This window comes from Ranitomeya variabilis, chromosome 7, assembly GCF_051348905.1.
Source record: "Ranitomeya variabilis isolate aRanVar5 chromosome 7, aRanVar5.hap1, whole genome shotgun sequence".
Taxonomy (NCBI): Eukaryota; Metazoa; Chordata; class Amphibia; order Anura; family Dendrobatidae; genus Ranitomeya; species Ranitomeya variabilis.
In genome coordinates, this window is record NC_135238.1 from 126,485,653 (window position 1) to 126,557,741 (window position 72,089).

Here is a 72,089-nt window from a genome sequence, read left to right on the forward strand (position 1 = left end):
TTCGGGTCATGTGGAACCTTCTGACTGCCCTGGGGTGGATTCTGTGGTGGATAGGTTGCAGCGGATCTGGAATCTTGTGGTGGACAACTTGAAGTTGTCACAGGAGAGGGCTCAGCGCTTTGCCAACCGCCGCCGCGGTGTGGGTCCCCGACTACGTGTTGGGGATTTGGTGTGGCTTTCTTCCCGCTTTGTTCCTATGAAGGTTTCCTCTCCCAAATTTAAACCTCGTTTTATTGGTCCTTACAAGATATTGGAAATTCTTAATCCTGTGTCCTTTCGCCTGGATCTTCCTGTGTCGTTTGCTATCCACAACGTGTTTCATAGGTCCTTGTTGCGGCGGTACGTTGTGCCTGTGGTTCCTTCTGCTGAGCCTCCTGCTCCGGTGTTGGTTGAGGGCGAGTTGGAGTACGTGGTGGAGAAGATCTTGGATTCTCGTCTCTCCAGGCGGAGGCTTCAGTACCTGGTCAAGTGGAAGGGCTATGGTCAGGAAGATAATTCCTGGGTGGTCGCCTCTGATGTTCATGCGGTTGATTTAGTTCGTGCCTTTCACGCCGCTCATCCTGATCGCCCTGGTGGTCGTGGTGAGGGTTCGGTGACCCCTCACTAAGGGGGGGGTACTGTTGTGATTTTGCTTTTTGCTCCCTCTAGTGGTCATTAGTGATTTGACTCTGGAGCGTCTGTCTTTTCCTATATCCTCACCTGGGCCGTTAGTTCAGGGGCGTTGCTATATAAGCTCCCTGGACCTTCAGTTCAATGCCTGGCATCGTTGAAATCAGAGCTAATCTGTTGTGCTCTTGTCCTCTGATCCTGGTTCCTGTTTTTCAAGCTAAGTCTGCTTCTTTGCTTTTTGCTTTTGTTTTGTTTGGTATTTTTGTCCAGCTTGTTCCTATCTGTATCCTGACCTTTGCTGGAAGCTCTAGGGGGCTGGTGTTCTCCCCCCGGACCGTTAGACGGTTCGGGGGTTCTTGAATCTCCAGCGTGGATTTTTATAGGGTTTTTGTTGACCAGATAAGTTATCTTGCTTTATTCTGCTATTAGTAAGCTGGCCTCTCTTTGCTGAACCTGGTTCATTTCTGTGTTTGTCATTTCCTCTTACCTCACCGTTATTATTTGTGGGGGGCTTGTATCTTGCTTTGGGGTCCCTTTCTCTGGAGGCAAGAGAGGTCTTTGTTTTCTTCTCCTAGGGGTAGTTAGATTCTCCGGCTGGCGCGAGTCATCTAGCGATCACCATAGGCATGATCCCCGGCTACTTCTAGTGTTGGCGTTAGGAGTAGCTATTTGGTCAACCCAGTTACCACAGCCCTATGAGCTGGATTTTTGTATCTTGCAGACTTACACGTTCCTCTGAGACCCTGTCCACTGGGGTCATAACAGATCCCTGTACGAAGCCGACACGAAACGCGCGTTGGGGCAACGGTGTGGATCCCTGTCTGACGCCATTATCTGGGTAAGAATTTGGAGGGGAATTTGCTACGTTTATGATACGTTTTTGAGCCTGTGTACAGGGCTCATTTAGTGTCCTCTATTTCCTCTTTCTATTACCCCTAAGAGGTCTAGAGGAACTCTTTCCCCGTGTCTTGGGACAGAGTTCTGTGACCTTTTACTTGCGCTCTCTGTGTGGTATCGTGGCCCTGTGACGCAACAGGGTTCACTTCCTTCATACTGGATGAAGCTAACCCGTGTGTGTATTCTCATTATACCGCCATCTAGTCCGCCATTACCGAGCAGCAGGTGTCCTTTCTGCACGGTGGACCCCAGACTGCGAATGCACCTCATATCCTCTCTAAATATTATTTGGTGCGTTCCGCCAGTCCTAACACTTATATGTAATCAGTGTGCGTAAACTTTTACAAGTTTATTTTAAACTGGTAAATAAAATATGATTAGTAAACAAAATTTTAGGGGGGCGTGGCCTGACTGCCTGGGAGAGAAGACATGGCTTGCAAGAGCTCCTGTTAAAATCAGTGATTTTTAAAGAATAACTGAGCTCCTGGCTACAAATTGCTCATCAGTCGGGCTAACATCATCCTGTAACCTCTGGGGTTGAAGTTAAGACTCAAAAGGGACTCCTTGCTACCCGTGGTTAAAAGAAAGAAAGAACAGATTGTGCAGGCCTGAAAGAGCAAGGACGGATGCCATCCACCTGACATAAGGAGCTGCTGCTGAAGGCGGGCTACAACCAGTGGTCTTTATCACACAGGTACTGCCAGACTCTCTTGCTTCCCTCCCCCCACCTGAACTGACTGGCTGTCTTGCCTTAAGGTACCTTCACACTAAACGACTTTGCAACGATAACGATAGCGATCCGTGACGTTGCAGCGTCCTGGATAGCGATATCGTTGTGTTTGACACGCAGCAGCGATCTGGATCCTGCTGTGATATCGCTGGTCGTTGCTGAAAGTCCAGAACTTTATTTGGTCGTCAGATCGGCGTGTATCGTCGTGTTTGACAGCAAAAGCAACGATGCCAGCAATGTTTTACAATGGTAACCAGGGTAAATATCGGGTTACTAAGCGCAGGGCCGTGCTTAGTAACCCAATATTTACCCTGGTTACCATTGTAAAAGTAAAAAAAAAACACTACATACTCACCCTCTGATGTCTGTCACGTCCCCCGGCGTCCGCGCTGCTGCTCAGAGCTTCCTGCACTGAATGTGTCAGTGCCGGCCGTAAAGCAAAGCACAGCGGTGACGTCACCGCTGTGCTTTAGGGCCGGCGCTTACACAGTGCAGGGAAGCTGAAGGCGAGGGACGCGACAGACACGGCAATGTAAGTATGTAGTGTTTGTTTTTTTTTACATTTACACTGGTAACCAGGGTAAACATCGGGTTACTAAGCGCGGCCCTGCGCTTAGTAACCCGATGTTTACCCTGGTTACCCGGGGACTTCGGCATCGTTGGTCGCTGGAGAGCTGTCTGTGTGACAGCTCTCCAGCGACCACACAGTGACGCTGCAGCGATCGGCATCGTTGTCGATATCGCTGCAGCGTCGCTTAATGTGACGGTACCTTTACGCTGACCCCCTATTGAACCCAAGCCCCTGGACACTGAGTGGTGTGGGGCTTCTGCTGCTCGCCTCAGACACTTCACTCCCTCCTTCTCCCCCCTGCACGGACGGAAAGTCTCCTGCTGGCAAATATCACTCAGCAACCACCTTCTGCTGTGAAGTGCAGTGATCCTTGATCTCTATCCCTGCTCTCCCAAGGAGTTTTTCCCGCCCTTGACGGGCGCCATGTTAATTGCAGCACAGTAACACTGAGCTGAGGTCTCTGCTATAGCAGGAAGCGCGGGGACGTCTCACAGGCATTGCTTGTGCCCAGAAGGGGGAATAAAGGAGAGGAGAGAAAAGAAAAGGAATGTTATAAAGGCACAAGGAGAGGGACGTGTTGGAAACTAGGAAGACAGAGGGGACCAGTGAGGGAAGGGAATTGGACATTTTACTCCCTGTGAAGTGATAACTCATATTGAACATACCACCAAGTTAATGGACCAGCTTCCTTGAAATCTCCTGGCCCTTGTTTCCCCTATTGTTGCCTTTGAATTGATATGTTTTTGAACTTTAGTGTGGGCCTCATATCTTAAAGAGAAAGAAATTAAGATCTAAAATACTTTTTATAGGATCAGATTTATCTCTGGGGCAACAGTGACACCTAGTGGTAGACTGAAGAACTGTTCCAAATAATATCTTGTATAGTAAAAGAAGACTCTATTTGCAAACTTCACTGGCGTTTAGCCCTGTTGCCTCAGCTTTAATCTCTCAGGCCACATAACTTTCTCTGAAACTGACATCTTCAGGAAAACTCAGTTAACGGGTTTGTTACTGCCTGAAGGCAATTGTATGTTCTTAGGCTGACACCTAGTGGCTAACTCGAGAACAGGTGCTCTTTGACACTCATAGCTACGTTTGCAGCATCTGAATTTTCCAGCTACTGTGTACCTTACTAGCACTTGAGTAATATGGAACTGTAATCTCTTTATGTGCTGACTAGAGGATGAATCAAAAGCTTCTTTTGTATATCATCACACTACAAAATGGTTAAATCAGGCACTAAGGCCATGCGCACACGTTCAGGATTTTTCGAGTTTTTTTCGCGTTTTTTCGCTATAAAAACGTGATAAAAACGCAAAAAAAAAGCTTACATGTGCCTCCTATTATTTACAGGGTATTCCGCATTTTTTGTGCAAATGTTGCATTTTTTTCCGCGAAAAAATCGCATCGCGGAAAAAAAAGCAACATCTTCATTAAAAATGTGGAATTGCGGGGATTCCGCACACCTAGGAGTGCATTGATCTGCTTACTTCCCGCACGGGGCTGTGCACACCATGCGGGAAGTAAGCAGATTATGTGCGGTTGGTACCCAGGGTGGAGGAGAGGAGACTCTCCTCCACGGACTGGGCACCATATAATTGGTAAAAAAAAAAAAGAATTAAAATAAAAAATAGTCATATACTCGCCCTCTGATGGCCCCCGAAGTGTTCCCGCCTCTCCGGTGCATGCTTTCTCTTCTGTTCCTATAGATGGTGTGGTTCAGGACCTGTGATGACATCGCTGTCTTGTGATTGGTCGCGTGACCGCTCATGTGACTCACGCGACCAATCACAAGCCGCGACGTCATCGAAGGTCCTGAACCACACCGGCATCTATAGGAACCGACGCCGCTGAGGAGATTGGCTGTCTGCAGAGGGTGAGTATAACCATTTTTTTATTTTTTTATTATTTTTAAACATTCTATCTTTTACTATAGATGCTGCATAAGCAGCATCTATAGTAAAAAGTTGGTCACACTTGTCAAACACTATGTTTGACAAGTGTGACCAACCTGTCAGTCAGTTTTCCAAGCGATGCTACAGATCGCTTGGAAAACTTTAGCATTCTGCAAGCTAATTACGCTTGCAGAATGCTAAAAAAAACGCGAAAAAAACGGAAGAAAACGCAAAAAAAAAAAATGCGTATTTCTTGCAGAAAATTTCTGGTTTTCTTCAGGAAATTTCTGCAAGAAATCCGGACGTGTGCACATACCCTAAAACACCCAGATCAGTCAAAACAAATTCGCTAGCCACTCAATCAGATCTGGATAAATATTTAAAAAAACGCCTCACTAATCCCAGTGCTGCTAAAACAAACTACCCATCAAATTTACCGCCAGAAGGGGAAACAGATACAGACATGGAAAGTGACTCTGATATGGGTTCGGACCCCAAAGACCAGCCGGTGACGCTTTCTTTTATCAAACAAATCTTATCTAAGGCATTAGAGCCTATTGGAAAAGAATTAACTGATATCAAACAGGAAATCTCCCAACAAGGTCATAGACTGGAGTCCTTGGAAAGTGCACAAAGCAGCGGAACAGAATATTCCAATGCTATCTTATCATGCATCAAAGCCCAAGAGGAGCAATTACAAATTGTCCACTGCACTCTGGAAGACCACGAAAATAGAGAGCGCAGAAACAACATCATAAAAGGCCTACCGGAATCTGTCGCCTCCGAAGCTCTAAACAAAGCAACTACTGAAATCTTCCGCTCCTTACTTTTGGAGCAAGACCCCCAAAACATTGAAATTGTAAGAATACATAGGGCGCTCCGTCCTAAGCCTAAGCAAGGAGATCCACCTCGAGATGTATTGTGCAGATTCTTAGACTTCTGCACCAAAGACCTAATATTAAAACATGCGAGGGAGACACGAGACATCGAATTTGAAGGATCACACCTCAAATTTTTCCAGGACCTATCAGCAATTACACTGAAAAAACGATACGTCCCAGAAAAAACGAAAGTCCCAGAAAATAAGACACAAAGTCTCCAGAATGACTCATACTAAGGACATGGAAACCTGAAGGCATTAAATCGGATACATTGGCTGTCTTGACAGCACTGGAAATTACTTTACTATGATTTTTCCTAATACTGTGCTTTGATTAATTAACCATTTGTGTGAATTTTTCTATATGTTTAGATTTAATTTGCCTCCTTACTAGCTGGCAGTTACTTATTACTCTCAGTTTTATTTCTTAATATGTTGTACTCTGTTGAGTACTATGTTATGCTCCTCCAATCTCTAATGTTTCTTCTTCACAAATCTTCTACGCCTCCACTCTCTTCCCCCCCCTGTTTTCCTCCTTCCTCCCCTCTCCTCAGGCACCTTGGGAAGACCATTGTCGCTGTGTCATACATCCAGATGGCTGACAATCAGAAGGTATTCAAACTAATCACTTTCAACACTTTTAGTTCAACTCTCCGACTTCCAGAGGCCAAACACTTTCACACTTCAAGAAACAAGGTATTGACATTCTACTACTCCAAGAAACCCACTTCGCCACTAAGAAACCCACTTCGCCACTAAGAAAGTTCCTTTGTTTGGGAAATCGTACTATGACAGATGGTTTCATGCCACTTCACCCCAAGCAAAATCAAAAGGAGTATCAATAGCCATAGCTAAAAATATTCCATTCTCACTCCACGACCAAAAGACAGATACAAATGGCCACTATTTACTGATAAAGGGAATCTTAGCTGGAGTGCCTGTTACTATCTGCAATGTGTACGCCCCAAACAGGAAACAATTAAAATGGCTTTTGTCTATATTTAAAAAAATAAGAGACATTAGAGAAGGCACCCTCATAATGGGGGGGACTTTAACCTGGCCCTTGAACCATCCATTGACACAACAAAGAAAAGAAGTGCAATCTCTGAGAGATTTGGCAAGGTTAAAACAAGCCCTTCTTCCCTTAAGGTACCGTCACACTCAGCGACGCTGCAGCGATATAGACAACGAGCCGATCGCTGGAGCGTCGCTGTTTAGGTCGCTGTAGAGACGTCAAACACAGCAGCTCCAGAACGATGCAGGAGCGATCCTGTGACGTAGCGGTGACTCACTTATCGTTCTCACAGGTCGTTAGCTCTATGTAAATCATTGCTGGCATCATTGCTTTTGCTGTCAAACACGACGATACACGCCGATCTGATGACCAAATAAAGTTCTGGACTTCTAGCTCCGACCAGCAATGGCACAGCGGGATCCAGATCGCTGCTGCGTGTCAAACACAACGAGATCGCTATCCAGGACGCTGCAATTTCACGGATCATTGTCGTTCTCGTTGTAAAGTTGCTGAGTGTGAAGGTACCTTTAAACTTAGTAGATATCTGGCGTTATATGCATCCGGCTAAACGTGATTACACTTTTTTCTCTCACCCGCATGGCTCTAATCATAGAATTGATTACTTGTTTGCACCAAGATCTTTGCTGCCCAATATCCAACAAGCAGATATAGTCCCCTCACTGTTTTCTGATCAATCATATGTAATAGTAGAGTTAATCCTGTCTAAACAATTCTCCCCAAACAGATCCTGGCAATTGAACGATTCTCTATTAGGCAATCTCTCTATTAAGAATCGTATTAAAAAGGCCATAAAAATGTATTTTGAACTAAACCATACGGCTGAGATATCTCCCTTGGTGTTGTGGGAAGTGCATAAATCAGTAATAAGAGGAGAACTTATCTCTATTGCGTCCTATTTAAATAAAATAAAAAATAAAGAATTAGATTCCCTTTATGGAGAGATAATACGCCTAGAATCCCAACATAAGAAAACTTGCAATCGCAAACTTTAATAGAACTTACAGAAGAAAGACAAAGATTAAAAGATATCCTTAGAGAACAATCAGCTAAGCTTTTTACCTCTTGAAAAAATCGCTTCCAAACTAACCATGTCACTAATCAAAAAGAGACAGGCTCGCACGTTCATTCAATCCATTAAAACTAAAGCTGGCCCTACTACCCAGAATTATTCCCAGATAGAAAAATAATTTCTAAATTATTATAAATCCTTGTACCAATTGTGCCTAAATGAAGGGGGAAAAGAGAAAAATCAGAGAAAGCATGAGATTCAAATTTTCTTGAAAACTTTAAATCTCCCAACCCTTTCTGCCTCACAACAAGAACAATTAATTAAACCATTTAGGCCATGTGCACACGTTGCGGATTTCTTGCAGAAATTTCCTGAAGAAAACCGGAAATTTTCTGCAAGAAATCCGCATTTTTTTTTTTTGCGTTTTTTTCCCGTTTTTTTCGCGTTTTTTTAGCATTCTGCAAGCGTAATTAGCTTGCAGAATGCTAAAGTTTTCCAAGCGATCTGTAGCATCGCTTGGAAAACTGACTGACAAGTTGGTCACACTTGTCAAACATACTGTTTGACAAGTGTGACCAACTTTTTACTATAGATGCAGCTTATGCAGCATCTATAGTAAAAGATAGAATGTTTAAAAATAATAAAAAAAATAAAAAAATGCTTATACTCACCCAGACATCTCATCAGCGGCGTCCGTTCGTCTTCCTATAGCTGGTCTGTGCGCACAGGGCCTTCCGTGACGTCACGGTCACGTGAGCGGTCACATGACCGCTCACGACCAATCACAGGACAGTGACGTCATCGGCAAGGTCCTTCGCCGCACATCAGCTACAGGAACCGAACGGCAGCGTGCAGCGGTGAGGCGGGAACACTGCGCGGGACATCGAGGGTGAGTATAGGACTATTTTTTATTTTATTTCTTATTTTTTGACCACTTATATGGTGCCCAGTGCGTGGAGGAGAGTCTCCTCTCCTCCACCCTGGGTAGCAACCGCACATAATCTGCTTACTTCCCGCATGGTGGGCACAGCCCCGTGCGGGAAGTAAGCAGATCAATGGACTCCTAGGTGTGCGGAATCCCTGCAATTCCGCATTTTTAATGAACATGTTGCTTTTTTTTCTGCTATGCGATTTTTTCGCGGAAAAAATCGCAACATTTGCACAAAAAATGCGGAATACCTTGTAAATAATAGGAGGCATATATGGAAAACTTTTGAGAAAAAGGTACATGCAAATAAGGTAGGAACACCACACGTATATAAGCAAAAAAATACAAAAGTTTATTTCTACACAAGAATATTACACACAATTTTTAAAAACATCTAAAAATACAATCCACTTGGTGGAGTGCATGCCCACTCCAATCTTTTACAATACAAAAATGTCTGGCCTTATAAACATATAATGCACCAAGAATAAATTATTTCACAACATTGCTGCATGAATCACATAAATATTCTATAGGTTCTGATATGTGGACCCTTGAGGTGGCGGTCCTATGACCCAAGTCTGATGTATATCCTTTTGTGGTTATCACCAGTCTGTAATTATAGAGCAATAGATATACAGTAAACTCCTATTTTGGATGGAGACACATGCTAAAGATCAGGTACCTGGCTACTTTTATATCCACAAATATGCTCATATATCAAATGGCCTGTGTCACCCTCGTGTCTATATCAAAAGGTGATATGCTTGGTAAAAGAGGAAAAAAAGAGACACGTGCTGGTATACTTAGCCCTGTCCAGTCCACTAAGGTCGCCCCCTCGTCCCATATGCAGCGGTGCAGCCAGTATAGAAAGGAGTGTGGAGTATGAAGACCCACGCGTTCCGACACACAAGGTGTCTTTTTCAAGGTGAGTACTCACCTTGAAAAAGACACCTTGTGTGTCGGAACGCGTGGGTCTTCATACTCCACACTCCTTTCTATACTGGCTGCACCGCTGCATATGGGACGAGGGGGCGACCTTAGTGGACTGGACAGGGCTAAGTATACCAGCACGTGTCTCTTTTTTTCCTCTTTTACCAAGCATATCACCTTTTGATATAGACACGAGGGTGACACAGGCCATTTGATATATGAGCATATTTGTGGATATAAAAGTAGCCAGGTACCTGATCTTTAGCATGTGTCTCCATCCAAAATAGGAGTTTACTGTATATCTATTGCTCTATAATTACAGACTGGTGATAACCACAAAAGGATATACATCAGACTTGGGTCATAGGACCGCCACCTCAAGGGTCCACATATCAGAACCTATAGAATATTTATGTGATTCATGCAGCAATGTTGTGAAATAATTTATTCTTGGTGCATTATATGTTTATAAGGCCAGACATTTTTGTATTGTAAAAGATTGGAGTGGGCATGCACTCCACCAAGTGGATTGTATTTTTAGATGTTTTTAAAAATTGTGTGTAATATTCTTGTGTAGAAATAAACTTTTGTATTTTTTTGCTTATATACGTGTGGTGTTCCTACCTTATTTGCATGTACCTTTTTCTCAAAAGTTTTCCATATATGTTTTTACATGCTTGGTAGAGAACCTATGATACATACCGGATACTTTTCTATGGTGCCCACTTAAAAAAGCTTTTTTCTAATAGGAGGCATATGTTAGCGTTTTTTTCGCGTTTTTATCACGTTTTTATAGCGAAAAAACGCGAAAAAAACGCGAAAAATCCTGAACGTGTGCACATGGCCTTACTCTTGTGGAGCTCCAGTCAGCCCTGTCGAAATGCCCCAAAGGAAAAGCCCCAGGACCGGATGGCTTCACAGCTCATTACTATAAATCGAACTCTGACATCTTGCTCCCCTACCTTCTAAATATGTGTAACTCTCTGCAGGGAGGTGAAAAAGTGCCACGCCAGTTTCTGGAAGCCAGAATTTCTTTGATTTATAAAGAAGGAAAAGATCCGGAACAATGCGGCAGTTATAGGCCTATATCATTGTTGAATATGGATCTAAAATTATATGCGAGAATGATGGCGAACAGAATTGCGGTTGTGGTGCCCCAATTAATCTCCTTAAACCAATCTGGATTTGTGAAAGGGAGGGAGGGGAAAGACAACACATATAAGGTACTGCACTTGATGCAATACGCAAAACTAAAGAAAATACCACTGGCACTGGATGTTTCTGCAGGAAACTCTTTCAAAATTTGGCTTCCCCCTATCAACCATAACTGCAATTATGGCAATGTATTCTGAGCCCACAGCTAGAATCAGACTAAACGGGACCCTTACTGACTCATTTCAGATCTTCAAGGGTACAAGGCAAGGTTGTCCACTATCTCCGTTACTTTTTGTACTTTCATTAGAGCCACTTTTGCAAGCTATACAACAATGCGTTGATATAGAAGGTTTGCAAATTAAAGGCATGCATTATAAAACAGCGGCGTTCGCAGACGACTTGTTATTAATAATCTCTAAATCCTTAAGGAACATTCCAGCCATAATGAATACCCTGGAGAGTTACAGCAAACTCTCTAATTTCAAAATAAACGAAACAAAGTCTGAATTACTAAACTTAGGATTACCAATCAAAGTAGTGGATAGCCTTAAATCTGCATTTCCCTTTCCCTGGCAGACGAAAAGCTTAACATATTTAGGCATACAGTTATGTGCATCTGACAAAGACCTCTTTGCTCTTAATTTTAATCAATTATTAGTGGCCACAGCTTCACGACTTCGTTCCTGGAAAGACACATTCCTATCTTGGATAGGAAGAAAAAACATTTCAAAAAGCTTAATATTATCAAAATTTCTTTATATCTTTAACATGCTCCCAATCCAAATTCCCCTCTCTTACCTAACTAAAGTACATTCCTTATTTTTCAATTATATTTGACAAAAAAGTAAATCACGCATTAATTATAAGACCCTTACTCTGCCGAAAGACTTGGGAGAGATGGGTGCCCCGGATATTGTAAAATATTATCAAGGAGCACATATATCATGAGCGATCCATTGGCTTAAAAATTCAGACGATAAACAATGGTTAAACATAGAAGAAGCAATGTCCCCTCTCCCTTTGCGCTCTATTTTACTTGGACAAAACAAAGATCTATCTTCATACAAATTAACAAATGTACACACAATGACCACAGTCAAAATATGGGGGAAACTTTACCTGGCCTTAGCCCCACCCCTCTCTCCACTAACTAAAATCTCAGATCTTTTGGACTCACTCCCTAATACCGCCACACATATACCAATTGAACAGTTGTTTAAGGATAGTGCTCTATTATCATTACAAGATTTAAAAAAAATACCTGGACTCTCGGGTCTAACGTTCTTGCAGCATAGTAAACTTTCTCATCTTTTTCACCAAACATATCGGTTGGTTGATATTGATAGACCTCTTACCCCTTTTGAAACCTTATGTGCAAGAACGAAAGCCCCTACCCGAACCCTCTCAATTATATACCAATCATTACTTAGCATAGAAACACCATTGAAGTGTGCTTACCTAGCCAGATGGGAAAAGGACATAGGTACTTCCTTCTCTGAAACACAGATTAAATATATATACAGAAACTCACACGGTCCCTCTACTTGTGTGCGTATTCAAGAAAATTCTTATAAAATTATTTCCAGATGGTATATAACACCCAAGCAAACTCAGAGATGGCATCGCAATATAATCACTAACTGTTGGAGATGTGGAATAGAAGATGGTTCCTACATGCACATGTGGTGGTCCTGTTCGAAGCTCCTTCCAATCTGGAGTGAGATTACTTCTATTATACATATGGTCTTGGGAAAACGGATCGCTTTGAAACCAGAAAATATCCTTTTGAACTTTCCACTCTGGCCAAATGATAAAAATGCCTCCAAGATGGCTCAATTCATTATGGCGGCTGGAAAATCCTTGATTCCGTCATGTTGGAACACTAAGACTATACCCACATCTAACCAACTTTATTCCAAAATTGAACAACTGTTCCATATAGAGGAATTAGCTGCAAGAGTTAATCATACCACAGATAATTTTCATAACACTTGGAAATTCTGGACCCAATTTAGGACCCAAAATTCATTTTACTCTGTGTTAGTGCCATAAATTATTAAATATCCCAAGGTGTCACTCTGACCTAACCCACTTACTCCTCTCCCTTCTCCCTTCCCCCTTTTCACTTATACTCGACATTTCTCCCTATACCCTTTTCTCTTCTTATATCTTTAAAGTTAATCTTTTGTCAACAAGTATGAAAAAGTCGGTAGACTCATTTTCAATAATAGTATATATACTCATAAATTATATGTAATTAGAGCTTACCATACTAACTAGACACATGTTATTATACTTTTTGGTGTGCTCTTACTTTGCTTATACTGTTGTTTTTTGTTATCATCAAAAAATTTCAATAAAAAGAAAACTGAAAGAAAGTAAACAAAATTTTAATTATAATTTTTCACCGAAAACAACCCCCAAATTTTTTTTTTCAAAATTTCACACAAACATATGAAAAAATGCACAAAAACGCATAGAAATCTATGCCAAACTAGCTGCAGCTACATTTCTATTATGTTTCTTTTTAATTATATTAGTCTTCCAAACAATTTTGACAAGTTATTTTTTCAGAAGAATGTTCTTTGCTGACATTTTCCTTACAAATTGAGCAAAATCTCTCAGTTTTCCTTTCTATGTTTCTTGAACACATGAAACAGCACTTTCTTTTTCTTTCTCCTGGCCCTGGAATCATCTGAAACTGTACGCCACACTGTTTCATTGCTTCTTTAGTTTGCTTTAGCAAGCCTTTCACGTCGCTTCGCTGTATCATGTAAGGCCATGTTCACACTTTGCGGGTTTTACCGCGGATCCGCGGCGATTTTGATGCTGCGGGTCCGCAGCAGTTTCCATAGCGTTTACATTTACATGTAAACCCTATGGAAACAGCAATCCGCTGTGCACATGCTGCGGGAAAAACCGCGCAGAAACGCAGTGGTTTACAACCCGCAGCATGTCACTTTTTTGTGCAGAATCGCTGCGATTCTGCACCCATAGGAATGCATTGATCCGCTAACTTCCCGCATGGGGCTGTGCCCACGATGCGGGAAGTAAGCGGATAATGTGCAGATGGTACCCGGGGTGGAGGAGAGGAGACTCTCCTCCAGGCCCTGGGAACCATATTAGTGTAAAAAAAAGAATTAAAATAAAAAATAATGATATACTCACCTCTCAGCGCTGCACGCGGCTGTCCGGTCTCAGGGTTGCTGTGCGAGCAGGACCTGCGGTGACGTCGCGGTCACATGACCTTGATGACGCCGTGGTCACATGACCATGACGTCACGAAGGTCCTTCACGCACAGCATCTTTGGAGCCGGACCGCCGCGTGCAGCGCCGAGGAGATCAGAGGGTGAGTATAACCATTTTTTTTTATTATTTTTAACATTACTATTGATGCTGCATATTGCTGCATATGCAGCATCAATAGTATAGGAGTAAACCCGCAGCGGAAACCGCAAAACTAACCACGATAAGTCTGCAGGGATAACCGCAGCGGTTTTGCCCTGCAGATTTATCAAATCCGCTGCGGGAGAACCCGCAGAGGACCCCGCAAAGTGTGCACATAGCCTAAGGTATTACAAGTTCATGACAAAGGTCCTTCAAAAATAGGCGTCCCCTGTCCTTTCTCCATGCATGGAATTCTGGATGAGTTTCTGTATAAATGATGAATGAAATTAGGGCTGCTACATCAAGCATATTTGAAAAAAGTACTACAGGCCATCGTTTTGTTTGCCTCTTGCATGAATATTCTCCCACCATCTCATCCATTTTGTCTACACATCCTTTTGTGTTATTGTAATGCAGGATGATTTCTGGTTTTAATTTTCTGTCATTGCTGTCAATACTGCAATTGTGATGCATGGTACAGAGTAAAATCACTGATTTCTCCTTCTTCACTTTGTAAGATACCAAAGTCGCTTTGTTATTGAATCCAAAGACACTCTCATAAAGTGCTCGCTGACGCTGACGATTGTTTCAGTGCTTCTGGAATTTCTCGTCAGTTTAGCTTGATAGTACTAACAAGTGTAATAGCTTTTTGAAGCAGAAAATTGCCTAGCTCAACATTGGTGAAATAATTGTCCATGGTGAAGAAACCACCGGAGACTAGACAGAGGTGGACATGACTTGGGGATGGGTGGACCGAGAACTCCTGCAGCTTTTGTTTGTATTGCGGTGTAGATTTTAAACAAGAGTATTGTTGCTTTAAGAGGAAGTTTAGATGTTTGTGCCTGGTGTATTACTGAGGAGGGTGGGGTTATATAGGGGAGGCAACTCTGGCTCTCACTCTTTCTCTCACAGGATGGACAGGAGGATACATTACCCACCCTCCCGCCCTGTTTATAATCTCTGTCCTTAAACTTTTTAATTATTGCTTGTATAATGATAAATGTTTTATTGTATTTTTGAATTTGTCATTGTATATCTTGTACCATGTTCAATTGTATATTGGCTATAAAGAGTTATTATTTGCGGTAACCTTCTAAGCCCAAGGGAAGGGCAATCCTTAAGCCATAGTTCCCTGGAGGTTTCCTCCACAGGGGTTTTTTCCTCTCCTGAGCGCTGTAGGATGACTCTTTGTGAGTCGGGGGTTTGCCAAGTTTAGTCCCATTAATGCTTTTGCAGGGACTTCTAGTTTTTAAGTTTACAAAAATGATTTAATTATTTAAAAAAAAAAAAAAGTGTCAAGTGAGACTTGGAATTTATAACCCGTCACGGCTTTGCAGTTTAGGAGTCAGGTGGAAGTTGCAGACAAGTTAAGGTGGACTTATTTTAACTAATAGAGGATGTAAAACTTCATGGTGATGAGCAGGCTCGGCTTTGGTGGCCAGCCTCAAGGACGTTGTAATGGTAACATCAATCAGGGGCGGGCACAGTGGTTAAGCACAGGAGTGAGGATAATAGGGTCATTGGTGCCCTGAAAGTTTACTGGCTCTGCTTGAATGGCAAGCCAGTGCGTGCCGCCCCTTAATGGCTCTCTGTCCTGGTGCTGTATGTCAGACAGCTGGGGATATCGCAGTACTTGTGAATCTCAATGTACTAGCACTCCACCTGACTCCTACTGTGATTATTTAATCCTGTGATTTGAATAAAAGCTGTGGTCATTTTGACAACCAAAATAATGTGTTTTGTGTATTTATTTTAGTACCTAGTTATACAGTAGTTATGGTGGTTTAAGAAGGAGTGGGGTCCATCCCATATCCAAAAGTCATGTTTCTACCTGAATTGAATATTGGAACAGCAAGAGTTTTGACAATTTCAGACCCAAGATCCTTCTGTACTGGTGCACCAACCTCTTTGCCACAGTAGATTACTCCATTTATGCCATAATAATTTGCAGAATCACACATCCAGAAGATTTTGATTCCATATTTGGCTGGCTTGCTGGGCATGTATTGTATGAACTTGCAGCATTCTCTGAACGGTACAAGTTGCTCATCTACTGTAACATTAGTACTAGGATTGTAAAGTTTGGTGCAATTTTTGATAAATATGTTCCATATATAACTGATAGGGGCTAATTTGTCGGTTTCAAACCTCAATGCACGTGTTCGCTTATCATCAAATCGAATGTGTCTTCTAATTTCCTCATATCTGTCCACTGACATTGTCGCCTTATAGTGTGGATCAGAAAGTGGGTCCAGAAATAATTCTCGTATTGGAACATCATACGATTTTTGACTCCCTGCCTGCAGTAAAAGTCCAAAGTATGCATAAAGTTCCTCTTATGAGATATTTTTCCAGGACTTAATTTTTGCAGAAGCGATAAGTCTTCCTTCTAGGTTTGAACATAAATGGACCTCTTCTGCAATATTGTCAGAAAAAAAAAGTACAGGATACGTCTTTAGGGGAAAAGTAACTGGGACTTCCCACAGCTCCTTGAGCCGGTCTCACAATATAATGGATTGCAGTATGTCTGACTAATGTAGGATTACTGTCCAAAAAACATTCGTTTTGGATGTTCTACTTATCACTTCTGAGGATCACTGTATTCACTTCTTCATCATCAGAAGAAGAATCACTTGAGGATGTTTGATTCTCTGGTGGCAGGTAGTGTTAAGTGATACCTTCCGATATTCAAAAGTATCGGTATCGGATTGGATCGGCCGATATCCAAAAAATATCGGATATCGCCGATACTGATACCCGATACCAATACAAGTCAATGGGACACAAATATTGGAAGCTATCCTGGATGGTTCCCAGGGTCTGAAGGAGAGGAAACTCTCCTTCAGGCCCTGGGATCCATATTCATGTAAAAAATAAAGAATAAAAATAAAAAATATGGATATACTCACCCCTCCGACGGACCCTGGCTCTCACCAGTGCAAGCGTCTGCCTCCGTTCCTAAGAATGCAGTGAGTGAAGGACCTTCAATGACGTCGCAGTCACATGAGCGGTCACGCGACCAATCACAAGACCGCGACGTCATCGCAGGTCCTACACTCACTGCATTCTTAGGAACGGAGGCTGCCGGTTGCACCGCTGAGGTCCAGGGTCCGTCGAAGGGGTGAGAATTTCCATATTTTTTATCTTTATTCTTTATTTTTTACATGAATATGGATCCCAGGGCCTGAAGGAGAGTCTCCTCTCCTCCAGACCCTGGGAACCATATGCACCGCACACGCCTGGGAACTTATAGGAACTTCCGATTCCGATTTCCGATATCACAAAAATATCGGAACTCGGTATCGGAATTCCGATACAGCGAATATCGGCCGATAACCGATATTTGCAGTATCGGAATGCTCAACACTAGTGGCAGGTACTCGTCATCGGACAAAGATAGTTCACTTTCATCATCACTGTGAAACACAATTGCTTCAATCTCTTGGTCACTCAGACGCTTGGAGGAAGACTGTGCCATTGCTGACTAGATGTTAGCAAACTAAAAGAAAACCCAATGAACACAATCAGGGTTGTCCTCTCTTTGCTTGTGTGTGACACACTGTAAGTGTAAAGTGCCCCCTCCCTCCTTTCACCCTTAGCACCTCTTACCTTTTATACTTTCTTTTAGGTGTTGTACAATTCTCTGGATGTCTGTAGTTCAATAGCTTTACCCTTTGCAGGCTTCTTAGAATCAGAGAAACTGAAACTGAATCAGACTTCCTCTCAACATCTTATCTTATCTCAGGTTCTTCACAATTAGCTCACAGTGTATACTGTCCTCATTACTCTACACAGCTCATTACTGTGTTCAGAAGGACCTGAGATGATGTCATGGCCTTATCTCTCCCTCCAAAAATCACATGACATCCTCATATGGCATTATCCCCACCCTGGCCCCTCCACCAGCATTACTGAGTACAAATAAAGTTACTTGAGACACAAACACTACTGAGAACATGATAAAAAATACATGGGGGCCAAAAAGGCCTCCAGTCCGTACGGATATGGTTTTCACCAAAAAAACACTGTTACACCGAAATGCCTATGAAAAAAATTATATGAACAACTGGATATTACCAACAACGACATACTTGAGGATTACCTGGAGTTTCAAAATTCTAACTTAAGTAATTTGGCAGATAATAGCAAAAAAGTAAGCATGGGGGCCTAAAAGGCCTCCAATACGCATGCTAGGGTTAAATTATCTGGACTGTAGATAATTTTTTTAACAAACTGTTGTTATTAACTAGGTTAAGACACAGCAAAACCAGTTCAAAGGAGCCCTCAAATGCCACAATTTTTAGCCCACAGATAGAGGAGGCGTTTGACAGAGATACTACACTGGTCAATATGTGGCGTGTATATTTTTAAATTAAACAGAAAAATACTGTATAGAACTAGGGTATCGCATCTCAAAAAAGGTGAATGTAGGCCTGAAATGCCCAAATTTGAAGCCCACGGATAGATTTGGCATCTAGCAGAGAAACCACAATGCTCAATATGTGGCTTGAACTTTTGTGCTTTTTTACACCAAAATACTGTATAGAACAAGGGTAATAGACAGCAAATACAGTGGAATGGAGGCCTGAAATGCCCTAATTTGTAGCCCACCGATAGATCAGGCGTCTGACAGAGGTACCACACTGTTCAATATGTGGCCTGTATTTTTTTGTTAACCAAAAATACTGTATAGAACTAGGGTAACTGACAGCAAATATAGTGGAATGTAGGCCTAAAATGCCCAAATTTGGAGCCCACAGATATGCAGTATCTGGCATCTGACAGAGAAATCACAATGCTCAATATGTGGCCTGTATTTTTGTATTTTTTACCCCAAAATAGTGTATAGAACAAGGGTAACAGACAGCAAATAAAGTGGAATGGAGGCCTGAAATTCCCAAATTTGTAGCCCACAGATAGATCAGGGGTATGACTGAGGAACCACAATGCTCACTATGTTTCCTGTATTTTTGTATATTTTCCCCTAAAATACTGTATAGTGTATAGAACAAGGGTATCAGACAGCAAAAACAGTTTAAAGGAGGCCTGAAATGCCCAAATTTGTAGTTCACAGATAGATTTGGCGTCTGACAGAGAAACCATAATGCTCAATATGTGGCCTATATTTTTGTATTTTTTACCCCTAAATAGTGTATAAAATGAGGGTAACACACAGCAAATACAGTGGAACATAGGCATGAAATGCCCAAATTTGGAGCCCACAGATCAGGCATCTGACAGAGGTACCACACTGTTCAATATGTGAAGAAGCAAAAAAAAAAGAGGGGCTCTGGAATTATTTGGAAAAAAATAATCAAGATTGGCGTCTGACGGAGAAACCACAATGCTCAATATGTGGCCTGTATTTTTGTATTTTTCCCCAAAATACTGTATAGAACTAGGGTAACTGACAGCAAATATAGTGGAATGTAGGCCTAAAATGCCCAAATTTGGAGCCCACAGATAGATCTGTCGTTTGACAGAGAAAGCACAATGCTCAATATGTGGCCTGTATTTTTTACCCCAAAATATTGTATAGAATGAAGGTAACAGACAGCAAATACAGTGGAATGTAGGCCTGAAATGCCCCAATTTGTAGCCCACAGATAGATCAGGGGTCTGACTGAGGTACCACAATGCTCACTATGTGGCTTGTATTTTAGTATTTTTTCCCAAAAAATACTGTATAGAATGAGGGTAACGGACAGAAAATACCGTGGAATGGAGGCGTGAGAGGCCCATTTTGTAGCGCACAGATAGATCAAGCATCTGACAGAGGAACCACACTGTTCAATATGTGAACAAGCAAAAAAAGGAGGAAGCTCTGGAATGATTTGGAATAAAATAATCAGGATTAAGATGCCAAAAAAATTATTTCTGCCTGGGGCTAGGTATATATGTAATAGGCAGAAGCAGCAGCAGTAGACAGTAATGGAATGGACCCTCTTGATGTATGCAATGATATCTATGTACCCACATATAGTACCTGCATGCCTTGCACTGATATGTATAGAGCAACGTACACTCCCCTGCCTACCTAGCATTGCAATCTATATACTCCGTAATTAGTAATTAGAAGAACTGTTGGTTTTGCTGGATTTGTGGATTCTATGATGGTAGACCCACACTAATAAATCCCCAAATCTGATGCTATCTCGGCAGCAGCTCTCCCTACACTGTCTGAATCCGCAGCCGAGCATTGCGGCACTAGGTCTCTTGTAGACCTGATGACGCTGTGCACCCAGCCAATCACTGTAATACCACAACAAAGATGGCTGCATCAATACAGTGCACTGCACACAATCCCTACATGTTGATTGGCTCAGAGACCTGAGCTCCGACCGAGCAAACCCAGAAATGCTCAGTGCTCGCCCAATCAAGTGAATGGGGTCGGGTTCAGGTCCGGGTACCCAAACCTGAACTGTTTTTAATTGTTTGGCCGGCCAGACAGGAACATCCCTAGCAACAAGGCCATTTAACGGGTGAATATTGACATCTAGAATTGCTACTTACAACAGATGGAGCTATGAGCTCCAGTCAGCTTTCTTTCTGAAGAGAATTTTTGCATATTTAAATTTCCAGGGATGCATTATATGGCCTATGTCTCCCTATGAAAATTTGGCGCACTCTATGAGGATATATGGTTTTCCTTAGGTTCAAAAAGGTAGAAATATCATTGGCTATTAGGGAATATTTGAAAGAATTCTCATCAAATGCAAGGGATGAAAAACCTGTCTATCAACAATGACTATAACTATATTTTCCTAACTCAGTTAACCCCGTAAAAAAATAAATTATAAAGTATGCCAGAATTGCTGATTTTTGTTATCTTCCATCTGGAATAATGGAATAAAAAGCAATTAAAAAATACTCATTCCACAATTAACAAAACATCCTCTCTTAGCTCTGTTGTGACAGACAGCAGTTTAAAATCACATACTGGGAATTTTTGTACTCAGAAAATGTTAGGCCCAAAACAACATACTGTATATTGTAAAAAAAATGTTTTTTTGTTTTCATCATATCATTTGCTTTTAACTCTATAAAACATCTGTAGAATCAATATACTCACTACACCCCTAACTTTATATCTTGAGGAATATAGTATTGAATCTCGGGTCAGCTTGGGGTCTTTCAAATGTTTTGGCACCTCAAAGTCTCAAAAACCTACTCTAGTGCCTGTAAATATCACAATGGTCCCCTTTAATTTCTGATCCATGTAAACTACAGCTACATATGATATTTTTCTAAAAACTGTAGGATCAAGGAAACAAATTGAGTTGTATATTTCTGTTTTACTGTTTTGTTACAAAAAAAAACTGATTAAATATCCTAAAAAATGACACATTTCAATTTTCTTTCTTCTTTGCTTGAAAGATCTTGATGAGTTATTTTCCTAAACCTTGCTTTAAATACTTTTAGGGTTGTAATTTTTTAAAACTTAGTGTCCAAGTGTATAATTTCCACAGAGCTACAATTGGAGTTATTCTTATGAGTCTTATGAATGAATGATCATTATATACAGGAAAGATATCATCATTATATGACCTTTTTGTCAAGGAAAGGTAACCTAAGCTACTGTCAGTCTTCAGAGACAGATCTATTTGTTCTTGTTAAATTATAGTCATGTAACCATAATCTAGAATCTCCCTTTAGAAAGCCTGATCACTTGACAATAACATTTGAACCATACTGAAAAGAATGTTGTAGAGGTACATAAGGGGTACAAAGCAGAGCTGTTCAGTCCTTTCATTAGGTGAAATGTTCTTCATTGTGTGACCTTTGAAATGTATATAAAGGACACTGCCCCCCTGTATTTGTTTGTACTGAGGGCTTATCCATGTTACATCTTCTATAACACATTGGTGAAGGTAAAAATGTTAAGTGAGACATTTTAGTTCTGTTCAAATAGTGAAATTTAGATTATATGCTACTTTAGTAATGTATTTTTTAAATATAGTTAACTGATTTATATAGTATGGAATATTGTAATATATTACATAGATGGATAACTCTTTTTTTCTTTTTATTCTGCTTAAAAATCCGAAATGGAAATTGTTGTTTTTTAATGGAGTAGGCTGAGAACAAAATGCTATTATTCAAGTGGTAACTATGGCCACCTTTTTAATACATTAAATGTGTAATTTAAGTTGCATAATATTCATACCTGCATACTTAAAAACTTAAGTTTAATGGTATGTTCTTACTGACATTTTCTTAAAATGAATTTGTAGCAGAACTGCTCCAAAATCCACAACAAAGAAAATTCAAAGAGTATTTCATGCGGTTTTGAATGTGGATTTTAGAGTGGATCTGCTTAAAAATACACATAGAAAACTCCTGTGAAAATACCTAAAGTCACATTCACGTTACTATGAAATGCACTCCCAAATTGCCTCCCATTAATTTAAATGAAAAATCAGTGATATCATTGAAACATTGCTCAATTTTACGCTACAAAGTTGGAGTATTTGTCAAAGAAAATAAAGAAGTGACCTCTAACTTGCTGAAGAAGATTCTACACAGATTTTAACCATTGACACATGGATTCTAAAATTAGTGCTAAACCCATTAATGAAACCCAGGTAAACGTGGATTTCTGACACAGATTTCCCTTCAAATCTGGGTTGGATTTTATTTTCTCTGCATCAGGTCATATGAATGTAGCTGAAGATTACAGTACCTGTTTCATGACATGACTACAAAGATAAAAATAAAAATCCTATAAATATGGTCGCTATAATTTTCATACAATATTGGTATTGCACTCTACAACAGCTGTTTAACAAAATAGCTAAAGTAATAGTATCTCAGAGATAACAGCACATTAAATAATTTGTGTTTTTTTCGTAGATGCAGATAATCTTGTATGAAGGCAAACATTTCCAAGGTGGCTTCTATGAATGTGGAAAAGACTGCCCTAATTTGAAATTATATATCAGTCAATGCAACTCTGTACGTGTCATAAAAGGATGCTGGATGCTATATGAACGCACCAACTATAAAGGGTATCAGTATTTTCTAAAACGAGGAGAGTATTCAAATTTTCATGATTGGATGGGATTTAATGATTCCATCAGATCTTGTATAGCTTTCCCACAAGTAAGTGTCTTTATTTCTGAGATTTCTTTCACATATGAGTGAAACCCTTCTGTAACGATTAGTTATTGTCAGTACAACAGTTTACAAAAGGAGCATGGAAATGAAAGTATAATAATTTATTCGCTCATGTCTACTTTTCAAATTTCTAATAGAAATGCAAATAGCAACTTTTAATAGGATATACAGTATGTACTGTGAATAAAAGTGCAAATTCTAGGTCAATCATTGGAAGGCAATTCAAGATTCAGCTGGAGAGGCAATTATTTTTTAGAAAAAGCAGACAGATTAGTTCTCCGGGAAGAAACATTTCTGTAGTGCACCTATAAGTGTGACTAGTTAAAGAAACTTGAAACATGACTATGCCAAACCAAACACAGCAGGCTGCATCCTGAAGTCAGCTATAGACAAGAGTTAAAGGGCTCACCCTCATAGGAAAGACAACCTCTTCAGTACTGTTTGCCCAAACGAGACCAATAGAAAAAACAAGACTCATTCTTGTAGCGTATACAAAAATCACACCACTGGAAAGTCTGAAAGGTTACTACAGTCTTCCACCACTTCCACCAATTCCTTCACTATCTTCTCCAAATCTTCTATAGGTTACAGGTCCTCAATTACCCCCATCTCATTCTTCTTGGAACCTTTCCTCTTCCTCTGTATGGTACCTGCAGAGACAAGAGAGTGAAAAACCTCCAGAGAAAAGACTACAACAGTGGTTGGAGTGAGGGTTAGCAACACTGCAAGATAATAGGGAGGCTGTGTGGAGCATAGAGCCAGTGACTAAGTCACTAAAGCAAGTAATGGGAAAGTAAAGGTGGTAACATTAGTGAGGGTGATGGGTGGTCTAGAGACTCAGAGAGGAAAAAGCCTGAACACAAATAAGGCTAGAGACAAAGGCTGGGGAACAGGTTGCAGCAGGAGACAAAGATCTACACTTATCCTCATTCTTGTTGTCCGCAGGCACTAGTGCAGGCTTTGCACTTGGCAGCCACCAATGTATATGCTTTAACTCACTGTGAAATGTCATTGTAAATGTGGGAAGCCGGCTCATAAAAGTTGCAAGTAGTCTTTCTAGGACATTCTTAGACTTGTGTCTTGCCACACAACAGTTCCTGTAATTGAACGCTTTACTGTTCTTAATACTATGTCCTTGTTTTCAGCATTTTCTGCAGCATGTCTTGGTAGTACATAAGTCCTAATGAGTTCTCTGTTGTGAATTTGGATTCTGGGCTCCCCCGGTGGCCGCTTGTGGAATTGGACTTGTCATCCTCTTTCCTGTTTCACCTGATTCCATCAGTAGTGGGTGTCGCTATTTAAGCTCATTTCTCTGGTGGTTTCTTGCCGGTCAACAATGTTATCTGATGCCTCTCAGTGCTTGTTCCTGCTTCTAGACAACTACTAGATAAGTTGGACTTTTGTCCATGTTTTGTTTTGCCTATTTGTTCCAGTTCACAGCTGAAGTTTTGTTACTGTGTCTGGAAAGCTCTCGTTGATCAGGGATTGCTACTCTGGCGTTATGAGTTAATGCCAGAGTTTAAGGTAATCTCTGGATGGTGTTTTGTTAGTGTTTTTCTGCTGACCATGAAAGTATACTATCTGTCTTCTGCTATCTAGTAAGCGGACCTCAAATTTGCTAAGACTATTTTCCTGCTGCGTTTGTTGTTTCATCTGAACTCACCGTCATTATATGTGGGGGGCTACTGTCTTCTTTGGAATATTTCTCTAGAGGTGAGCCAGGTCTTATATTTCCCTCTGCTAGCTATTTAGGTCTTAGGCCAGAGCTGGGCATCTAGCGATAAATAGGAAATGCTACCTGGCTATTTCTAGTTGCGCGGCAGGCTTAGTTCATGGTCAGTATAGTTCCATCTTCCGAGAGCTTGTCCCTCTATAGGCTTGCTATGATCTCTGCCTGCAGAGATCATGATAGTTTGACCGGCCAATAAAGTGTTAAAGACCCAGGTTGAGAAAGGAGAGTTATAAGAAGTCTGCTGGAATTTTTTTTTTTTTTTTCCCTCCAGTCTGCCTTGCTGCAGTCTTTTTTCTCTCTCTCCTCCTAATCTCTGTATGCTCTGTGTGCACCTGACAATAATGGATCTCCAGAGTGTAACTGCGGGTTTGAATAATCTCATCACGAAAGTACAAAATTTACAAGATTTTGTGGTACATGCTCCGGTATCTGAGCCGAGAATTCCTTTGCCGGAGTTCTTCACAGGGAATAGAGCTAGCTTCCAGAATTTCCGAAATAATTGTAAGCTTTATTTGTCCCTGAAGTCTCGTTCAGCTGGAGACCCTGCTCAGCAGGTTAGGATTGTGATTTCCTTGCTCAGGGGTGACCCTCAAGATTGGGCCTTCTCATTGCCAGCAGGGGATCCTGCGTTACGCGATGTGGATGCGTTTTTTCTGGCCTTGGGCTTGCTTTATGAGGAACCTCATTTGGAACTTCAGGCAGAAAAAACTTTGATGGCACTATCTCAGGGGCAAGACGAAGCTGAAGTTTTCTGCCAAAAATTCCGTAAATGGTCTGTGCTTACTCAGTGGAATGAGTGCGCCTTGGCGGCAACTTTCAGAGAAGGTCTCTCTGATGCCGTTAAGGATGTTATGGTGGGGTTCCCTTTGCCTGCAGGTCTGAATGAGTCCATGACAATGGCTATTCAGATTGATAGGCGTCTGCGGGAGCGCAAACCGGTGCACCATCTGGCGGTGTCTATGGAAAAGACGCCAGAAAGTATGCAGTGTGATAGAATTCTGTCCAGGAGCGAGCGACAGAATTTTAGACGGAAGAATGGATTGTGTTTCTATTGTGGGGATTCTACTCATGTTATATCGGCATGCTCTAGGCGTACAAAGAAGCTTGATAAGTCTGTTTCCATTGGCACCATTCAGTCTAAGTTTATTTTGTCTGTAACCCTGATTTGCTCTTTGTCATCCATTGCCACGGACGCCTATGTTGACTCTGGCGCCGCTCTGAGTCTTATGGATTGGTCCTTTGCCAATCGTTGTGGTTTTGATTTAGAGCCTTTGGAGACTCTTATTCCTCTGAAGGGGATTGACTCCACCCCATTGGCTAATAATAAACCACAATACTGGACACAAGTAACCATGCGTATCAATCCGGATCACCAGGAGATTATTCGTTTCCTGGTGCTGTATAATTTACATGACGATTTGGTACTGGGATTGCCATGGTTGCAGTCTCACAACCCAGTCTTGGACTGGAGAGCAATGTCTGTGTTGAGCTGGGGATGTAAGGGTATTCATGGGGACGTACCTTTGGTTTCTATTTCGTCGTCCATTCCCTCTGAAGTCCCTGAGTTCCTCTCTGATTATCAAGACGTCTTTGACGAACCCAAGCTTGGGTCGTTACCTCCGCACCGTGAGTGCGATTGTGCCATAGATTTGATACCGGGTTGTAAATATCCAAAGGGTCGTTTGTTTAATTTGTCTGTGCCGGAACATGCTGCTATGCGGGAATATATAAAGGAGTCTTTGGAAAAGGGACATATTCGTCCATCTTCTTCTCCCTTGGGAGCTGGGTTTTTCTTTGTCTCAAAAAAAGACGGCTCTTTGAGACCATGTATTGATTATCGGCTTCTGAATAAGATCACTGTTAAGTATCAATACCCATTGCCATTGCTTACTGATTTGTTTGCTCGTATAGAGGGTGCTAAGTGGTTCTCTAAAATTGATCTTCGTGGGGCGTATAATTTGGTGCGGATCAGGCAGGGGGATGAGTGGAAGACCGCATTTAATACGCCCGAGGGCCACTTTGAGTATTTGGTCATGCCTTTTGGTCTTTCTAATGCCCCTTCAGTTTTCCAGTCTTTTATGCATGATATTTTCCGCGATTTTCTGGATAAATTTATGATAATATATCTGGATGATATTCTGATTTTTTCTGATGACTGGGACTCTCATGTCCAGCAGGTCAGGAGAGTTTTTCAGGTTCTGCGGTCTAATTCTTTATGTGTGAAGGGGTCTAAGTGCGTTTTTGGGGTCCAGAAAATTTCCTTTTTGGGGTATATTTTTTCTCCCTCTTCCATTGAGATGGATCCCGTCAAGGTGCAAGCTATTTGTGACTGGACTCAGCCCTCCTCTCTTAAGGGTCTTCAGAGATTTTTGGGCTTTGCCAACTTTTACCGCCGATTTATTGCTGGTTTTTCGGATGTCGTTAAACCACTGACTGATTTGACCAGACAAGGCGCTGATGTTGCTAATTGGTCCCCTCATGCTGTAGAGGCCTTTCAGGAGCTTAAGCGCCGTTTTGCCTCTGCCCCTGTGTTGCGTCAGCCTGATGTGAATCTGCCTTTTCAGGTTGAGGTTGACGCTTCGGAGATCGGAGCTGGGGCAGTGTTGTCGCAGAAAGGTTCCGACTGCTCCGTCATTAGGCCTTGTGCCTTCTTTTCTCGCAAATTTTCGCCCGCAGAGCGGAATTATGATGTTGGGAATCGGGAGCTTTTGGCCATGAAGTGGGCGTTTGAGGAGTGGCGCCATTGGCTCGAGGGGGCTAGGCATCAGGTGGTGGTATTGACTGACCACAAAAATTTGATTTATCTTGAGACTGCCAGACGCCTGAATCCTAGACAGGCGCGCTGGTCTTTATTTTTTTCTCGCTTTAATTTTGTGGTGTCATACCTACCGGGTTCTAAGAATGTTAAGGCAGATGCCCTTTCTAGGAGTTTTGACCCGGACTCTCCTGGTAATTCTGAACCCACAGGTATCCTTAGGGAGGGAGTAATTTTGTCGGCCGTTTCTCCTGATCTGCGGCGGTCCTTGCAAGAGTTTCAGGCGGATAGACCGGATCGTTGTCCGCCTGATAGACTGTTTGTTCCGGATGATTGGACCAGCAGAGTCATCTCTGAGGTACATTCTTCTGCATTGGCAGGTCATCCCGGAATTTTTGGTACCAGGGATTTGGTGGCAAGATCCTTCTGGTGGCCTTCTCTGTCACGAGATGTGCGAGTCTTTGTGCAGTCATGTGACGTTTGTGCTCGGGCCAAGTCTTGTAGTTCTCGGGCTAGCGGACTGCTGTTGCCCTTGCCTATTCCTAAGAGGCCTTGGACACACATCTCGATGGATTTTATTTCAGATCTGCCTGTTTCCCAGAAGATGTCTGTCATCTGGGTGGTCTGTGACCGTTTCTCTAAAATGGTCCATTTGGTTCCTCTGCCCAAGTTGCCTTCTTCTTCTGAGTTGGTTCCTCTGTTTTTTCAGAATGTTGTCCGATTGCACGGTATTCCTGAGAATATTGTTTCTGACAGAGGTACCCAATTTGTGTCTAGATTTTGGCGGGCATTCTGTGCTAGGATGGGCATAGATTTGTCTTTTTCATCTGCTTTTCACCCTCAGACTAATGGCCAGACCGAGCGGACTAATCAGACCCTTGAGACATATCTGAGGTGTTTTGTCTCTGCTGACCAGGATGATTGGGTTGCTTTTTTGCCATTGGCAGAGTTCGCCCTCAATAATCGGGCCAGTTCTTCCACCTTGGTGTTCCCGTTTTTCTGTAATTCGGGGTTTCACCCTCGATTTTCCTCCGGTCAGGTGGAATCCTCGGATTGTCCTGGAGTGGATGCGGTGGTGGAGAGATTGCATCACATCTGGGGGCAGGTTATGGACAATTTGAAGTTGTCCCAGGAGAAGACTCAGCGTTTTGCCAACCGTCATCGTCGTGTTGGTTCTCGGCTTTGTGTTGGAGATTTAGTGTGGTTGTCTTCTCGTTTTGTCCCTATGAGGGTCTCTTCTCCTAAGTTTAAACCTCGGTTCATCGGCCCTTATAGAATATTGGAGATTCTTAATCCTGTTTCTTTCCGTTTGGACCTCCCTGCGTCCTTTTCCATTCATAACGTTTTTCATCGGTCGTTATTGCGCAGGTATGAGGTACCTGTTGTACCTTCAGTTGAGCCTCCTGCTCCGGTGTTGGTTGAGGGTGAGTTGGAGTACGTTGTGGAGAAAATTTTGGACTCTCGTGTTTCCAGACGGAAACTCCAGTATCTGGTCAACTGGAAGCGTTACGGCCAGGAGGATAATTCTTGGGTCAATGCATCTGATGTTCATGCTTCTGATCTTGTTCGTGCCTTCCATAGGGCTCATCCTGGTCGCCCTGGTGGATCTGGTGAGGGTTCGGTGCCCCCTCCTTGAGGGGGGGGTACTGTTGTGAATTTGGATTCTGGGCTCCCCCGGTGGCCGCTTGTGGAATTGGACTTGTCATCCTCTTTCCTGTTTCACCTGATTCCATCAGTAGTGGGTGTCGCTATTTAAGCTCATTTCTCTGGTGGTTTCTTGCCGGTCAACAATGTTATCTGATGCCTCTCAGTGCTTGTTCCTGCTTCTAGACAACTACTAGATAAGTTGGACTTTTGTCCATGTTTTGTTTTGCCTATTTGTTCCAGTTCACAGCTGAAGTTTTGTTACTGTGTCTGGAAAGCTCTCGTTGATCAGGGATTGCTACTCTGGCGTTATGAGTTAATGCCAGAGTTTAAGGTAATCTCTGGATGGTGTTTTGTTAGTGTTTTTCTGCTGACCATGAAAGTATACTATCTGTCTTCTGCTATCTAGTAAGCGGACCTCAAATTTGCTAAGACTATTTTCCTGCTGCGTTTGTTGTTTCATCTGAACTCACCGTCATTATATGTGGGGGGCTACTGTCTTCTTTGGAATATTTCTCTAGAGGTGAGCCAGGTCTTATATTTCCCTCTGCTAGCTATTTAGGTCTTAGGCCAGAGCTGGGCATCTAGCGATAAATAGGAAATGCTACCTGGCTATTTCTAGTTGCGCGGCAGGCTTAGTTCATGGTCAGTATAGTTCCATCTTCCGAGAGCTTGTCCCTCTATAGGCTTGCTATGATCTCTGCCTGCAGAGATCATGACAGTTCTCTAAAGAAAATGTCTAGTCCAAGTGTTGAAAACTATTTTTTGATAACAGATCCTGGTATAAGCAGACAATAGCAGACCACTGGCCAGTCTAAATGCCGTTCTCATTCACCATGTGGGTCGAAAATGCTCATTATAGTGTTATACTGTTTTAGGAAAATTGTGATATTTTTGCCCAAGATGCATGGATTTCTCTTGGACACTGTCACCATCTACTCTTTCGGCTGTATAAAGCAGTTATCAACAAAGAAAATAAAGAGTCCTAGTTTACTGCTAAACCATTTCCCAGTATCACTTCCAATTGAGGCAAATGTAACGTAAAACATACGAGCAATAAATTACAAGATGCCCAGCATTTCAGACTTGGAAAATTCTTGTTTCATGACCATCTTCTGACCTAACATAAAGGAACTCATGCCCTGCATTCTTTTAGTCAACCTCTTTCAGCTTGAGGATAACTGTCGTCTTCATTCATGGCACCAATCAGAGAAAACTCTGACCAAATAAGAGCCTTGAAGGGAGTCTTAGAAAGTTCTGTTTTGATCTTGTACTGCTCCAAGTAGAGTCTTTGCAGTGCCATGGTGTTTTTCAGGAAGAAGTACAGGGAGATCTTTAGCTTTTTAGCTAACATCACTGGAATGAAGATCATCTATAAAGCTTCTTGATGTTAGAGAGTCTTTCAGTGGTTTCTTCGTGGGGACAAGCTGCAGCAATAGAACAATGTAGAGAGATTATTAGACATTGATTGGTATTTATCCAGTAATGGATGGAATGGTTTGGAATGGTTGTATCCAATAGCAGCACCTCACTGAAACAATGACATTTAAGAGCCAAGTGTAAGTGGTACCCAAATTACATCATTTGACAAGCCAGGGTGGACAAGTAAAGGAACTCCACTCACCCTGGGAGAATCATCTCTAATGATTAGTGTTGAGCATTCCGATACTGCAAATATCTGGTATCGGCCGATATTTGCTGTATCGGAATTCCGATACCGAGTTCTGATATTTTTGCGATATCGGAAATCGGAATCGGAAGTGTGTGTGGTGCGTATGGTTCCCAGGGTCTGGAGGAGAGGAGACTCTCCTTCAGGCCCTGGGATCCATATTCATGTAAAAAATAAATAATAAAAATAAAAAATATTGATATACTCACCCCTCTGGCGGACCCTGGCTCTTAGCGGTGCCTCTGTTCCTAAGAATGCAGGGAGTCAAGGACCTTCGATGACGTCGCGGCTTGTGATTGGTCGCGTGAGCGGTCACATGAGCGGTCACACGACCAATCACAAGCCGCGACGTCATCGAAGGTCCTTCACTCTGCATTCTTAGGAACGGAGGCAGATGCTTGGACCGGTGAGAACCGGGGCCGTCGGAGGGGTGAGTATATCGATATTTTTTATTTTTATACATGAATATGGATCCCAGGGCCTGAAGGAGAGTTTCCTCTCCTTCAGACCCTGGGAAAAATTCCGATATTTTGTGTCCCATTGATATGCATTGGTATCGGGTATCGGTATCGGCGATATCCGATATTTTTTGGATATCGGCCGATCCAATCCGATACCGATACCTTTGCATATCGGAAGGTATCACTCAACACTACTAATGATTACAATATCTCCTCTGCTAGGCAAGTATCTATAGATAGCACTATTTCAGATTTTTTCATTGGTGCAAAATATGACACTGGTTTGTTGGGTAAATGTCTTTGATGCAACTACTGGAAGAGTCTTGTACTCCTTGATGCTATATTGTGTATATAACTTATTTGAGGTGTCTTATAGATAATTATCCAAAAGTATAATTATGCAAATTGGTTCTTTTCTTGAAAGTAGAAAGCTCTTTAATGCCATATTTACTTTGCCAGATTGGAAAAAAATTGATAAATGACTAGAAATATCCAAGGAAATACAAATCAATACTGTAGATTGCCTGTCATAGTTCTAAGGTGATGTTAAATTTTATGTGTTGTTTTAACTTCATTCTTGCATTACAGTATAGCGGATCTTTCAGACTGAGACTCTATGAAAGAAATAATTTTGGGGGCAAAATGCTGGAAGCAATGGATGACTGTCCTTCAGTTTCTGATTGTTTTGACCACCATGACATCCAGTCCTGCAATGTATTTGATGGCTATTGGATTTTCTATGAGCTTCCACATTATAAAGGTCGTCAATATTGTCTAAGACCAGGAGAGTACAGACGATTTACTGACTGGGGTGCTCCAAATGCTAGGGTTGGATCCTTCAAGAAAATAACTGAATTTTAACTCAATAAAATAGTTTTCAAGTATATCTTTTTTCTTTATTTGTTGGACATTTTCTATTGTAATTTCAGTTAAACCTTGCATAATAACATCTGTGAGCATGCAGCGGGAGAAATCCAAAAGAGAATGTATATCTTATCCAGATTTCTATGTTAGGTGAGATAAAAGGGAGATTTTGGCCTCAATTTATCAAGACTGTTTTTTTCCTTACAATTCTTGATGAAGGGTACACTGATATTTGCCTCCTAATGAATTTGGTTCTTTCAATTGCCCATTTTCAGTTAACATACGCCCTGATTCCCAAAAACTTGTGGATATGGTTAAAATATACTGATTTTTTTAAGCAATTTTGCACCAGTAACCTGTAATAAATAATGATGAGCGAACATGCTCGGATAAGGCGTTATCCGAGTATGATCATGTGCTAATGTGGCATCCCAGGAGTTCAGGTACCACAGTGGTATTGCCTTGCTCTCGGGGAGGGTGATGCCATGCCTGAGGAAGAGGAGAATCCCTTTGGCAGGTAACCTGTACATTCAACACATTCTGACTCCAGGCTGGAAGGGAGAGTTCTGAACCCGGTTTAAGGGGAACTTCCCTATATACATTCTGGTCTGGAGGAGGATATAGTTAGTCTGGTGAAGACAAGAAACAGGGAAGAAGCACAGGAGAACTACAGAGCTGGAGGGGAGCCGTAACTGGGCTATTTCCAGCAGAGGTGCAGAAACCGGGCACTGGGAGCCCGAGGCTGTGCGGAACTACAGTACAAGTCCCACGGCAGAACCGGAGGGCAGTAAGCTGCAAGTGACTTGATCACACTACACGTGAGGTACAGCAACATCCAGAACCCAGAGTCATCGTGTATAGAGACCCCAAAGGAATGACTCGCGTTGCCTACCATGTAGGGACTGTCCCAGGACAGAGAGTAAATGATGACCTTGTCAGGAAGCCACAGGCAGCAAGGGACTAGTAACCAGCGCATAGTGGAAGGCTCCCAAACTGACCTGGCAAAGGGATTCTCACTTGTTTTCAGGCTGCCTGGACTCCATCGACACCTGTTGTCGGTACCCTGGACTGAGGCTGTTTACAACAGTAAACCAGGTAAAGAAACTGCAACCCCATGTCCTCCTTTTATTACCGACACCACATCATCCCTGGGTAGCACACCAGGAGCCCTGGGGACCTGTGGGAAGCGATCTTGCTGCCATACCATCACCCCCAGAGGACCCCTTTAAGCAGCGTCGGTCACCCCTGACCGAGTACCACAGGCGGCGTCATGAACTTTTATTGCTTTACAACTCCCTTTAAAAACTATCTCTTTTACTTGGGTGCCCAGGGCCACAGACTGGGTCGCCACCACCGTGACATCCCCTTTAACCTCTTTCTGACCTCAGACGGGATAGTAAGTCCGAGGTCAGATACCGCGCTTTGATGCAGGGCTCCGGCGGTGAGCCCGCATCAAAGTCGGGACATGTCAGCTGTTTTGAACAGCTGACATGTGCCCGCAATAGCGGTGGGTGAAATCGCGATTCACCCGCCGCTATTAACTGGTTAAATGCCGCTGTCAAACGCAGACAGCGGCATTTAACCGGCGCTTCGAGCCGGAAATGAGCGCATCACCGACCCCCGTCACACTGCTTCTGCAGTGTAACCATAGAGGTCCTTGAGACCTCTATGGTTACTGATGCAGGCCTGCTGTGAGCTCCACCCCGTGGTCAGCGCTCATAGCACACCTGCATTTCTGCTACATAGAGGTGATCTGTGCTTCACCTCTATGTAGCAGAGCCGATCGCGTTGTGCCAACTTCTAGCCTCCTATGGAGACTATTGAAGCATGGCAAAAGTAAAAAAAAAAGTTAAAAAAAATGTGAAAAAAAAAATATGAAAGTTTAAATCACCCCCCTTTCGCCCCATTCAAAATAAATCAATTAAAAAAAAATCAAACCTACACACATTTGGTATCACAGAGTTCAGAATTGCCCGATCTATCAATAAAAAAAAGGATTAACCTGATCACTAAATGACGTAGCGAGAAAAAAATTCGAAACACCAGAATTACGTTTTTTTGGGTCGCCTTGACATTGCATTAAAATGCAATAACGGGAGAGGGCGTGGCCAGCTGCTGAAGGAGCAGGACGTGCTTTTCCTGTGCTGGACATTATAATCTGCCTATTTCTTTGCTTTACAAGACCAATCCGTAGTATTCAAAGGCACTTCTGGCTTGCCCTCAGTCCCTGGAGGCACTATTTTGTTATATTGGGCACTGATTATCGCCACGGACTCTGAGAGAGCGTGAGGCCTAAAGACGGTCCTGGGCCTGGTCGGAGTCACCTCCAGCCCGCCATTGCATCGAGGCACACTGCGCTTGTTTCCCCTGCTGGACGGGGTGTTTCAGCAAGCCTCCCTCTCTGTGTGGCTGGGAGCCGGAGGTGCGCCCCCGGGGCTTGGAGGTTGCAGAGAATCCTGTGGCAGGTGACAGACCACAGCTCCGACGGCGGTGTTCCCGCCCGCCGCCTCTTCCGGCCGCCATTACTGCAGAAGACCAGACATACCTGATCTAACGATCGCGCCGGATCACCTCCCCGCTGGGCGTTTCGCAGATGTCTCCTGTCGGGCCGCCTGTAGTCTGACTAGACGCCATTGACACCGGAGCCGCTGGGGAGAGTGGTTGGTGGGAAAGGGCCGCTTGCTCGCTGCCGCCCACCCGTTCCATCACCGTCAACGGAGGAAAGAAGGATCCGGCGGTGCACCTTTGGCTCTGCAGATCAGCGGAACGGTGCCTGGGGAATCCCATTGAGGTTAGTTTTCCACAGTCGCTGCGGAAGATTGCATCAAGGCCTGTGTGCCTGAAAGGCCCCTACATCAGCTGCAGCGGTTAAAATATCTTAATATAAGACTCACCGGAGTCATTCTATACCCCCTGGGGCTGTGGGAGACAAGCTGTGGAGACTAATAACAGCTTCATATAAGGGTACTGTCACACAGTGCCATTTTAATCGCTACGACGGTACGATTCGTGACGTTCTAGCGATATCCATACGATATCGCAGTGTCTGACACGCAGCAGCGATCAGGGACCCTGCTGAGAATCGTACGTCGTAGCAGATCGTATGGAACTTTCTTTCGTCGCTTGATCACCCGCTGACATCGCTGGATCGTTGTGTGTGACAGCGATCCAGCGATGTGTTCGCTTGTAACCAGGGTAAACATCGGGTAACTAAGCGCAGGGCCGCGCTTAGTAACCCGATGTTTACCCTGGTTACCAGCGTAAACGTAAAAAAACCAAACAGTACATACTCACATTCCGGTGTCTGTCCTCCGGCGTCTCAGCTTCTCTGCACTGTGAGCGCCGGCCAGCCAGAAAGCGAGCACAGCAGTGACGTCTGATGTCACCGCTCTGCTTTCCGGCCGCTGTGCTTACACAGTGCAGAGAAGCAGAACGCCGGGGGACAGACACCGGAATGTAAGTATGTACTGTTTGTTTTTTTTACGTTTACGCTGGTAACCAGGGTAAACATCGGGTTACTAAGCGCGGCCCTGCGCTTAGTAACCCGATGTTTACCCTGGTTACCCGGGGACTTCGGCATCGCTCCAGCGCCGTGATTGCAACGTGTGACCGCAGTCTACGACGCTGGAGCGATAATCATACGACGCTGCGATGTCACGGATCGTGCCGTCATAGCGATCAAAATGGCACTGTGTGACAGTACCCTAAGACTTGCTGTGTTTTGTGGCTTATCGGAGCTACTCTCTACCCCCTGGGGCTGTGGGAGGTTGGCCGTGAGGACTAATATCAGCTACACACAAAGCTTGCTGTGATTTGAGGTCCCCCTGCAATAAAGAGAAAAGACTACAGTCTCACAGACTGGGAGCACGGCAAGCTGCAGCGACATCAGGGAAGTGCAGACCCCCAGCTTTCATAGTGCTTCTCTTACTGCATCCCCATACCCACCACCTTTTGGGTCATACTGGAGGAGACATAAACACACAGACAACTCTGCAGTGCATGGCAAACATAAGTAATATACCTATTGAGCCCCTTGCTGCTTGGGGTGAAGAAGTGTTTTTCTTTATTATTCATATACATTGGGACAGAGGAGGTGCCCTAGAAAACAGCAGTATAGCGACACCTAGTGTATAAGCCAAGGTCTGGTGTCAAATCTTGGAATACACATAATATGCTCTACAAGACACAAATCTTTTTTGCTAATCTAACAGTGACACCTAGTGTCCATACTGAATTCTGGCTCTGAGCACACTATAGAGATCAGTTCAATATCTTCTCCTTTTGTCCAAGTTATGTTTAAAGTAACCTAGTCCTCCATGGACGGGCGGCAATTTTAGAAGCTAGCATCTTTTATTCTGAACAGCTATAATGGTGAAGACAAGTAAAGAACGTTCCAAGAGTTTAACTCCAGCTCTCTACCAAGGAAAACAGGGAGAGATGGAAAAGTTTCTCAAACATAAAGCAACAACCAAAGTTATATCTAAGAACTCTAACCCTAATACTGGCACTGAAGATCTAGTGGAAGACTCTGATTTTAGCCATGAGGCTTCTGGGAGCGACTTCCCCTAATCTGACTCAGGAAAGTTATCTAGATCGTTTTTTAGGACGTTGCTGTCTCAGGCTATGAAACCTTTAATTGCTGAAATTGCTGGCATGAGGGCGGATCTCTCACACATAGGAAACAGAGTTGAAACATTGGAAAATACTCAATCTGCCATTGTTAATCAATCAAATTCTATGAAGGACCATCTGGAATTCCACAGACAACAGCTTAACAGCGCAGCTCTTGCGCTTGAAGATCAGGAGAATCGGAGCCTGAGAAAGAACATTAGAATCAAGGGATTGCCCGAAAGTGTGTCTCACGAGATTCTCGAGAAGGCTACCAGAGAGATTTTTACTTTGTTGCTACCACAAGAAAAATGAGATCAAATCATTATTGAAAGGGTCCACAGGTCTCTGAGACCAAAACCTAGGTACACGGACCCACCGAGAGATGTTACCTGTGGACTGCTGAACTATCTAGACACTGCTGCCTTAATGACAGCTTCCAGGGATAAAAAATCGCTCTGTTATGAGGGTTCCCCTATACAGTTATTCCAAGATCTGGCTTCATCCACCCTGATGAAACGTAGGGTCCTGAGACCTTTGCTTGACTCCCTACGCCCCCAAAAAATCCTCTATAGGTGGCTCTTTCCTTTTGGCCTGGCCATCCATGGTGGTGGTAAGCAGGTCATTGTTAGAAGCCCTGACGATCTCCCTGGAGTGTGGGAGACTTTTGATCTTACTCCTCTGGAGATTCCCTCTTGGCTCCCCATGGACATGGATCCACATTCACCTACCCCTTTGAGAGCTATTTCAGGAGAACATGGTGACTGGACTCCGGTCAAGAAAATGGCGTCCCCCAGACAGGGGAAAACGGGAGTAAAAAAAAAGAAAAAGCTTCCCCCGTGAGCTTCTTAATATCCATATCATTGTCTAGATAAACATAAGAACCACTTTTGTCTTCTACCGTTGTGGTTATCTTTTGTAACAGTTATATAATGTTTTTGGATGTTAGTGCATTGTTCTTTTTATTGGCAGATCGCCGCTCGTGCATGAGATTGCACCCACCCTATCTGCTATGGGAGGACTCCCTGGCCCCCACCTCTGCGGCAGATGGACAGTTTGTTTGTATATATGTATTCCCTTTTTTTCCCCAAGTTTATGTATGTTCCCTTGTTCTATCTGATTTGGTACAGGTATAGTACTTTCTCAAGAGCCTACCGAGCTTCTTCATCTACCCAGCTATGGCTAAGTATAATTCCTCGGCCAACATAATTTTGGCCTCATACACTGTTAAAGGCATACGATCCCCAAACAAAAGAAGTCAAATCCTGAGATTCCCACATTCTAAAAAGACAAGCATTGCCTTCCTACAAGAAACACATTTCAAAAATAACAGAGTCCCAGACATGTCCAGATCCTACTTCCCTCACTGGTTCAACAGCACAGGTACTTCTTCTTCCAGAGGAGTTAGCATAATCATAAGTAAAAATGTACCTTTTACACTAAAAGATTCTCTGTCAGATTCTGAAGGTAGATTCATTATTCTCAAAGGTCTTATTGCTAATACCAAAGTAACTTTCTGTATCCTCTACGCTCCAAACCGTGATCAAATAAACTGGCTATGTAAAACATTACAAACTCTGAAATTGTTCGCGGAGGGAGTAACGGTGGTAGGAGGCGACTTCAACCTCCCTCTTAATCTGTTTTTAGACACATCATCAGGCAAGACTCATCTGTCCCAGAAAGTCCTCAGAAAACTACACCTCTCCCTACAATCATTAAACCTAATTGATACTTGGAGGACTTTACACCCCGCAGATAGGGACTACACCTTTTACTCACCCCCCCACAACACCTATCACAGAATTGATTACCTTCTAACCCAGATGTCTAGCCTTCAATTTATTAAATCAGCTACTATCGACAACATAACTTTGTCAGACCATGCCCCCATCTTTCTAGAAATGAGCATTGTTTCCCTGCCCAGACGGACAATGACTTGGTCCCTAAATGAGACTTTGTTAGATTCGGATATTCAACAAACAAAACTAGCGGACACGCTTAATTGCTTTCTCCAGGAAAATTCCAATTCTGGACCCTCAACGGCCATCATATGGGAAACGCATAAAGCCGTTATGAGGGGCGAATTCATAGCCCTGGGTGCATTCGTCAAAAAAGAAAGATCTAAACATATAATATCAATTATACACCAAATTAACACCCTGGAGAAGATCCATAAAATATCCCAAAGCAAAATAATACAAAATGAGTTATTTGACTGAAGAAGTACTCTAAAAAACCTTCTTAACATACAGTCCGCTAAAATCTACATGAGGAGCCAACACAAATTTTATCTACATGGTAATAGAGGCAGTAAATTAATGACTTCATTACTTAAAAAACGCAATGAACGGAGGTTTATAAATCACATTGTATCAACTGATAAGTCGCTTAAATATAGGACTCCTGACATTGCAGAAGAGTTTCGATCTTTTTATGAAGGCCTTTATAATTTACCTACATCGACACACTTAGGGGACCCACCTGAAATTCTCACCAAAATAAATGATTTTCTCGCACCCCTTAAGCTACCCAAAATCTCTGAGGAAGGTCATCAGAGATTACTGGCACCTATCTCCCCCAATGAGATACAGGACACTTTAACATTGATTCCCAATGGGAAGGCCCCAGGCCCTGATGGACTGCCTATTATTTATTACAAAAAATTAATTAAGCAACTTCTGCCTCATTTAGTATCCTTATTTAATTCACTCCTAGAAGGTCAATCCTTGCCTAGGCAATCCTTAGAGGCCTTTATTTCTGTAATCCCTAAAGAAGGTAAAGATCCTACAGCCTGTTCAAATTATAGACCCATTTCCCTTCTTAACTCGGACATCAAGCTCTGGGTAAAAATCTTAGCTACTAGGTTGAGCTCCTATTTACCTAAAATTGATCCACTCAGATCAAGTGGTTCGTGAAAGGAAGGGAAGGTAAAGATAATTCTGCTAAAATTATTCAGTCCATTACATTCGCTAAGAATAAAGGGATCCCCATAGTCCTCCTGTCAACAGATGCCGAGAAAGCATTCTACAGGGTGACCTGGTGCTTTATGGAACAAGGTTTGATTAAGTTTGGCTTCCCAACACAATTTATTCTCACAATTCTCTCCCTTTACTCGCAGCCCACAGCTAAGGTACAGGGAAACGGCACCCTGTCAAATAGCTTCAATATTCAAAATGGTACGAGACAGGGGTGCCCATTGTCCCCATCTCTATTTATTTTGGTTATAGAAACACTAATTAAAAAAATATGGCAGGAAACACTAGTTGGAGGTTTAAAGATTGGTTCGTTGGAGTTGAAAACTTTAGCCTTTGCTGACGACTTCCTTTTTTTGATTACTAACCCTTCCCAGGCCTTCCTGGCAATTCTGGACATTTTTCAGCAATACGGGCATTTATCAAATTTTAAAATTAATACCACAAAATCTATAGCTTTAAACATTTCTCTTCCCCACTCACGACTCAACACGTTATATTCTCAGTGCCCCTTTTCTTGGTCGACGCACTCAATAAAATATTTAGGTATATATATTACAAGAGATCCTAGCCACCACTTCCAAGCTAATTATCCCACTTTATTCAAAAATGTACAAGGTTTGCTGAAAAAATACAATTTGCCCACTTTGTCCTGGCTGGGACGCATTAACGTCTTTAAGACTTAGGGTACTGTCACACAGTGGCACTTTGATCGCTACGACGGTACGATCCGTGACGTTCCAGCGATAGCCATACGATATCGCAGTGTCTGACATGCTACTGCGATCAGGGACCCCACTGAGAATCGTACGTCGTAGCAGATCGTTTGGAACTTTATTTCGTCACTGGATCTCCCGCTGTCATCGCTGGATCGGTCTGAGTGTCCCTGATCCGGCCCTGTGTTTCCGAGCAGTGCACATATCCAGATGGTTAAGGATAGTAGATAGCTACGAGAAGGGTAACTACGATAATGTAGATTTAGCATTGTTTGGGCCGACGGGTATACCTTACCTATGGTTACTAGCTAAGCCTCCTAACGATTTCAGATTGGATGAGGTGACTCTAACAACACTTAAAATAAGGCGCTCTTTAAACAAGGAACTTCCCTTAGATTCCTTCCGCTATGTGTTTGCTCCAATATGCTCTATACCATTTTTATTAGATCCGAGCTATAGAGACCCATATAGATTGTGGTCCTCACTTCCCAAAGAGCCTTTAAAGAACTTCTATAAAGATAGAATCCTTCATGGAGGGACCTGGCCTCCAGATTCTCTAACGCAACCTAAAAATTTTCTCCAAGAACTGCACATTAAACGTACGCTCCTTAACTTCAAAAAGAAGTTTCCCCAGAGTTCTGTTTGGTCATGGCTTGACATAATGCTTAAAACCCCACATCCCGAAATGAAAAGCGTCTCCCGCGTTTACATTCAACTCAACTCCACCAACACCCAATCTAAGCCTGCATTTCTTCTTTCCTGGGAAATTGAGATGGGGTTATTTTTACAGAGACGCAAACCTCTAACATTCTAGCTAATGCACGGGGATTTTCTCGATGCATACTACTTCAAGAAAACTCCTACAAGATTTTGACTAGGTGGCACTTAACTCCTGCCAAACTGACTCAGTTGGGCCTGTTAGACGATAGTTCCTGTTGGCACTGTCATAGTTCTCTGGGACATCACACTCATGTTTTCTGGGAGTGTACTAAATTGTTAAAATTTTGGGGGGAGATTAACGAGTCCCTAAAAAAACTAAAATTGATTAAGTCTAATTTACTGGCTTCCGAAGTTCTACTTTCCTGCCCATCTATTAATTACAGACCCAAGAAACATAGACTTTTACCACTACTATTAAGTGTTGCTAAACATTTAATTACATTACACTGGAAAGATATTTACCCCCCAACCATGGCTGAATGGCTATCTAAGGGAGACGAAATCTCGAGACTTGAAGAAATATCTAGTTGGGAAATGAACAGTCATGAATTATATATGAGGGTTTGGGCACCCTGGAAAGAGATGCGAGCAGGTGGAGGTACTTAACTCACTTCGCACTACATAGTATGCCCAAGAGGTTCTTAGTTGTAGCTTGTTGTATTTTCATACAATTTACTTGTTTTTGGCTAAGGCTAAATATATTGGACCAATTCATGTTATACTCGTTGAATTCCCCTTATTCTTCCCTTAGATCTTTTCCCCCTTGTTTTCTCGTTCCCTTCCCCATCATACAATACCCCTAACCTCAACCTACAACTCTGTTTTTCCCCTCCCCTTCTTTATTATGCTTATCCGTTTTCTCATCATATAAGTTTCTGAAATCTTAATACTGATCTTTGGTATACTTGTCAAACTATGTGTTATGGTTCCTGTTTCTGTGTTTATTCATAAATAAAGAATTTACAAAAAAAAAATGCAATAACGGGCGATCAAAAGAACGTATCTGCACCAAAATGCTATCATTAAAAATGCCAGCTTAGCACGCAGAAAATAAGCCCTCAACCGACCCCAGATCACGAAAAATGGAGACGCTATGGGTATCGGAAAATGGCGCAATTTTTTTTTTTTTTAAGCAAAGTTAGGAATTTTTTTCACCACTTAGATAAAAAATAACCTAGCCATGTTAGGTGTCTATGAACTCGTAATGACCTGGAGAATCATAATTGCAGGTCAGTTTTAGCATTTATTGAACCTAGTAAAAAAGCCAATCAAAAAACAAGTGTGGGATTGCACTTTTTTTGCAATTTCACCGCACATGGAATTTTTTTCCCGTTTTCTAGTACACGACATGTTAAAACCAATGATGTAGTTCAAAAGTACAACTCGTTTCGCAAAAAATAAGCCCTCATATGGCCATATTGACGGAAAATTAAAAAGTTATGGCTCTGGGAAGAAGGGGAGCAAAAAACGAACACGGAAAAATGGAAAATCAGAAGGTCATGAAGGGGTTAAGTACCGGAGCCAGTACCGAATATTCCCAGGCCCTGGAGGGTGACTCAGTAACATAATGTCTTGAGCGTGCCCAAAAATATATTGGAGTCCCTGTGACCATATGTCTTGCGGTTGTTTGAAAGCTACAAAACATGCAGGAATTGCCTAACAAACAGGCAATGCATGCATGTATTGCGGCTGTGGAAGAGCAGCGAAATGTGCAGCTATGGGGACTCGAACCTATTGTTTAAGCACACCAAAGACACTCGATTAGCACATAAGCATGCTCTGATAACACCTCATCCAAACATTTTCTCTCATCACTAGAAATAAACTGATCAATGAAGCAGAGTCTATGTCAAAGGGACCATGGTCCCAGTTTACCATTTAAGATTAATTAAAGTCACTTTTCTTTTTATGTCTTGTGGTTAGTGTTGAGCATTCCGATACCGCAAGTATCGGGTATCGGCTGAAAGTTGCGGTATCGGAATTCCGATACCGAGTTCCTATATTTTCAGTATATCGAATACCGGAATCGGAAGTACCCACAATTCAAAGTGCCCGAATTCAGCCAATGAGGAATGATTAGAAGTGTGGGCACATCCTGTTCTGCATGGTGGGCATGGAAGTACTGGCATGGCTGTGATTGACTGCTGAAATGATGTCATGATGCACTATAAAAGTCGCTGCCACCATTTAGGGCTCACTCTTCTGTGAATTCAGTTAGGGACAGGACGCTGTGTTCTGACTGAGGGCCAGTTTAGAGATAGCAATTTGCTTCATTGTGCTTTACCCAGGCTAATTTAGCAACCGCTGTGTGAGATCCTTGCTTTTGCCTTGCAGCGCTGTTCACAGCTGTCTGCAAGGTCTCTGTGTGTGTGAGTGCACATCGCTCTGTAGTCTGTCTGCAGCCACAGCCGGTTGTAGTCAGCTCAGAGTGCGTCATTGCCTCATACTGTTCTATCCATTGTCCTTTTTTGCAATTAGTGCAGCCTGCTGCACATTTTTTCAAATAGTTCCTATTAGTGGCTTTCTATCCATATCCAGCTAAATTGTGGAAAAACACTACATAGCATTACATAGAGCAGCTTTTTTTGGCCTTGCAGCGCCGTTTACGGCTGTCTGCACGGTCTCTGTGTGAGTGCACATTGCTCTGTAGTCTGTCGGCAGCCAGAGCCGGTTATAGTCAGCTCAGGGTGCGTGACTGCCTTATACCGTTCCATTGTCTGTTTCTCAATTAGTGCAGCCTGCTGCACATTTTGTCAAATTTATCCTATTCGTTTCTTTCCCTCCGTATCCTGCTAGATTGTGGAAAAACACTAAATAGGATTACATAGAGGAGCTTGTTTTGGCCTTGCAGCGCCGTTCACGGCTGTCTGCACGGTCTGTGTGTGAGTGCAGCTCACTCTGTAGTCGGTTCTGCAAAGAAAAAAAAAAATAAAAAAGTTCACCAAACACACCACTTTACAGTTGTGTAGGCCACATTAGCTCATATTAAAGTCTAGTCCACACTGTAGAGAATTAGTGTTTCTTATACCTGTTAGGAGCTGTTCAGGAATGAGCACACTAAGCCCTTAGTACTTTTCTGCTTATCTTTATCAGTCAACCAAGATGAAGAAGGCAGGGAGTAAGGCACGTGGGCGTGGGTGCAGAGCAGGGAGAGGACGTGGGGATTCTGTGCCTGCTGCGGGCACTGGTGACTCATCATCACCCAGTTTCAGCAGGGAACAGTCCTTCATGCGCAGCTTTGTAGGAGATCGCCGTACACCGCTGCTGCGTGAAGAACAAATTGAAGCCGTTTTCGGATGGATGGCAGCTAATGCATCGACTTCAATTAGTGCCACATCCTCTCAGGCACAGAGCACTGGAGAGCACCCATCTGTCTCTTCACCACCTGCCAAATTACCCAGGCAGTCAGAGAGCCCAGGACAGGAGCCATCTCTACTTCTGTTCTCTGAATCTCTTGGCTTGGAAACGGGGCCAGCCAAGCAGCATTGGAGAAATGGAAGAAGAGGCAGTATTCAGTGATGCCCAACAGCTTTGTCTCTCTGAAGAGACGGGTGGGCCAGTGCCTCCGGTCACCACACCGCAGTACGCATCTGATGATGAGACTCAGGTGCCACTTTTTGGTGTGTCCTGTGCTGCCGAGACTACCCAGGAGAAGCAGTTGGTGGCAGAGGGTAGTGTAGATGATGAGGTCCTTGACCCATCGTGGTGTGAGGTACAGGAAGGTGGTGGGAGCAGCTCTGAAGAAGAGATTCCCTGAATGGGCTAAAGAGGGAGAGGGAGGGGGAAGACTGCGGTTCCTGTAGCCTCCACTTCGGCACCCGTTAGGAGCATGCCTCTTCCAAAAGCCAAAACAGGCACTCCCAAGACTTGCAGTGCCTGGTCCTTTTTTGACAGTTGCAGATGACATTTGCTTTGTCAAATGCAAGGTGTGTCATCAGAAAGTCAAAAGAGGGAAAAATGTCAGCAACCTCAATACCACAAATATGTGGAAACATATGCGGACCAAGCACGCGGTGGAGTTACAAAAACACACTGAAGACCTAGGCCAACCAACAGCGACACCTACCGCCTCTTCAGCTCGTGTTGTTGCCTCTTCCTCCAGCTCACACACAGCTGGTTTGGCTTCCTCACAGGATCGCCATGGAAGAACCTCTGGCACTGTTGTCCAGAGACCCACTGTAATTCCACCCACAGCACCACGTTCCCAGTCATCCTCACACTCCCAGCCCAGTCTACAGCCATCGGTAGCACAGGCATGGGAGAAAAGGCGGCCATTCTCGGCAAACCACCCCCAAGCACAGGCTCTGAATGCTGGCATTGCAAAACTACTGTCCCTTGAAATGCTGTCATTCAGGCTGGTGGAGACTGACAGCTTCCGTAACTTGATGACATTGGCAGTCCCACAATACAATGTGCCCAGCCGCTTTTATTTCAGCAGGCAAGCCATCCCTGCCCTGCTCAAGCATGTGGAGGGACACATAAAACATGCGCTACTGAACGCCGTCAGTAGCAAGGTCCACCTCACCACCGATGCGTGGACCAGTCACCATGGACAGGGGCGATACCTTTCCCTCACTGCCCATTGGGTTAATGTTGTTGAGCCAGGTACAGATCGTGCGAGGACGAGTCCTGCCCACTCCAAGGATTGCAGGAATCCAGTCTGTACTCATTGACTCCTCCTCATACACAAGTTCCTCAGAATCAGGAGCCGTCACAGTCCACCTCCACATCGACCCGTGAACGTTTACCTGTTACGACCGACATGAGCTGTGGCCAAACGTCAACAGGCCGTCTTGAAATTAATTTATTTGGGGAATTGAAGCCACACAGTGCAGGAGCTCTGGAATGCCATCAAGCAGGAGAGCGACGTGTGGTTTGTGCCAGCGAATCTCTAGCCTGGCATGGTAGTGTGTGATAATGGCCAAAATCTGGTGGCAGCTCTTGCCCTAGGCAACGTCACTCACATCCCATGTCTGGCACATGTGCTCAACTTGGTCGTGCAGAGTTTTTTGAGGGACTATCCGGATCTTGATGCACTGCTGCACAAGGTCCGCCTAGAGTGTGCTCACTTGCGGCGTTCCAGCATGGCAAGATCGTGCATTTCGGCTCTGCAGCGCCGATTCCGCCTTCCGGAACATCGCATCATATGTGACCTACCCACCAGGTGGAATTCCACATTACATATGTTGGAGCGGTTGTGTGAGCAGCAGCCAGCAGTAATGGAGTACCAGCTGCATCAGGCGCAAAGAAATCGCACTCCGCGCCGTTCAGACCTCATAACCACTGAGTGGGCCACTATGAAGGACGTCAGCCAGGTTTTGCATTCCTTCGATGATTCCACGCGGATGGCGAGTGCAGATGATGCACTAGTCAGCATGACTGTCCCCTCTTGTGAATTAGACTTTTTTGGCTCCCTCTTGTGGTCACTAGTGGTATTACTCTGAGATTGTCTTTCCCTAGTTTGGCACCCACCTGGGTCGTTAGTCCAGGGGTGTTGCTATATGAACTTCCTGAATTCTTAGTCTGGTGCCTGGCATCATTGTAATCAGTCCTTTCTGTTTGCTCCTGTCTGCTGGTCCTGGTTCATGCAAAATTAAGCCCTGCTTCCTTGTTTTTTGGTTATTTGTATTGCTCTTATTTTTTGTCCAGCTTGTACTAAATGTGATTCCTGATTTTGCTGGAAGCTCTAGGGGGCTGGTATTCTCCCCCCCCCCCCCGGGCCGTTAGACGGTTCGGGGGTTCTTGAATATCCAGCGTGGATATTTTTGATAGGGTTTTTGCTGACCGTATAAGTCATCTTACTATATTCTGCTATTAGTCAGTGGGCCTCTCTTTGCTAAATACCTAGTTCATTCTTACGTTTGTCTTTTCTTCTTACCTCACCGTTATTATTTGTTGGGGGCTTGTATCCAACTTTTGGGGTCTTTTCTCTGGAGGCAAGAAAGGTCTATCTTTTCCCTTCTAGGGTTAGTTAGTTCTTCGGCTGGCGCGAGACGTCTAGAACCAACGTAGGCACGTTCCCCGGCTGCTGCTATTTGTGGTGCTAGGATTAGCTATACGGTCAGCCCAGTTACCACTGCCATATGAGCTGGTTTTTTGTGTTTGCAGACTTGGTATTTATTGCAGAGACCCTCTGCCATTGGGGTCATAACAGTCCCCCTTATCTGCCTGCTTCAACAAACACTGCAAGCGCTAAGAGATGATGTTGTGGAAGAGGTGGAGGATGAGGAGTCACCAATTCCATCAGCTTCTGGACATTCAGCGCTACGTGGTTCCTCACAAAGGCCTAGGCAGGGGACACTTTGTGAGGAGGATGAGGAGGAGTCAATGGAGGAGGAAGACATCGGTCCAGAGGAGGGAGTTACACAATTCTCCAGTAGTCAGTGTGTAGAGCGAGGGTGGGGTGATGCAGAGCAGGCAGAGATCACGTCTCAAGCAGGGGACAGCGTTTCTTGGCCAGTTGGAAGTCTGCAGCACATGTCTGATTACATGCTGCAGTGCCTGAGAAACGACCGCCGCATCGCCCACATTCTCAACATGGCTGATTATTGGGTGTACACCCTCCTAGATCCTCGCTACCGGGACAACTTACAAAGCCTCATAACACCATTGAACCGGGAGCGTAAAATGCGGGAGTACCAAGACACACTAGTGAATTCCATCATCTTCTCCAGTCCAACTGAGAGCAGTGCTGCTAGTGCTTTACAAAGCAGCTCAGTGCGTCGAGGCAGTGGAGGAAGCTCTGCACAAAGAGGGAGCAGAAGCAGTGCCTCAGCACAAGGCAAGACCAGTATGGCCCAACTTTGGCACAGTTTTGTGTGCCCGCCACACATGTCTACACCATCACAGATGGCTCCAGTCAGCAGGAGGCAACGTTTCCGTCAGATGGTGACAGACTACATGTCTTGCCCTCTTACTGTACTCCCAGACGGCTCTTCCCCCTTCAAATTTTGGGTCTCTAAGCTGGATACATGGCCAGAGCTAAGCCAGTATGCATTGGAGGTGCTGGCTTGCCCTGCTGCTAGTGTGTTATTGGAACGCATCTTTACTGCCGCAGGTGGTGTACTAACAGACCGTCGCATGTGACTATCCTCCTATAACGTTGACCGGCTTACTTTTCTGAAAATGAACAAGGCCTGGATCTCGCAGGAATTTGCCACTCCTCTTCCAGATTAAATAATTGGTTGGCTACAGTATCAAGGTCTCCTGTTGCGTTCATGTTTCTACCACCTGAACTGTAATCCCTGGGCTCCAACACCGCCAATTGATGCTCAGAAGTGCCATCTGCACAGTCAACACTTGCTGCCGTGTTATTGGGGTTCAGTAACGTCAGCTGATCCCCTGCTGTGTTGCGGCAATAACTCTACAGACAAATAAGCCCAAAATGGAGGGTACATTCATAGAATACACCACCATGCTCCAAACCACACTGGGAGGAGCATGTAAGGGAGAAATAGGTACCAATACAAGTACCAGGACACTCCTGCCGACTAGAGATAACCAAACAAAATGGAGTACACGTCCATAACTAATTGAATATAAATTTATTAAGTCACAAGATTACAGAATCCAATAAATTAAAGTCAAATAAACATATAATGACAAATTCATTCAGCTGAAAAGGGCCGGAAAGCACAGACCAAGAAAACTAGTGTGGAACATCCCAGACGTCCTCTATTACCGTAAAGTGCATAGTGCAGTCAACTGTGGGCATATTCTCCTGGGGTATAGTACAGGCGTGTTAAACACATTACAATGAGCCCTGTACACAAGCTCTAAAGTGTCGTATGCATTGTAAATTATCCACCAGGTTCTTACCCAAGTGCCGGCGTCAGGTAGGGATCCACACCGTTGCCCCAACGCGCGTTTCGCGTCGGCTTCGTCAGGGGGCGGTGCTGCTGGATATCCGGAAACTATATTTAAAGGTCCCCCACTAATGGCTAGTGTTTCCACCTGTGGAGGCGCATGTGAACCACTCGTCCAGCCAGGTAATGCATCATAAACGGCGCCCAAGATGGCGCCGCGGTTCAAAGATCCGTCGCGATGACGTCACTGAACCGCACGCGTCATCAGATGGCGCCGCCCCAGATTCCCCGGGACATGGACGGTAGAAGACATGCGCACTGTGGAGCGAGTAAGTAAACAGTGCCGAGTGACTAAATCAAAGGGGAGGAGTGTGTTTAACCCACTGCTAGGAAGAATTCCGCAAATCCACATATAATCCAAACGCAAAAGGGAAGGGAATAAGAGGTGAGTGAAGGTGATGGGTAGTGAATTATAGTGCGGCAAAAGCCGAAAATATCATTCAATATAGCCTCTCTCAATGGATGCAAATCAAACTAAAAATTAAATTAGAGATATCAAAATAGAACTACAAATTGTGATAAACAGTGCATGAATAATACATATGCCACATATTACACTAAAAAAGGGACATAATATAATCAAGTGAAAGGCATATAATTTACATGCGAAAGTGATAAAAATTGGCACATAAATAGACATCACAAGAGAACGTAATGCAATAAGAAGAAGGGCTCCATCTTCCACACAGGTAAAATTCCACCAAGCACTATATCAGAGAAGTTTAAGGCAAAAACGACCGATTGTTGATATTTCTGGTCGCAAGTCATATATGCCTTCTCCAATCGGGGGACCGCCTCAATAGTACCATGAATGATGTATAGAAGACACTAAATACAACGGATAAAAAAATTGTTAAAAACAAAGAAAAAAGAGACATACAGCAACACAAACAGGTAAAAAATTCGGTGAAAAATTCCGGAGACACCATGGGTAGGTGCTATAGAAAGGAACTGAAACTTAATTGTTCATTAAGGCCTGCAGGGGCCATGGTATTCAATGTTGAAATCCAACGGCATTCTCTCTGTGCCAACCTCTTTTTGGCATCACCTCCTCTAATGCCTAACCTAATTCTATCAATGCCCCAGGCCTTAAAGTCTTTGGGATTACATTTATGATGTCGACGGAAGTGTTTCGGGATGGGTTTGAGATCATTTTCATCCTCCACATCACGTGCTGCTGTTATAACTCGAATGTGTTCGCGTATGCGAACACGCAATTCTCGTGATGTCAATCCAATATACACTAAATTACATGTACAAGTGGCATAATATACCACGTGAGTTGTTTTGCATGTGATGTATTCTTTAATTTAGAAATTACGTTTTCCATCGGATGAATCAAATGATACGGCTCTGACAAGATTTTGACACCCGAGACAGTCACCACATGGGAAGAAACCATTTTTTTGTCTCCCAGCTTTAAATGGATCTGGTATTCTGGCCACGTAGTGACTGTGTACAAGTATGTCTCTCATGTTACTACTCCTACGTGCTGTCATGTGCTGTCATTAGAGGTTGATCAGACAAACATCTCCAATAACTCTAGCCTGCTCCTCCTGCTGTCCCTGGGCACTAACACCGCCAGTTGGTGCTCGGAAGTGCTGGCTTCAAAGAGGAAAACACTCGCCACTGTGTCAGTGGGGTTCAGTAACACCAGCTGTTCCCCTGCTGTGTAGCCGGCAACATGTCCTGCAAACAGCACGCAGACACTACAAAAAAAATTAAAGGCGATCTATCCCCCCCCCCAGCCATTTGTAACTAAAAGAGCCACCTTGTGCAGCACTAATGCTGCATTTGGACAAGGTGGCTCTTTTTGTTATACTCATTGCACACGAAGAACTAAACACTTATAAAATGTGTCCCCTGATACCGATTAACCATCCATGAGGTGTGACTTTCCTTCGTAATGACACGCAGCAACCCCCTTGGCGCCATGCGCCGCCTCCTCAGCGTTGTTTGAATCTGTCCCGGAGCCTGCGCTGTTATGTTATCCCTTGGCCATGAGCGTTTAGCGCTGCCCGTCTTCTGACATCATTTGTTGTCAGGATGGCTGCGCCTGTGTGACCGCCCTGCCCGAGATCACGCCCCGCAGTGTCTTATTTATTCTCACTGCAGGGCTGGGATTCATGGGCATGCGCAGTGCATATCTTCGTCTCTCACTCATCTCCTTCTGCCTTCTTCAGACTGTGCGGCTTCACGGCCGTGGCATGCGATAAGGGATCAGCTGACGCCACACAGTCTGAAGCAGGCGTAAGGACATGAGTGAGAGGAGAAGATATTAACTGCGCAAGGCCATGAATCCCAGCCCCGCAGTGTGAATACATCAGAAGAAACTGCGGGGCTGGGATTCATGGGCATGCGCAGTGCATATCTCCGCCTCTCACTCATCTCCTTCTGCCTTCTTCAGACTGTGCGGCTTCACGGCCGTGGCATGCGATAAGGGATCAGCTGACGCCGCACAGTCTGAAGCAAGCGTAAGGACATGAGTGAGAGGAGAAGATATTAACTGCGCAAGGCCATGAATCCCAGCCCCGCAGTGTGAATACATCAGAAGAAACTGCGGGGCTGGGATTCATGGGCATGCGCAGTGCATATCTTCGCCTCTCACTCATCTCCTTCCGCCTTCTTCAGACTGTGCGGCTTCACGGCCGTGGCATGCGATAAGGGATCAGCTGACGCTGCACAGTCTGAAGCAGGCGTAAGGACATGAGTGAGAGGCGAAGATATTAACTGCGCAAGGCCATGAATCCCAGCCCTGCAGTGTGAATACATCAGAAGAAACTGCGGGGCTGGGATTCATGGGCATGCGCAGTGCATATCTTCGCCTCTCACTCATTTCCTTCTGCCTTTTTCAGACTGTGCGGCTTCACGGCCATGGCATGTGATAAGGGATCAGCTGACGCCGCAAAGTCTAAAGCAATCGTAAGGACATGAGTGAGAGGTGAAGATATTAACTGTGCAAGGCCATGAATCCCAGCCCCACAGTGTGAATAAATCTGAAGACACAGCGGGACTGGGATTCATGGGCATGCGCAGTAACAGCGCATGGCCAAGGGATAACACAACAGCGCAGACTCCGGAACACCAAAAAGCAACGTTCAGGAGGCTGCGCCCAGCACCAAGGGGGTATTTTTGACAGCTGTGCTTCGTCTCATAAAGAAGGAAAGTTCCGCCTCCGAAAAGGGTTTCACGGTATGTGGGGCAAAATTTTAGAAGTATTTCATTCAGCGTGTGCAAGGAACATAATTAAAAGAGCCACCTTTTCCTTGTGCAGCATTACTGCTGCACAAGGTGGCTCTTCTAGTTACTAACGCCTGGTGGGGTTTAAAGTTTCCCTTTCAATTTGCTCCAATTAGGCTTCAGCCTACACTCTGCTCCCCCTGCTGACCCTGTGCTCTAACACCGCCAGTTGGTGCCCGGAAGTGCTGGCTGCACAGAGAAAAACACTCGCCACTGTGTCAGTGGGGTTCAGTAACGCCAGCTGTTCCCCTGCTGTGTAGCCGGCAAAGTGTCCTGCAAACGCCACGCAGACACAACAGATATTAAACTGCCTCCAGTGCAGGCTTCGGCCTACACTCTGCTCCTCTGCTCCTCCTTGATTCCCTGGGCTCTAACACCGCCAGTTGGTGCTCGGAAGTGCTGGCTACACAGAGAAAAACACTCGCCTTGCCACTGTGTCAGTGGGGTTCAGTAACGTCAGCTGTTCCCCTGCTGTGTAGCCGGCAACGTGTCCTGCAAATGCCATGCAGACACAACAGACAATAAGCTGCCTCCAGTGCTGGCTTCGGCCTACACTCTGCTCCTCCTGCTGACCCTGGGCTCCAACACCGCTAGTTGCTGCTCAGAAGTGCTGGCTGCACAGAGAAAAACACTCGCCACTGTCTCAGTGGGGTTCAGTAACGCCAGCTGTTCCCCTGCTGTGTAGCCGGCAACGTGTCCTGCAAACGCCACGCATACACAACAGACATTAAGCTGCCTCCAGTGCTGGCTTCAGCCTACACTCTGCTCCTCCTGCTGACCCTGGGCTCCAACACCGCTAGTTGCTGCTCGGAAGTGCTGGCTGCACCGTGAAAAACACTCGCCACTGTGTCAGTGGGGTTCAGTAACCCCAGCTGTTCCCCTACTGTGTAGCCGGCAATCTGTCCGGCAAACGCCACGCAGACAAAACAGATATTAAACTGCCTCCAGTGCAGGCTTCGGCCTACACTCTGCTCCTCTGCTCCTCCTTGATTCCCTGGGATCTAACACCGCCAGTTGGTGTTCGGAAGTGCTGGCTACACAGAGAAAATCACTCGCCTCGCCACTGTATCAGTGGGGTTCAGTAACGTCAGCTGTTCCCCTGCTGTGTAGCCGGCAACGTGTCCCACAAACGCCACACAGACATTACAGACACTAAGCTGCCTCCAGTGCTGGCTTCGGCCTACACTCTGCTCCTCCTTGAATCCCTGGGCTCTAACACCGCCAGTTGGTGCTCAGAAGTGCTGGCTGCACAGAGAAAAACACTCCCCACTATGTCAATGGGGTTCAGTAACGCCAGCTGTTCCCCTGCTGTGTAGCCGGCAACGTGTCCTGTAAACGCCACACAGACACAACAGACAATAAGCTGCCTCCAGTGCAGGCTTCGGCCTACACTCTGCTCCTCTGCTCCTCCTTGATTCCCTGGGCTCTAACACCGCCAGTTGGTGCTCGGAAGTGCTGTCTACACAGAGAAAAACACCCGCCTCGCCACTGTGTCAGTGGGGTTCAGTAAGGTCAGCTGTTTTCCTGGTGTGTAGCCGGCAACGTGTCATGCAAACACCACGCAGACACAACAGACAATAAGCTGCTTCCAGTGCTGGCTTCGGCCTACACTCCGCTCTTCTGCTCCTCCTTGATTCCCTGGGCTCTAACACCACCAGTTGGTGCTCAGAAGTGCTGGCTGCACAGAGAAAAACACTCGCCACTATGTCAATCGGGTTCAGTAACGCCAGCTGTTCCCCTGCTGTGTAGCCATCAACGTGTCCTGCAAACACCACGCAGACACAACAGACAATAAGCTGCCTTCAGTGCAGGCTTCGGCCTACACTCTGCTCCTCTGCTCCTCCTTGATTCCCTGGGCTCTAACACCGCCAGTTGGTGCTCGGAAATGCTGGCTACACAGAGAAAAACACTCGCCTCGCCACTGTGTCAGTGGGGTTCAGTAACGCCAGCTGTTCCCCTGCTGTATAGCCGGCAACGTGTCCTGCAAATGCCACGCAGACACAACAGACAATAAGCTGCCTCCAGTGCTGGCTTCGGCCTACACTCTGCTCCTCCTGCTTACCCTGGGCTCCAACACCGCTAGTTGCGGCTCGGAAGTGCTGGCTGCACAGAGAAAAACACTCGCCACTGTGTCAGTGGGGTTCAGTAGCGCCAGCTGTTCCCCTGCTGTGTAGCCGGCAACGTGTCCTGCAAACGCCACGCAGACACAACAAATATTAAACTGCCTCCAGTGCAGGCTTCAGCCTACACTCTGCTCCTCAGCTCCTCCTTGATTCCTTGGGCTCTAACACCGCCAGTTGGTGCTCGGAAGTGCTGGCTACACAGAGAAAAACACTTGCTTCGCCACTGTCTCAGTGGGGTTCAGTAACGTCAGCTGTTCCCCTGCTGTGTAGCCGGCAACGTGTCCTGCAAACGCCACGCAGACTCAACAGACACTAAGATGCCTCCAGGGCAGGCTTCGACCTACACTCTGCTCCTCTTTGATTCCCTGGGCTCTAACACCGCCAGTTGGTGCTCAGAAGTGCAGGCTGCACAGAGAAAAACACTCACCACTGTGTCAGTGGGGTTCAGTAACGCCAGCTGTTCCCCTGCTGTGTAGCTTGCAATGTGTCCTGCAAACGCCACACAGACACAACAGACACTATGCTGCCTCCAGTGTAGGCTGCGGCCTACACTCTGCTCCCCCTGCTGACCCTTGGCTCCAACACCGCTAGTTGGGGCTCTAGGAAGACAATCTTGAATAGGTCCCCATCCTGGTTCCAGTACCGTCAGCTGGTTCCGGGCAGAGCCTTTGCCTTAGGTGCCTCCTTCTGGGTATCCGAGTTCCACCAACGTCAGGTGGTCCTTGGTAGTGCTTTCTGGCATGGGTACCTCCTGCTTAGTAACCGGGTTCCAGTAACGTCAGCTGGTCCTCGGTAGTTCCATTGGTTCTTTTACCTTCGGCTACCCATCCGGGTTCCAGTACCATCTGCTGGTTCTCGGCAGTGTCTTTTGCTCTTGTACCTTCTGCTGCCCATCCTGGTTCCAGTACCGTCAGCTGGTTCCGGGCAGAGCCTTTGGCTTAGGTGCCTCCTTCTGGATATCCGAGTTCCACCAATGTCAGGTGGTCCTTGGTAGTGCTTTCTGGCACGGTACCTCCTGCTTAGTAACCGGGTTCCAGTAACGTCAGCTGGTCCCCTGCTGTGTAGCCGTCAACGTGTCCTGCAAACACCACGCAGACACAACAGACAATAAGCTGCCTTCAGTGCAGGCTTCGGCCTACACTCTGCTCCTCTGCTCCTCCTTGATTCCCTGGGCTCTAACACCGCCAGTTGGTGCTCGGAAATGCTGGCTACACAGAGAAAAACACTCGCCTCGCCACTGTGTCAGTGGGGTTCAGTAACGCCAGCTGTTCCCCTGCTGTATAGCCGGCAACGTGTCCTGCAAATGCCACGCAGACACAACAGACAATAAGCTTCCTCCAGTGCTGGCTTCGGCCTACACTCTGCTCCTCCTGCTGACCCTGGGCTCCAACACCGCTAGTTGCTGCTCGGAAGTGCTTGCTGCACAGAGAAAAACACTCGCCATTGTGTCAGTGGGGTTCAGTAACGCCAGCTGTTCCCCTGCTGTGTAGCCGGCAACGTGTCCTGCAAACACCACGCAGACACAACAGACAATAAGCTGCCTCCAGTGCTGGCTTCGGCCTACACTCTGCTCCTCCTGCTGACCCTGGGCTCCAACACCGCTAGTTGCGGCTCGGAAGTGCTGGCTGCACAGAGAAAAACACTCGCCACTGTGTCAGTGGGGTTCAGTAGCGCCAGCTGTTCCCCTGCTGTGTAGCCGGCAACGTGTCCTGCAAACGCCACGCAGACACAACAAATATTAAACTGCCTCCAGTGCAGGCTTCGGCCTACACTCTGCTCCTCTTTGATTCCCTGGGCTCTAACACCGCCAGTTGGTGCTCAGAAGTGCAGGCTGCACAGAGAAAAACACTCACCACTGTGTCAGTGGGGTTCAGTAACGCCAGCTGTTCCCCTGCTGTTTAGCTGGCAATGTGTCCTGCAAACGCCACACAGACACAACAGACACTATGCTGCCTCCAGTGTAGGCTGCGGCCTACACTCTGCTCCCCCTGCTGACCCTTGGCTCCAACACCGCTAGTTGGGGCTCTAGGAAGACAATCTTGAATAGGTCCCCATCCTGGTTCCAGTACCGTCAGCTGGTTCCGGGCAGAGCCTTTGCCTTAGGTGCCTCCTTCTGGGTATCCGAGTTCCACCAACGTCAGGTGGTCCTTGGTAGTGCTTTCTGGCATGGGTACCTCCTGCTTAGTAACCGGGTTCCAGTAACGTCAGCTGGTCCTCGGTAGTTCCATTGGTTCTTTTACCTTCGGCTACCCATCCGGGTTCCAGTACCATCTGCTGGTTCTCGGCAGTGTCTTTTGCTCTTGTACCTTCTGCTCCCCATCCTGGTTCCAGTACCGTCAGCTGGTTCCGGGCAGAGCCTTTGGCTTAGGTGCCTCCTTCTGGGTATCCGAGTTCCACCAATGTCAGGTGGTCCTTGGTAGTGCTTTCTGGCACGGTACCTCCTGCTTAGTAACCGGGTTCCAGTAACGTCAGCTGGTCCTCGGTAGTTCCATTGGCTCTTGTACCTTCGGCTACCCATCCGGGTTCCAGTACCGTCAGCTGGTTCTCGGCAGTGTCTTTTGCTCTTGTACCTTCTGCTCCCCATCCTGGTTCCAGTACCGTCAGCTGGTTCCGGACAGAGCCTTTGGCTTTGGTGCCTCCTTCTGGGTATCTGAGTTCCACCAACGTCAGGTGGTCCTTGGTAGTGCTTTCTGGCATGGGTACCTCCTGCTTAGTAACCGGGTTCCAGTAACAACAGCTGGTCCTCAGTAGTTCCATTGGCTCTTGGACCTTCGGGTAGCCATCCGAGTTCCAGTTCCATCAGCTGGTTCTTGGCATTTTCTCAGCCTTCTTGTACCTTCTGCTACATTTCCACGTTCAAGACCCTAAAGACGACGACTCGGAAGACCGAGAAGAAGAACAAGAGGCTGCAGAACAAAGAGCAGAAGAACATTAAGCATAAGACTAAACATTAGAGCAAAAGATATTATCTAAATTATAAGCAGAAGAAGACTAAGCAGTGTATGGGGGTGAGTCCGTTCCTCCTCGTGGTGCCCCTGGAAAAAGCCTGCTGCTGCAGGCCTAAAGGTACCTTCACACGAAGCGACGCTGCAGCGATAGCGACAACGATGTCGATCGCTGCAGCGTCGCTGTTTGGTCGCTGGAGAGCTGTCACACAGACCGCTCTCCAGCGATCAACTATGCCGAGGTCCCCTGGTAACCAGGGTAAACATCGGGTAACTAAGCGCAGGGCCGCGCTTAGTAACCCGATGTTTACCCTGGTTACCAGCGTAAAATCTAAAAAAAACAAACAGCACATACTTACATTCACGTCCCCCTGCGTCCACTTCCTGACTGACTGAGCGCCGTACAGTGAGAGCAGAGCGGTGACGTCACCGCTGTGCTGCTTTCACTTTCACTTTGCGGCGCTGAGTCAGAGGAGGAAGCAGACTGCAGGGGACGCAATGTGAGTATGTGCTGTTTGTTTTTTTTACATTTTTACGCTAGTAACCAGGGTAAACATCGGGTAACTAAGCGCGGCCCTGCGCTTAGTAACCCGATGTTTACCCTGGTTACCAGTGTAAAATATCGCTGGTATCGTTGCTTTTGCTTTCAAACACAACGATACACAGCGATCGGACGACCAAATAAAGTTCTGGACTTTATTCAGCGACCAGCGACATCACAGCAGGATCCTGATCGCTGCTGCGTGTCAAACGAAACGATATCGCTAGCCAGGACGCTGCAACGTCACGGATTGCTAGCGATATCGTTATAATGTCGTTTCGTGTGAAGGTACCTTTACTGAACGCGGACAAATCCTGTTGTAATTCTTTTGTGACAGGCAGAATGGAAGGTGAAATCTTCAATAATAATAGATAACAACTACAGGAATGCCTGTCACAAATAAGAATATGATGAAGAAGTAGAATATGAAGAATAATAATAGTTGAATAAAAAGAATATGAAGAATGTAAAAAAAAAAGAATAATAGGAAGAAGGTGAAGAAGATGAATAAGGTGAAGAAGAAGTTGATGTCAAAGATGCTGCTGCTGAGGATGATGATGAAGAAAGTGTCGGAGAAGTAAAAAAGAAGGTGAAGGGCATGGAAGTACTGAAACATCAATATCTGACAAAATAAAAAAAATCTTAACATAGTCAATATCTTTGCAACTCCGAACGTCTGAAAAAAAATAAATAAAATTCCTGCTATTCTATTTGATTGGGCTAAACCTATATGCCTTTAATGTCTCCGCCACCTCCCCCAATACATCCTACATTATTTTTAGTTGTTTTCCTTCATGTAGAATGAACCTACAAGGAAAGAAAGGGTTTATTTTAATTCCGATATTTTGGTCCCATTGACTTGCATTGGTATCGGGTATCGATATTGGCGATATCCGATATTTTTTGAATATCGCCCAATCCAATCCGATACCGATACTTTCCGATATCGGAAGGTATCGCTCAACACTACTTGTGGTATTCACTGACATGTTTTGCAACAAATTCTTCAAAATGGTGTGGGTCATGTATTTGTCACAAAATCAAATATGCTTTTATTTTTTCTCTTTAACTGATTTTAGTGCCAAAAAAATACAAATTCTTTAAGAAGTCTCATGCTTGTTATAAAATGTGCCAAATTAAAAACTTAGGCTTGGTGCATATCACTCCAGTCCCTGCCTAAAATAAGGTTTAAGGGCTTGCTCACATTAGCTATAATAATACGGAGGAGTACAATGAGAGATAACATCACACTGCACTAATGTTATCCAATGATTCAGTACTCATCTGCAAGTTTTTTCTCAGCTCAGATGCGACTGAGAAAAAAAAAATCTCAGCATTCTGTGATTGCCTGGATTGTCTGCGAGAATTGGATCACACTTGCCAATGCAAGTCAATGGGTGCAATAAAAAAATCCAATTTTTATGTATCAATCTCAAGTAGTGTTGAGCATTCCGATACCGCAAGTATCGGGTATCGGCCGATATTTGCGGTATCGGAATTCCGATACCGAGATCCGATACTTTTGTGATGTCGGGAATCGGTATCGGGATCGATATTAATGTGTAAAATAAAGAATAAAAATAAAAAATATTGATATACTCACCTCCCCGACGCAGCCTGCACCTTACCGATGTAACCGGCAGCTTCTGTTCCTAAGAATGAGTGCTTGAAAGACCTTAGATGACGTCGCGGCTTGTGATTGGTCACGTGAGCGGTCACGTGACCGCCACGCGACCAATCACAAGCCGCGACGTCATCTAAGGTCTTTCAAGCGCTCATTCTTAGGAACGGAAGCTGCCGGTTACATTGGTAAGGTCCAGGCTGCGTCGGAGAGGTGAGTATATCAATATTTTTTATTTTTATTTTTTATTTTACACATTAATATGGATCCCAGGGCCTGAAGGAGAGTTTCCTCTCCTTCAGACCCTGGGAACCATACAGGATACCTTCCGATACTTGGTGTCCCATTGACTTGTATTGGTATCGGGTATCGTATCGGCGATATCCGATACTTTTCGGGTATCGGCCGATACTATCCGATACCGATACTTTCAAGTATCGGACGGTATCGCTCAGCACTAATCTCAAGGGAAACCCAACATTTCATCAGCCAAGTACAGTAAATTCACAGCCTGAAGAGCCAGAATAGAATAGATATATAGATAGAATAAATAGAAAACTGTCAGTGAGATATATGATTAGTGCAGCGCATGTGTAGCTTACTGTGCATGAACTTAGGTAAAAAAGAAATAACAAAAAAATATTGTGGGGTCCCCCTTATTTTTAATAATCAGCTATGGGAAAGCAGACAGCTGTGAGCTGGTGTTACTATTTTGGGAAGGGGCTAATACCCATGCATCTTCCCAGACACTATTAATATCAGTTCACAGCTGTCTGCTTAGCCTTTACTGGTTATTAAAAAGTCTGGACCCCAAAAAAATTATGTGGTCCCCCCTATTTTTAATAACTTTCAAATGGTAAGTAAACAGCTGCAGGTTGATATTAATAGGCTGGGAAGGATCCATTCATATTGACCCCTTCTCAGACTAATAACATCAGCCTTCAGCCACCCCAGAAATGGCAGATCCATTATATGCACCAATTATGGCCCTAACCTTGGCTTTTTCCAAATTCTCTGGAGTGTTGGCAATCAGGGTAATGTTTTTAGGGTTCATGTCAGCTGTGTAATGATTGCTGACATCAAGTCCTGGGGTTAGTAATGGAGAGGTGTCTATCAGACGGCCTCCTTACCAACTTCATAGTCAAAAGAAAGAAACACACAAACCTTTAATTGAATAAAAGCATTCCCTGACAATTACCCTCTTATACCCATTTATTACCTTAAAATAGCCAAATAATCCAAAATGGTCTGCCATAATATAGACATCCCACATTGATCCCCGATCTACATTCGGAAGCTGTGATGAGTGGTGACATCAGTAATGTTACCGCTCACTGCGGCCACCAGAACACACTAAGAATAGAGTATGAATCAGGCTGCTGTGATGAGCGGTGGCATCAGTAAGGTTATTGTAGTCCATGGCCAATGAACTGTGGTAACCTTATTGACATCACCGTTAGCAGCTTGAGAACGCGCAGTTGCATTGCTGGGTGGAATCCAATTCTTTCAAACAATCGCAGCATGTTGCAGTTTTTTTATCAGTCTGACCTGAGCTGAGAAAAATCTTGTAGATGAGTGTTGAATCATTCTATAATATTGGTCAAAATGCAATGCGATGTTTTCTTGCATTGCACGCCTCTGTATTATACGCTAATATGAGCAAGCCCTTAAAGCTTACTTCAGACAGGGACTGGAGTGATATGCACCAACAAATTTGACTTTTGATAAGTTACATTTTATGATTCTTTCTAAAGCCGCATTTAGACATGCATTTAAAAACTTATCTGATTTTCATCTGGAAAACTCAGGTGATTTTTATTTCTACTGTCATTCATATTTCTTCTGTATGCCATGTGTATGCATAATTCTATTCTTTGTGGGGAAAAGCTATGCTGCACAAAGTGTAAATTTTATTCTGCAGGTCACTATTAGAGATGAGAGAACCTTTCAAGATTCATTTCAGCCAACGTCCCGAAGTTTGCCAAACATGTTCACCGAACGGTTCGCTGAACATACTGGAACCACATTGAATTCAATTGGAGGCAAAACCAAATGCATGGACAACACCTTAAGGGGGTCCAAAAATCTTGCCAAACAGGATGAACCATCTCACAACTTAGACAAAAATATCCGACCAAATCCACTTGGTCTTGGCTTGATGTTTTGACCAAATTTCCACTCCCACGACTTAAAATTATATCTCGTATTTATTCTCATTTTATTGCACCCTCCTAACAATTTAAACCCTCATTTATATATTCTTGGGAATCGGAACTTAATATCTCTTTCTCAGAGGATCAAATTTCCAAAATACTGACATATAAAATTCATATAAAATATTAACTGGATGGCATATGACCCCAGCAAAACTCTTCCAACTGGGGTTCGCTGATTCTGATATTTACTGGAGGTGTCATAATTCATTAGGTCATCATGCCCATATATTTTGGGACTGCCCAAAAATAAGAAATTTCTGGGAGGGCATTAGTTTCATTCTTAAAAAATTACACTAGATTAAAACAAGTCTTCAAGCTTCTGAACCTCTTCTCTCATGCCCGTCAAAAAACTTTAAGCCAAAAAAACTATGTCTTCTCCCGCTTTTAATAAGTGCTGCTAAACACCTAATTGTACTACATTGGAAAGATGAATCCCCTCCCACTGTGCCAGAGTGGTCCTCCAAGGTAAATCAAATTTCCCACCTCAAGGAATTGTCGAGTTGGCAAGTGTTCAATCATGACTCCTACACGGATATATGGGCTCCATGGAAAAAATTTCAGGATGATAACGGTTCTTACGTTTTTTATATGCCCTTGCTTTCTTTGTTCTGCTTGAAAGTTACTCTTATAATCTAACATATGCAATTTTGACAATACGTACTTATACCAATTGTTATTATATTTTTACATGCTTTTCACTCCCTCCTCTCCCTCCCTCACTACCGCCCTTCCTACCTCTACCCCTTTTTCCCATCCCCAACCTTTTTCTTTCCTTATTCCTTTGTCCCCTTCTCTTCCTCCCTCATGTCTAATCAATAATCATCGCTTAATTACATGCCTGTACGCTAGATATGTCCATATTACTATTGTATTGTTCATACTCAAAAAATCTTGCCAAACAGCTCAAATTAGGGGTAGACACCAGGAAAAGTGGCATCAATTGACCCAGAGTAGAATAGTATTATTGCGCATAGATGCATAGGACGGGGCTTTGACCAACATTTCTAGCTGAAACATTGATCAGTAATGGATGGACTAGTGCAGGTGTAGGCCTAGTTCTCTAAGAGGTCTGCCAAATTCAGTCAACATACACATGAAGGAGTCCCAAGCATTTCCAAACATTATTGGCAGACTAGAGGAAAAGTGACTAGTGTTGAGCATTCCGATACCGCAAGTATCGGGTATCGGCCGATACTTGCGGTATCGGAATTCCGATACCGAGATCCGATACTTTTGTGGTATCGGGAATCAGTATCGGAACCATATTAATGTGTAAAATAAAGAATTAAAATAAAAAATATTGATATACTCACCTCTCCGACGCAGCCTGGACCTTACCGCTGTGAACCGGCAGCCTTCTTTGCTTAAAATGAGCGCGTTTAGGGCCTTCCATGACGTCACGGCTTCTGATTGGTCGCGTGACGCGACCAATCAGAAGCCGTGACGTCATGGAAGGCCCTAAATGCGCTTATTTTAAGCAAAGAAGGCTGCCGGTTCACAGCGGTAAGGTCCAGGCTGCGTCGGAGAGGTGAGTATATCATTATTTTTTATTTTAATTCTTTATTTTACACATTCATATGGATCCCATGGCCTGAAGGAGAGTTTCCTCTCCTTCAGACCCTGGGAACCATCAGGGAGACCTTCCAATACTTGAGTCCCATTGACTTGAATTGATTGACATCAATTGACCCACAGTAGAAATTTGATAATGGCACAGCAGCAATCAGATATGGGCCATGCATGAGGTATCAGGGTCTGGGCCAGCATTTAGTGTTAGGGCTAGCGGAACACACCAAATTATAAGAGAGATGGTATAAGGTGCGTTCGCAGCCCGGGGTCCACCGTGCAGAGATGGAACCTGCTGCTGAGCAATGATGGACTATATGGTGGTACAATATGGATTCACACATGGGTTAACTTCACCCTATGTGAAGGAAGCAAACCCTTTTGCATCACAGGGCCACGGTACCGCACCAAGAGCGCAAGCAAGGAGTCTCAGGACTCTATCCCAAGACACAGGATTAGAGTACGTTCAGACCACTTGCGCTCGACACCGCAACTGGGGTGTCAGCGTAACTGAAAATATAACAAATGCACAAGACTGCGTGCTGTGCCGCTTTGGCGGACGCCACTAACCACCCAGACTTGGGTAAGGTAAGCGCGCTAATAGCGCACGGTGCTGCACTGGCGGTAACAGCAGTTAGACGCTGTTTACGTGTGGCTTTGTGCTGATTGCTCAGCTGGGCGCTAGATAGAAGACATCCACCTTTCGCGAGCAGTCATACACAAGGGAGGGGATGTTTAAAGAACGACTTGCACTTATCAACACACACACGTTTTCAAATGTATACTAGTGCATGGCCGTGCGGCCATGCAAACCTTTTATAGCTGCAGCAAGTACAGGACCTTCCCAGAAGGACCAATGGAAGTCTGCCACAGAAGAAGAACACCTTCAGGACCTATCTAGAGGACCAATGGGATTTGCTGCAGTATCTAAGCATGTGACCCCCAACCTCCAATGGGAGGTCATCCCGTGGGCATGCTCAGAAAGGGAAAAGCTGGACTTAGTCCCAGAAAGACCTGCTTTGCTGCTGAACATTGCTGGCTACAAGGACAGAGCCTGGATCAGCATGAGCTAGGTGCTGGGACCGATGTCTCTGCTGAGCAGACTCCACTGCGGCTGGTAGAAGAATGGGAGACCGCAGCGGAGATGGTTCGAGATTCCTCCTGTGCAGAGGTGGTAACTCAACACTAGTGTTGAGCATTCCGATACCGCAAGTATCGCGTATCAGCCGATATTTGCTGTATCCGAGTTCCGATATTTTTTGTGAAAACGGAATCGGAAGTTCCCAGTGTATGGTTCCCAGGGTCTGGAGGAGAGGAGACTCTCCTTCAGGCCCTGGGATCCATATTCATGTAAAAAATAAAGAATAAAAATAAAAAATATTGATATACTCACCCGTCCGGTGGCCCCTGGACCTTACCAATGTAACCGGCAGCCTCCGTTCCTAAGAATGCAGTGAGTTTAGGACCTGCGATGACGTCGCGGCTTGTGATTGGTCGCGTGAGCGGTCACATGAGCGGTCATGCGACCAATCACAAGCCGCGACGTCATCAAAGGTCCTTCAATGTTCATTCTTAGGAACTGAGGGTGCCGGAGGGGTGAGTATATCCATATTTTTTATTTTAATTCTTTATTTTTTACATGAATATGGATCCCAGGGCCTGAAGGAGAGTTTCCTCTCCTTCAGACCCTGGGAACCATCCAGAATACCTTCCGATACTTGTGTCCCATTGACTTGCATTGGTATCGCGTATCGGTATCGGCGATATCCGATATTTTTTGGATATCGGCCGATACCATCCGATATCGATACCTTTGAGTATCGGAAGGTATCACTCAACACTACTCGACACCTAACATTTAGAGCTGTGAATTTAAGTTTCAATTAAGACAAGATAGGCGAGGGATCAATGTAAACCTGCTTCTCTGGGAGCCCTGATACTTTATGCAACAGCTCAAAATGCTTTTCTGCTCAGCCACACTCAGGTGGCAGAAACATCAGTTTTGTAGACTACTATTGGTAGAAAAATTTAAGGATAGTGACACAGGCGGTTGACAGATGATCAATTCGCCCACAGTAGAAATTTGCACAGCAGAAGTCATGGCCATGCATGTGTTATCAGGGTCTGGGCCAGCATTTATAGTTTTTAAGTTAAGTTTAAATTAAGATGACGTGGGTGAGGGACCAGTGTAAAACTCCTTTGCTGGGAGCCCTGATACCTCATGCAACAGCTCAAACTGCTTTTCTGCTCAGCCACACTCAGGTGGCAGAAACATCAGTTTTGTAGACTACTATTGGTAGAAAAATTTAAGGATAGTGACACAGGCGGTTGACAGATGATCAATTCGCCCACAGTAGAAATTTGCACAGCAGCAGTCATGGCCATGCATGTGTTATCAGGGTCTGGGCCAGCATTTATAGTTTTTAAGTTAAGTTTAAATTAAGATGACGTGGGTGAGGGACCAGTGTAAAACTCCTTTGCTGGGAGCCCTGATACCTCATGCAACAGCTCAAACTGCTTTTCTGCTTAGCCACACTCAGGTGGCATAAATATCAACTTCATTGACTACTAATATTAGAAACATTTAAGGATAGTAACACAGGTATTTGACTGAAAGTAAGTGCAGGTCTGCTGGTCTGGGAGCCCTACTGCTACAGGCAACACACATAAAGGAATCCCAAATTGAAGAAAACATTTTCAAAAATTATTGCCACACAACACTAAAGTGGCATTAAATTCCCCAGAGTTAAAATAGTATAATTGCACAGCTTCTTGACAGTTTCTGATACTGGATGGTTACTCCACTGCCTTTCTTTGATAGCCTCACAGTGGTATTATTATCATTATTTATTGTTATATCCATGGCAGTTTACATGTGAAAAAGGGGTATACATAACAAAAATAAGTACAATAATATTAAGCAATGCAAGTCATCGACTGGTACTGGAGGAAAATAGACCCTGCCCGTGAGGGCTTACAGACTACAAGAGCTGGGTGAGGATACAGTAGGTGATGCTAGAGCTGTTTGTGCAGCACTATGGTGGAACAATAGTTACTGTAGGTTGTAGGCTTGTCAAAGGAGGTGCTTCTTCTGGTCCTTCTGAAGTTTCCCATGGTAGGCGAGAGTGTGTTGGGGTAGAGAGTTCTAGAGTAGAAGGGGGATGTATGGGAGAAATCTAGTATGCAATTGTGGGAAGAGGAGATTAAAGGGGAATAGAGGAGATCTTGTGAGGGTTGGAGGATGTATGCAGGTACATAGCAGGAGTCTCGGCCACAGATATATGGAGGAGGTAGGTTGTGGATGGCTCTGTATGCAATGGTTAGGGTTTTGAACTGGAGTCTCTGGGTAATGAGGAGCCAATGAAGTAACTGACAGAGGAGAGGCCAGGGAATAGCGGGATGGATAGATTAGTCGACCACCAAGAGTTTAGGATAGATTGGAGGGATCTGTTAGACGAGAGGGCAAAAGCAGGAGTTTGCAGTAGTCGAGGCTGAAGGTGATGAGTGCATGGACTAGAGTTTTTGAAGATTCTTGATTAAAGAATGTACAAATATGGGAAATATTGGAGTTGTAGTCAGCAGAAAATGAAAAAGGCATGGATTTGTGTTTTGAAGGAGAGATCGGTGTCCAGGGTTACCCCGAGGCAGGGAGATTGCACCTTTTTGATGAAGGCCAGAAAGAGCATGTACTCCAGTGGATGGCAAGCACTGCATCAAGTCATCTCTCCTTGTCTTCTCCACTTAAGCATCACACACAGTACAGTCGTCAGAGGTGGCACCCAATTACCCTGGTTTCCCCCTGTGTCACATATCTCCTACCACCCAACTGACTGCGGGGAACCACAGATGTGCGAGTCTGCAGGGCAGTTCACATATTCTATTCCATGGGCATCAGAGGTCTACTCCAAAGACTAAAGAAGTAGAAAGCATATGCACCGATGGTCAAAACTTTTTTCAGCTAGATTCAGGGCCAGATTAATTAGGTATAGCACCTCATTCACAGTCCAGCAGTTTATCCTTTTCACCTTACTCTACCCTCTCTCAGAACAGCAGCCAATGCTCGGCCCCGCAGTTGTTGTTACATAAAATATTGTTTCTGCCTACACATGGCAAAGCTAGGAGCTTGAACTTCACCATCTCCAATCTGTTGGCTACAGAAATGCTGCTTTTCCTCCTGGTGTGTACAGATGCTTTTCTGAATGCTTGTCGCTGTCCCCCAGTACCAGTTGAACGGTTACCATTTCATCTTTAACAAAACTGTCACTGCGCTATGTGTTGTGATTTTGCTTTTTGCTCCCTCTAGTGGTCATTAGTGATTTGACTCTGGAGCGTCTGTCTTTTCCTATATCCTCACCTGGGCCGTTAGTTCAGGGGCGTTGCTATATAAGCTCCCTGGACCTTCAGTTCAATGCCTGGCATCGTTGAAATCAGAGCTAATCTGTTGTGCTCTTGTCCTCTGATCCTGGTTCCTGTTTTTCAAGCTAAGTCTGCTTCTTTGCTTTTTGCTTTTGTTTTGTTTGGTATTTTTGTCCAGCTTGTTCCTATCTGTATCCTGACCTTTGCTGGAAGCTCTAGGGGGCTGGTGTTCTCCTCCCGGACCGTTAGACGGTTCGGGGGTTCTTGAATCTCCAGCGTGGATTTTTATAGGGTTTTTGTTGACCAGATAAGTTATCTTGTTTTATTCTGCTATTAGTAAGCTGGCCTCTCTTTGCTGAACCTGGTTCATTTCTGTGTTTGTCATTTCCTCTTACCTCACCGTTATTATTTGTGGGGGGCTTGTATCTTGCTTTGGGGTCCCTTTCTCTGGAGGCAAGAGAGGTCTTTGTTTTCTTCTCCTAGGGGTAGTTAGATTCTCCAGCTGGCGCGAGTCATCTAGCGATCACCGTAGGCATGATCCCCGGCTACTTCTAGTGTTGGCGTTAGGAGTAGCTATTTGGTCAACCCAGTTACCACAGCCCTATGAGCTGGATTTTTGTATCTTGCAGACTTACACGTTCCTCTGAGACCCTGTCCACTGGGGTCATAACAGTATGCCAGGCCAGTATTAAATGTTTAATGCATTGCAGAAGTGGGATTATAAGAAAGAAAATTTTGAGTTTTTTTTTCCCTCTCTCATTTTTTTTTTTTTTCTTTTCCCCTTTACCTCAGAGTGGCTTAAGCTTGCTGCAGACATGAATGTCCAGACCTTGATTACAAGTGTGGACCAGCTTGCCGCTCGTGTGCAGGGTATACAAGATTATGTTACCAGAAATCCTAGGTCTGAACCCAAGATTCCGATTCCTGAACTGTTTTCAGGAGACCGATTTAAGTTTAGGAATTTCAGGAATAATTGTAAATTATTTTTGTCCCTGAAACCTTGTTCGTCTGGAGGCTCTGCTCAACAAGTAAAAATTGTTATTTCATTCTTACGGGGTGACCCTCAGGATTGGGCTTTTTCGTTGGCGCCAGGAGATCCGGCATTGGCTGATATTGATGTGTTTTTTCTGGCGCTCGGTTTACTTTATGAGGAACCCAATCTTGAGATTCAGGCAGAGAAAGCCTTGCTGGCTATGTCTCAGGGCCAGGACGAGGCAGAGGTGTATTGCCAAAAATTTCGGAAATGGTCCGTGCTGACACATTGGAACGAGTGTGCACTGGCCGCTAATTTTAGAAATGGCCTTTCTGAGGCCATTAAGAATGTTATGGTGGGTTTTCCCATTCCCACAGGTCTGAATGATACCATGTCCCTGGCTATTCAAATTGACCGGCGGTTGCGGGAGCGCAAAACCGCAAATTCCCTCATGTTGTTGTCTGAACAGACACCTGATGTGATGCAATGTGATAGAAAAACCGCAAATTCCCTCATGGTGTTGTCTGAACGGACACCTGATTTGATGCAATGTGATAGAATCCTGACTAGAAATGAGAGGAAAATTCATAGACGCCGGAATGGCTTGTGCTACTACTGTGGTGATTCTACACATGTTATCTCAGCATGCTCTAAACGTATATCTAAGGTTGTTAGTCCTGTCACCGTTGGTAATTTGCATCCTAAGTTTATTCTGTCTGTAACTTTGATTTGCTCACTGTCATCTTATCCTGTCATGGCGTTTGTAGATTCAGGTGCTGCCCTGAGTCTTATGGATCTCTCATTTGCTAAGCGCTGTGGTTTTATTCTTGAACCATTAGAAAATCCTATCCCTCTTAGGGGTATTGATGCTACGCCATTGGCAGAAAATAAGCCGCAGTATTGGACACAGGTTACCATGTGCATGACTCCTGAACACCGCGAGGTGATACGTTTTCTCGTTCTACATAAAATGCATGATTTGGTTGTTTTGGGGCTGCCATGGTTACAGACCCATAATCCAGTCCTTGACTGGAAGGCTATGTCAGTGTCTAGTTGGGGCTGTCGTGGTATTCATGAGGATTCCCTGCCTGTGTCTATTGCTTCTTCTACGCCTTCGGAAGTTCCGGAGTACTTGTCTGATTATCAGGATGTCTTTAGCGAGTCCAGGTCCAGTGCATTGCCTCCTCATAGGGAATGTGACTGTGCAATAGATTTGATTCCAGGCAGTAAGTTTCCTAAGGGAAGACTGTTTAATCTGTCGATACCTGAACATACCGCTATGCGTTCATATATCAAGGAGTCTCTGGAGAAAGGACACATCCGTCCGTCTTCTTCCCCTCTTGGTGCGGGATTCTTTTTTGTGGCTAAAAAGGACGGATCTTTGAGGCCTTGTATTGACTATCGGCTTTTAAATAAGATCACTGTCAAATTTCAGTATCCTTTGCCGCTGTTGTCTGACTTGTTTGCCCGGATTAAAGGTGCCAAGTGGTTTACCAAGATAGACCTTCGTGGTGCGTACAACCTTGTGCGCATTAAGCAAGGGGATGAATGGAAAACCGCATTCAATACGCCCGAAGGTCATTTTGAGTACTTGGTGATGCCTTTTGGGCTCTCTAATGCCCCTTCAGTTTTTCAGTCCTTTATGCATGACATTTTCCGGAACTATCTGGATAAATTTCTGATCGTTTATCTGGATGATATTCTGGTTTTTTCTGATAATTGGGACTCGCATGTGGAGCAGGTCAGGATGGTCTTTAAAATTTTGCGTGAAAATTCTTTGTTTGTCAAGGGCTCAAAGTGTCTTTTTGGTGTACAGAAGGTTCCCTTTTTGGGGTTCATTTTTTCCCCTTCTGCTGTGGAGATGGACCCAGTCAAGGTCCGAGCTATTCTTGATTGGACTCAGCCCTCGTCAGTTAAGAGTCTTCAGAAGTTCTTGGGTTTCGCTAACTTCTACCGTCGTTTTATCGCTAACTTTTCTAGCATTGTGAAACCTTTGACGGATATGACCAAGAAGGGCTCCGATGTGGTTAATTGGGCTCCTGCTGCCGTGGAGGCTTTCCAGGAGTTGAAACGTCGGTTTACTTCGGCGCCTGTTTTGTGCCAGCCTGATGTCTCGCTTCCCTTTCAAGTTGAGGTGGATGCTTCAGAGATTGGAGCAGGGGCCGTTTTGTCGCAGAGAGGCCCTGGTTGCTCTGTTATGAGACCTTGCGCCTTTTTCTCTAGGAAGTTTTCGCCTGTGGAGCGAAATTATGATGTGGGCAATCGGGAGTTGTTGGCCATGAAATGGGCATTTGAGGAGTGGCGTCATTGGCTCGAGGGTGCTAAGCATCGTGTGGTGGTCTTGACTGATCACAAAAATCTGATGTATCTCGAGTCTGCTAAACGCCTGAATCCTAGACAGGCCCGCTGGTCATTGTTTTTCTCCCGTTTTGACTTTGTTGTCTCGTATTTACTAGGTTCAAAGAATGTGAAGGCCGATGCTCTTTCCAGGAGCTTTGTGCCTGATGCTCCTGGAGTCGCTGAACCTGTTGGTATTCTTAAGGATGGTATTATCTTGTCAGCTATTTCTCCAGATCTGCGACGTGTGTTGCAGAGATTTCAGGCTGATAGGCCTGATTCTTGTCCACCTGACAGACTGTTTGTGCCTGATAAGTGGACCAGCAGAGTCATTTCCGAGGTTCATTCCTCGGTGTTGGCAGGTCACCCAGGAATTTTTGGCACCAGAGATCTGGTGGCCAGGTCCTTTTGGTGGCCTTCCTTGTCTAGGGATGTGCGGTCATTTGTACAGTCCTGTGGGACTTGTGCTCGAGCTAAGCCTTGCTGTTCTCGTGCCAGCGGGTTGCTCTTGCCCTTGCCTGTCCCTAAGAGACCTTGGACACATATCTCCATGGATTTCATTTCTGATCTTCCGGTGTCTCAGGGCATGTCTGTTATCTGGGTGATATGTGATCGCTTCTCCAAGATGGTCCATTTGGTTCCTTTGCCTAAACTGCCTTCCTCTTCCGATCTGGTTCCTGTGTTTTTCCAGAACGTGGTTCGTTTGCACGGCATCCCTGAGAATATTGTGTCAGACAGAGGATCCCAGTTCGTTTCCAGATTCTGGCGATCCTTTTGTAGTAGGATGGGCATTGACTTGTCGTTTTCGTCTGCTTTCCATCCCCAGACTAATGGACAGACGGAGCGAACTAATCAGACTTTGGAGGCTTATTTGAGGTGTTTTGTCTCTGCCGATCAGGACGATTGGGTGACCTTCTTGCCGTTAGCTGAGTTTGCCCTTAATAATCGGGCTAGTTCCGCCACCTTGGTTTCGCCGTTTTTCTGCAACTCTGGTTTCCACCCTCGTTTTTCTTCGGGT

At 44.5% G+C, this 72,089-nt stretch overlaps 1 protein-coding gene across 3 annotated transcripts; it reads left to right on the forward strand.

The window, feature by feature from the left end:
- Nucleotides 1-1,921: 1,921 nt before the first annotated feature.
- On the forward strand, nucleotides 1,922-32,292 carry LOC143786368 (gamma-crystallin M2-like). 3 transcript variants are annotated; one of them, XM_077275705.1, is made up of 3 exons: nucleotides 1,922-2,200; nucleotides 22,884-23,132; nucleotides 31,997-32,292. In XM_077275705.1, exons 2-3 carry the CDS (start codon nucleotides 22,884-22,886, stop codon nucleotides 32,267-32,269), a joined length of 522 nt encoding a protein of 173 aa, XP_077131820.1. In that variant the 5' UTR covers nucleotides 1,922-2,200; the 3' UTR covers nucleotides 32,270-32,292. The 3 variants fall into 3 exon arrangements, with proteins under 3 accessions (XP_077131820.1, XP_077131819.1, XP_077131821.1); XM_077275704.1 differs by lacking the exon at nucleotides 1,922-2,200 and adding an exon at nucleotides 21,868-21,901; XM_077275706.1 differs by lacking the exon at nucleotides 1,922-2,200 and adding an exon at nucleotides 21,872-21,914.
- Nucleotides 32,293-72,089: the final 39,797 nt, after the last annotated feature.

Excerpts from the sequence above, each read along its gene's own strand:
- LOC143786368 (XM_077275705.1), top strand. The coding sequence starts at position 22,884 with ATGCAGATAATCTTGTATGAAGGCAAACATTTCCAAGGTGGCTTCTAT. Across the intron at positions 23,133-31,996 it reads CTTGTATAGCTTTCCCACAA|TATAGCGGATCTTTCAGACT; the intron begins GTAAGTGTCTTT and ends CTTGCATTACAG.